The sequence below is a fragment of the Schistocerca cancellata genome, chromosome 1, assembly GCF_023864275.1.
Source record: "Schistocerca cancellata isolate TAMUIC-IGC-003103 chromosome 1, iqSchCanc2.1, whole genome shotgun sequence".
NCBI classification, from domain to species: domain Eukaryota; kingdom Metazoa; phylum Arthropoda; class Insecta; order Orthoptera; family Acrididae; genus Schistocerca; species Schistocerca cancellata.
The window spans coordinates 638,538,738-638,610,826 of record NC_064626.1 but is presented as its reverse complement, the minus strand read 5'-3'; the positions used below and the strand labels follow the sequence as shown (position 1 = coordinate 638,610,826).

Below are 72,089 nucleotides of genomic sequence, written 5' to 3'. Positions count from 1 at the left end.
ATGGTGTGACACGCCCTTGCCATCCAGGAGAGCTGCCACACTTGAATTCCTCTCGTTAGAAAACAGCACCTTTTTATACTTGGCTGTGTGCCCCTGTTTTGCTAACATGCCGCTCCGAGTCATATACTCACAACACCTAGGTTGCGCCAGAGGGCCCCTTCTACCTGTAACTTGTGCCATACAAACCGCTGCGTTTATGCTTTTCAGTGGTTCGACGGCTCTGTGGCCTCAATTTTGCTTTGCAGCCGCTAGTTAGCATAATTTACTGTCAACAGGCCCGCACCTGGCAGCAGCTTGTGTATTCAGAAATGTTGCACCAAATTTAACTTTCCTATCTTTAACTGTGGTGCAGCAACAGCATGTTAAATTCGCACTGTTGTTTTTATATAGCGCTATTTGTATTGGCAGTGCACAAACGAATTGCTTGTTAGATTGGTTTGTCCTGCAGTTGTGCACCGTCGTTGTAAACCATGCATACAAAAATTAGAAATATAGCTCAGTATACAGAAGCATCACCTAAAAATAAAGGATTATTACAAGAAAAAATTATTGGAAATTTGTATACAAAATCCTTTGCGATTGCTGATGTAGAGTTGGCCTCAGATGTACAGATTAAAACAAAAACAGTTAAATTATGATTAATGAATGTAGTGTGAGCAGAACAGCGTCCATGGAAAACAAAAAGATGTTGAAATCCATACATTTGACACATTACTGGTGGTAGTTTTCCTGATACATTGCTGTCCCCATAGCAAATTGGTAAGTCACTCTCTCCCCTACAGACACAAATTTTTAAGTATATCCGTAACACGACCATCAAAAACAAATTAGTACACTACAAGATGCAGTTCTTCCAAGTTAACAATTATCTATTTCTCTATGATACTTTCTGGTGGCAGTTCTTTCAAAGACATTTCATTTACAAGTGCACTAGTTTTCCTGATACATTGCTGTCCCCATAGCAAATTGGTAAGTCACTCTCTCCCCTACAGACACAAATTTTTAAGTATATCCGTAACACGACCATCAAAAAACAAATTAGTACACTACAAGATGCAGTTCTTCCAAGTTAACAATTATCTATTTCTCTATGATACTTTCTGGTGGCAGTTCTTTCAAAGACATTTCATTTACAAGTGTACTCTCACCTTCCAGTATTTGAGGCATTATTATGGAAATGTCTCACGCAAGGGTACGTGCATTATATCTGGGTAACAAATGTATGCACGGAGATAAATATCCACAAATTCCTTTAATTAATAAGTTTGGAGTAAATAATTTTTTAAAAACATTTGCATTCGTCGCCTTTCCCTTACTTCCTGAGGAAAAAAAAAGCTTACGGTTCATTCTACTTAACACTAGTGATCTTGTACTCACACGATGTAACATTACACAGTTCTACATTTCGATGTACGCTAATAGTAATAGTCTTCCGCCATGTTTTGAACTCATTTTTCACGTAACATCAACGAACCTAACCTCCTTGGGCCGTGTAGCACGTGAGACACTCTCAAGTATTTGTCAATAACTTTGTATTATATTTACTGGCAGTCCGATTATTTCCAAATTGTTTTAGATTCTCAGTATAACTGCGCTAACTCTCCATCTGTCACCTATACGTTCAGTACTGTTACGGATCAGGAAGTAGTGTGAAATATTGTTGACCATCTAGGGGGCATCTAGGTCGAATATCAGGATAAGTCCTTGGAAAGTAACGAGTTTCAAATCTGTCTGGAAATCCAGAAATACGGAATCGATCTGAAATCCCTTGTCAATAGCACTCAGCACTTCATGTGAATAAAGAGCTAGTTGGGTTTCACAGGAACGATGTTTTCTAAACCCATGTTGACTGTGTGTCAATAGACCGTTTTCTTCGAGGTAATTCATTGTGTTCGAACACAATATATGTTCTAAAATTCTGCTGCATATCGAAGTTAACGATAATTTAGTGGGTTACTACTACTACCTTTCTTGAATATTGGTGTGACCTGTGCAACTTTCCAGTCTTTGAGTACGGATCTTTCGTCGAGCGAACGGTTGTATATAATTGTTAAGTATGGAGCTAATCCATCAGCATTCTCCGAAATGAACCTAATTGGTATACAGTCTGAACCAGAAAACTTGCTTTTATTAAGTGATTTAAGTGGTTTCACTAGTCCGAGGATATTTACTTCTACGTTAGTCATGTTGGCAGCTGCTCTCGATTCGAATTCTGGTATATTTACTTCGTCTTCTTTTGCGAAGGCATTTCGGAAGGCTGTGTTTAATAACGCTGATTTGGCAGTACTGTCTTAGATAGTATCTCCATTCTTATCGTGCAGAGAAGGCATTGATTATTTCTTGCCGCTAACATACTTCACATACGACCAGAATCTCTTTGGATTTTCTGCCAGGTTTCGAGACAAGGTTTCGTTGTGGAAACTGTTATAAGCATTTCGCATTGAAGTCCGCGCTAAATATCGAGCTTCTGTAAAAGATCGCCAATCTACGGGATTTTGCGTCTGTTTAAATTTGGCATGTTTGTTTCGTTGATTCTGCAACAGTATTCTAACCCGTTTTGTGTACCGAGGTGGATCTGCTCCGTCGTTTGTTAATTTATTTCGTATAAATCTCTCAATTGCTGCCGATACTAATTCTTGGAATTAAAGCCACATCTGGTCTATACTTATATTATTAATTTAAAATGACTGGAGATTGTCTCCCAGGAAGGCGTAAAGTGAATTTTTATCTGCTTTTTTGAACAGGTATGATTTTCGGTTATTTTTCCAGGTTTTGGGGATTCAGTCTTGCTACGACAGCTCTGTCTGTGTTCATAAGCCCTGAATCGTTTTTTATGTTCGTTATTAACTCAGTATTATTTGTTGCTAAGAGGTCAAGTGTGTTTTCATAACCGTTTACTATTCGCGTGGGCTCATGAAATAATTGCTCGAGATAATTTTCAGCGAATGCGTTTAGCACAGTTTCGGATGATATGTTATGCGTACCTCCGGAACTAAACATGTATTTTCTCCAACATATCGAGGGTAAATTAAAGACATCACCAACTATTATCGTATGATTTGGGTACGTGATTCAAATCAAACTCAAGTTTTATTTGAACCTTTCAGCAACTGTATCATCTGAATTGGGAGGTCGGTAAAAGGACCCAATTATTATTTTATTCCGGTTGTCAACAATGACCTCTGCCCATACTAGCTCACAGGACGTATCTACTTCAATTTCGCGACAAGTTAAACTACTTCTGACAGCAACAAACACGCCTCCTCCAACTGTGTTTAGCCTATCCTTTCGGAAGACCGTTATGTTCTTCGCAAAAATTTCGGCTGAATTTATTTCCGGCTTAAGCCAGCTTTCAGTGACTATAAAGATTTGAGCATCAGTGCTTTCTAATAGCGCTTGGAGCTCTGGTACTTTCCCAACACAGCTACCACAATTTACAACTGTTATACCAATGGTTCCTGTATCTACGTTCTTCCTGTGTTCCGCCTGCACCCTTTGTGACTGAAGCCCTTCTTGTGTTTTCCTGAGACCCTCTAACTTAAAAATCCGCCCAGTCCTCGCCACACAGCCCCTGATACCCGTGTAGGCACCTGATCTATTCAGTAGAACCCGAAACCCAATCAACGTTTGGCGCAAGTCGAGGAATCTGCAGCCTACACTGTCACAGAACCGTCTGAGCCTCCGATTCAGACCCTCACTCGGCTCTGTAACAGAGGTCCGCAATCGTTCCTGTCGACTATGCTGCAAATGGTCAGCTCTGCTTTCATGGTGTAAGCAAGACTGGCAGTCTTTACCACTTCTGTTAGCCGCTCGAAACCAGAGAGAATCTCTTCTGTTCCAAAGTCACACACATCATTGGTACCGACGTGAGCCACCACCTGCAGTTGGCTGCACCCTGTGTTCTGGATGGCATCTGGGAGGAACCTTTCCACATCTGGAATGACTTCACCTAGTTTGCGCACTGAGTGCACATTAGATTTCTTACCCTTCTTGTCAGCCAAGTCCATAAGGGGCCCCCATAACGCGCCTAACGTTGGAGCTCCCAACTACCAGCGATTCCTCCCTCTGCGACTGCAGAGATCTTGCAGGCTGAGTGGTTTCCTCTGAAGCAGTATAGGCCACAGCATCTGGCTCAGCGACAGTGTCAGCCACAGACAACACCTGGAACCTGTTTGTCAGACAAACCGGGGAGGCATTATGTGCGGCAACCTTGGAAGTCTTTCGCCATCTGCTTCGCCTTGGGGCGTCCTCCCACTCGACCACACGTGAGGGATCAGCCTCAGTGCGAGCAGTAACTGGGTTTGCCACCGGTGAGGACCGATCGGAGGACTCTGACGTGCTGGACGTCCGTTGGATCCCAACGGCCGGCCCACAACAGTGGTGCCCAACCATTGCAGCCTCAAGCTGTGTAAACGAGCGCTGACAGCGAACTGTTTCCGAGAATAATAGGCATACTTCGCTGCTACTGCTCTTGTAAGAGTTTTAATGAGTTTCGACTGATATATTCTGACGTTCTGGATAATTCCCATGTTAGGGCCAGAAGTTATCCCCATCAGTAAATCGAAATAGGTCTGACGCAGCATTTCAGAAATGTGATGATGGCAACTGAGATTCAACAGGTAATGACTGAATAGTTCTTCCAGATTTGTACAGCAGCCATTTACTCGACCTGTACTGCTTGCTGTGGTATCATAGAAAAGTTCCTGAATTTTGTCAGCTATAGCTATAGATATAGCTATAATGCCTGATGGACGGCCATCGTTTAACACCTCCAGACGATGTTGGGATTTCAGGGACTCGCCTTGAAAGGTTCGTAATACTATCAGCCTATCTCCTTTTTGACATCTTTGTGCACTGGGTCCATCTTCCCATCCCAGTAACTTGGCAACTGTTTGTGTGAACTTGAGATGAATTTGTGGATGTTTTGCGTCTCTAAATTTTTTCTGAGGCGCTGAGAAGAAGTTCGAAATATAACCAGGCTTTCTGTTTCAGCCCGAAAGCTTCTACAGCGTCTATTGGTATGTGAACCGCAGTCGTGACTCCTGTAAAAACACCAGAGAGGCGTGGAATAGGAAACTAACAAGTACCTTGAAATATTGTTACCGCTGCCGTTTCTACTCTTGGTGATATTTGCTGAATGACAACACAGGAATTTTTCCTGTCCTCACGACCAACACTTCTATGCCTTCTTGATACTGAATGATTTTTATTATATAATTTATTATATATTAAGATTGAATATTACTATACAGGGTGAGCGACTAACTATTGCCACTTAAAATAACTCTGAAAGTATGATAGTAGCTGAAAAGTTTGTGGGACAAATGTTGCATGGGACAAATGGGGCCGTAATATCACGTCAATTTTTTTTGTTGCTAGGTGCGATCGTATCAGAGATGTGAAGGTCAACTTAGTTTTTTTTTAAATGGGATGCTTTAGTTCGGTACTTATTTTCTGATAGCGTCTATCGCGATGAACCCAATGATGTGTAACAGTAAGGTCTTTGAGGGTCAATGGAGGTTGCAAAAGTTGCATGAACGTCCATTTCAGAAGGTTTTCGAAGTGATGACATCGATATCAGTGCAGTGCTGCGATCTTCTTATCATGGATTGAGTGGTATTCCTTACCACTTCGGCACTTACCGGAGTACATGCTCCAGCAATGCTACCTCGAATATCGGGCAAATAGTAAGTATTCGCCGAATACGACGTATCCATCAGACAGGTAAATACCATTCGACGGTTTCGCAATACAATACTAATAGGAACGATAAGACTAGTATCGCCGATTCAAGCGAATGTGGGAGCTGACAGATAAAAACAACCATTGTTTTCATATCTTGGTCTTCATTGAAAATTACTATGCCACCAAAGAGTACTAATCAAAGAATCTTTGATGCATTAGAATTTACCCCACCTAATGATTTTTCAGTAGTCTCCAGTAGCAACACATTTCAAAAACCTTTCTTCATACCTTGGGTGAACTGTTTCGTAATCTAATTCATTTCAGGGATTTCTGTAATCGGAACCAATAACTTAAAAAATGAATTCCAAAAACTGTTATTTACATTCAATTTGAACAAATTTCTCTTTCTCAGGTACGATTTTCTTTCTTCCGTCAGCCTGCATTTTATGTCATTTCTACTTCGGCCCTCTGCATATTACATTGTGTATAATTTGATCTACATCATTTACTTTGCTGCTTAAATGACAAAACTCATTTACTACTTTCAGTGCCTCATTTGCTGATGTAATTCCGCCGGAATCGCCTGACTTAAATCGGTAGCAATCTTTCGCACTTGTATTAGTTTTGTAGATAACTACTTTTCAAAATTTTATTCATTTCGTTTAATTGATCTTTCTAGCCTTTTGCAGTCTCTTGCAAATTCACAATGTCTTCAACAACTGTAAATATTTAGTTCCCTCTTACCTAATATTATTTCCCTTTCCTAATTTGATATTAGGTTCCTTAGCATCTATCTCAGTGTATTGAATGAATATCATTGACCGGCTACAACGTTGTCACACTCACTTATCAGTTATTGCTTCCATTTCATAATCTAGAAATCGTATAACTGCAGTCCCGATTCTGAACAAGTTGTAGATAAATTTCAGCTCCCTTCTTATTACCTACTCTCTTTACCATTTCAAAGAGTCCATTCCAGTCAATACTGTCGAAAGCTCTCTCTAAGTCCACAAATATTGCGAGCGTGCGGTTGCCTTTCTTTAACCTGTCATCCAAGATAAGTCATTGTGCCAGCATTGCCTTCGGTGTTTCTACACTTCTCCCGTACTCTTACTCAACTTCCCATATGTAGTTCCCTATCAATTTTTAGATAGTCTTTCATGAACTCTGGTTAGTATTTTCCTACAAAACTAATAATTCGGGTTATATTCAGACCTGACGACACCATTTCTTTTGTGTACCTAGACTGCAGTACGCTAATATGCGAATGAACCAGTGAGTGAACTATTACAGTAATTAAGACACTTGCTTTACATTCGGGGATGCGCAACCCTAATCCAGATATTAACTGATTTCCGCGAATAGTCATCGTCGGGACGTTGAACTCATATATTTCTTAGGTTGAGTATATAAAATAAGTATTGAGAGTCAATTTTTATTTGTCTAGATCGCGAGTTTTGGAATGCTGTTATTATGACTCAGTACTTGATTTTTATGACATGGGAGATGTTACATTGTGTAACGACATTTTACCATCTGAAGATGTTTGCGGCCGTAATCGAAACAAGTGATGTCATTTTATAAAGTCGCGAACTAGACAAATAATTTTTACATTGGAGGTTAAGATTGTTTTCCCACTTTCTTTTGTTTCTCATTGGTTTGATGCAGCCCACCACGCTTTTCGCACCTACGAAGATTTTTTCGTCTCAGAGTAGTAATAGCAACCTATGTCCTCTACTGTTTGCTGGATGTATCCTAATCTGTGTAGTCCTCTACAGTTATACCAGGGCCAGCAAAACACATGCGCGCACGTGTGCGACCACGACATCTGATATTAGACATGTGTCCTAAATTAAAAGTGGTGGCTCCACTTCCCTGTTTATGTGGTACAAGCAATAGCGCAACCTACCCAGTCTCGTTTACCCCTGGTGACCGTAACCCTAACAGAGAAGTACCGAGAAATGGTAGGTACTGTGAAAAAGCAAAGGACGGGAGGTCTATGTTCTCAGTCGTTTAAAAATGACTGGGAACTGCAATTCCTTTTTTGTAGCCGTTGGTGAAAACTCAGTGTTTGCTGCACCGCCGAATAATAGGCGCCCATCGTAAGTTTTCTGTTGAAATACTCTACAATACATATCACAAAGACGAGTGTAGTGTACTCAACAGTGAAGAACGGCAAGCAAAATTAAATGTCCTTAAGAAAATGGATGAGACACATCAACGTCAAAGTAACTGATACTTCTTGAATTCTTGGCTTCTTGTGTTACATTTATGTCTATTTTATTGTACGCTGTACAATGTGCTGTTCTCAATTTTCCAGAATGACAACCACACTAAATCTTCACTGCGGGCAAGTTTTAAAATCGCATTAAGAATTGCACAATCTGGGAAACCCTTTTCCGAAGGGGAGTTTGTGAAAGGGTGTCTGATTTATGCTACATAACTTGTGTGTGTCCCACGAACGTTAGCAGGTTTCAAGAAATCAAGTCTATCCAAACAAACAGTGACAAGACTTATCAGTGCTATGGCCGGCGATGTGCACAGGCAGCTAATAAATAAGGCTAAAGACTTTGTTGCTTTCTCTGTTGCGCTCAATGGAGCAACAGATCTTACAAATACGGCCCAGGTCGTGATAGACATACGAGGTGTCGATAACGCACTTTGTGTTACAGAGAACGTTTTGGACTTAGTGCCTTTGAATGGGACTACTACAGGTGCGGACTTACTCTAAGCTGTGGAGCAAGCGATTGGTGGTGTCGGTGTGGGTTTGGGATCGGTTACTCTCAGTACCAAAGATGGAGCACCATCAATGCAAGGCCATCAGAGAATACTCATAGCATGAATGCGCAGAAAGCTAGGGCGCACAGGACGAGAGGTTGTATGGAATGGACTGCATTCTGCATCGATCGACTTTTTGTGCAAAATCAGTAACGTTAGCAAACGTCATGCATATTGTTGTGCGTACTGTAAACTCTCTGAAGACACATGGGCTTACGCATCACCAGTCTCGGCGGTTCTTGGAGGAATTAGGAGCGGAGTACGCTGCCTCAGTCGAGGTAAAATGCTGAAAATATTTTTTGATTTACGTTTGATCATATTAACCTTCTTACTTGAGAAGGGAAAAAGTGAACCTGAACCTATGTTGGAAGACTCTTGTCGGTTATCGGACCTTGCATTTGTCGTGGACATTACGTCTCACATGAACAGCCTGAACGTAAGTTTGCAAGGTCAAAATAATTTAATTTATGACATGTTGGGAAAAGTAAATGCCTTTGAAAGGAAGCTTGAGCTTTGGGAGAACCAGCTATTGACAGAAAACACTGCACATTTCCCCACTCTTGGATTGGTCCATGAAAGTGCAAGATTTCAAGAATACGTGTCAATAATTGTAAAAATTAAGGAACAATTTCGAGCACAATTTGCAGATGCTATGAGTTTGTCTCCTGTCATTCGCCTCTTTGCTCGATCGTTTTCGTCGTCAGTTGAAGATGCTCCGAATGATCTACAGATGGAACTGATCAACCTACAGTGCAATATAAGACTGAAGGACAAGTTTTTTGCAGCGCGAAGTACAAAAGAATTCTACGAAAATTATTCGCAACAAGAATTTCCACGCCTGCCCCGAGAAGCCGCAAGTGTTATGTGCATGTTCGCGTCGACATATGTTTGTGAAAGATTTTTCTCGGTGATAAAAATTAATAAATCAAGGTTCCGCTCAAGTATAAGTGATGAAAATCTTCGCAACTGCTTGCGTTTGTCAATGAGCCGTGCTTTTGTGCCCAATATTAACTATATGTCCCATGACCAGTGATAAACGTGTTTAGATTTATTCCTTTCATAATTAAAAATTATTGTATACTAACTGTGAATTATTGCCTCATTCTGCTCCATGCTACATTATTATAAGAAAAATTGGTCATTATACAGATTGTTCCAATGTATACTTACATTTTGGGTTTTTTTTAATGTGTAAGGGGCTACGTTCAGCTGAAGTCGATAAAACATAACATTCATCTAATTGTCGGATATTACGCAGATTTCAGACGGAACTGATGAAAGGTATAGCAATAATGGTATTGAAATAACAGGTGATCATCGAGAGGTCTGCGGTTATCATTCTGTTCAGAGGTTAGTGAGACAGAAATTATGTGGGTGTAACTGAGGGCACCGAGAATTAGTTATAGGAAACCTTGCATTAGTTTAATGTTATTTGAAATTATGAATAAGGTTCGTTGGAAGTCGCTAAGTGCTCTCATTGTTAAATACTACATCAAAAACATTACGCGTATTTACGTGCCGTCATTCAAGCTGCCTTAATAAAAACCCACGGTTTTTAACTGTATTACTTGTCTTACTGGGTTAAACTGTTAACATAAAAGTAGACATCTCAGTGAGTAGACTGTGACAGTATTTTAAATGTTTAATACGCGAAATTCCTTCCCGTGGTTGGCTTGCAAGTTGTGGAAAGTGCACTAGAATGCGCCGGTACAGAGTATCCCAGCACGTGGATAAAGCGACATCTGTGCGTAGAAACATGCACTACATCATCGCCGACGGCTGCGACGTGCACGTTGTGACCCTGAAGTTGCACATGTGCAGGAGCACCACGCGTGCAGAATTTCTGGCCGGCCCTGAGTTATACCCTCTTCAGCTCCCTGATCTCTTAAGAGATGTCTTATCATCCTATTCCTTCTTCTCGTCAGCGTTTTCCATACATTCCTTTCTTCACGGATCCTGCGCAGAATCTCGTCATTCCTTACCTTATCAGTCCACCCAATATTCAACAGTCTTCTGTAGTACAAAATCTGAAATGCTTTTATTCTTTTCTGTTTCCGTTTTCCCATTACCCATGTCTCACTGCAGTACAGTTCTGTGCTCCAGACGTGCCATCTCAGAGTTTTTCCCCAAATTAAGGCCTGTGTTTGATACCAGCAAATTCCTCTTGGCCAGGAATGCCATTTCTGCCAGTGCTAGTCTGCATTTTATGCCCCCCCCCCCCCCCCTGGTCCGCCAGTCACGGGTTATTTTAGTGCCTAGTTAGCAGATCTCGTTAACTGTCTACCTCGTGATCTCCAGTTCGGATGCTAAGTTTCTGCTGTTTTCCGTTAGTATCGCCTTCCTTCGATTTACTCCCAGTCGTTATTTTGTACTCATTAGATATTTAATTCCATATGCCAGATACCGTAATTTATTACCACTTTCACAGAGGACAGCAATATCATCAGCGAATCTTGTAATTGATATCCTTTGACTCTGAATTTTAATCTCACTCTTAAAACTCTAAGTTATTTCCGTCATTGCTCCTTCGAAATACAGATTGTACAGTAGGGGCGAAAGACTACATCCGTTCTTACACCCGAGAACATTCTCATAGTGATGAGCCTTATAAAAGAAGTTTGGTACCAGTACCAATGTAGACGCCTGGTGTGCTAACAATCAGTGAGGTGCAAGCAACAGTACTGATCCGCAGCTCGGTGGCGAGAGAGAGAGCGTGAGGTAACGAGGTGGGTGGGGCTCCGTGGCCGTGACCCGCTTTCGCGTAACTCACCGCTGACGGACGCGAACGGGGAGTTCACCTGCGACGTCATGTTGGCAGAGCCGCCAAGCAGCTCAGCTCCGTATAAAAGCCACCCCGCGCTGCTCTCCGGCACCACATTCGCCCAGTCCAGCAGGCGCAACAGGTGCATCGAGCAGTCATGCAGGTGAGTCGTCTGCCTCGACGATTATCGTTTCCCACCACAGGAGTTGTCTTGTTCGAGTCTATGCCTCTCTGTAATGGCCTCCTCGTCGACAGGATTACTCTTAATCTCTTCTTTGCTATGAATGTCATTTGTCGTTGCGACCCTTTGGTCAAATGCGTGAACGGTGTGACAAGAAGGCACCCTAGAACCTACAGAACGGATCTTGTCTGAATTTTCATAGCCAAACGAAGAGTGAGAAATGGACAAATAAGGTATGAAATTGACGAGCCTGAAGCTTGAAAAGAAAATCTGTAAGTAAACAGTGCAATTAAGAAATATTTTATTAGTAATTTGTGGTAAAACTGAAGTATTTCACGAACCGTTGGTTTCGTTGGTTTTAGCTATGAAAATGTCGTGACGAAAAGGTAAACTCTTCGAAGCATAGTTATTTTGCACACAAAAGTTATATCGGACTCATATTTAACTTTCAAAAAGGCATCCTTCGGATTAGATACTAAATTCAGTACATTGTACATTTTAGACAACATGGTTCCTGAACAAAATCTGAAAAGTAGAAAAAAGTAAAACTACCAATTTTTGTTAATCAGGTCTGTACAAAAAGATTTTCTGTGTTTTTGACTATAAGTACCATCTTAGTTGCTGTTCAAAATATGCTAAAATTTTTAGCACCTATCACATTGATCGACATCGTAAGGCACTTAAGAAGTTCTCTGGCACATGACAAAACCGTAGCTACATGCGACATCGAACTTTATCGGATAAAAATTTTCAGCGACTATATGATGACACAAATGACACATAAAAGCGGGATACGAGAAATAAATAGCTAAAAAGCAACTGAGATCGTTCTTTACAATTACACTTTCAAATATCAAAGGTACCGGCAATGGAACATGTGGAACTTTCATCCCCATGGCTGTGGCTAAACCATGTCCTCGCAATATCCTTTCTTTCAGGAGCGCTATTTCTGCAAGGTTAGCGGGAGAGGTTCTGTAAAGTTTGGAAGGTAGGAGACGAGGTACTGACAGAAGTAAAGCTGTAAGGAGGGGGCGTGAGACGTGCTTGGGTAGCTGAGTTGGTAGAGCACTTGCTCGCTGAAGGCAAAGGTCCCGAGTTTGAGTCTCCTTCAGGGACACAGTTTTAATCGTCCAGGAAGTTTCATATCAGCGCACATTCCGCTGCAGAGTGAAATTCTCATTCTGGGAACTTTGGTAATATTACTATAGAAATTTGTCCCGAGAGGAGTAAGGTGAAAATAGGTGTGACAAACATAACTCCTGATCTCTGACTACCTTACAGTTTTCATAGAGGGCTTTAAGATAATGAAAGCTCTGGCTATTAAGTTGCCTTGATAAAAAAACAGTACTTCGTACTGGGGCTTGGGTTGTGTTCTTTGGGGAAGGAGACGAGACAGCGAGGTCATCGGTCTCATCGGATTAGGGAAGGACGGGGAAGGAAGTCAGCTGTGCCCTTTCAAAGGAACCATCCCGGCATTTACCTGGAGCGATTTAGGGAAATCACGGAAAACCTAAATCAGGATGGCCTGACGTGGGATTGAACCGTCGTCCTCCCGAATTCGTAGTGATCGCATGTATATTTACCAAATCCCATCTCTCAATGGGCTGCGAGGGGTAGGTTATGCGAAGCTGTTTTCATCATCGACTATTTACGTAAGCTGTTAAAGTGTACGACCAGTCAATTTCTGGTTGTGAAAGCGACACCACTGAACGAAGTGAGATGACTTACGTTATTTAGAAACTAAGAAGAAACTATCTATTCGGACGTACCAAACTACATTTTGTTGTGATTTTTCCGGAGTCACTTGAGACGATTCTCGGCATAGCCTTTCGGCAGTGTCACGTCTTACTCTCTTAAAAAGAGATAAAAGTGAAATTACTCATCACGGAGTAACTGGCCGAAAGGGAGGGGAAAACAAATGAACAAATGATTACGATTCCCGAAAAAAATTAATGATTTCTTGAAGAGAAAGTGCTCGACTCAAATCCAGCAAGTCAATAACGCGTTGGTCCTCTTCTGGCCCTCTGCAAGCAATTTTTCGTCTTGGCATTGATAGAGTTTTTGGGTGTCCTCCTGAGGAATATCGTGCCAGTTCTGTCGTATTGGAGCGTTAGATCGTCAAAATCCCGATGTAACTGGAAAACTTGATCCATAATGCTTCTCCAGTGGCTAGGTATCTGGCGACTATGGTGGCCATGACAAGGTATGGCAAGCAAGAAGACAATAAATAGAAACTCTCGCTGTGGTCGGACTGGCATTACCTTGCTGAAACGCCAGCCCATGATGGCTTGCGAAGAAGACCCATGAAAAAGGTGCATAGAATATCACAGACGTACCGCTGCGCCATGAAGCTTCGCCGGATGACAACCAAAAGAGTCCTCCTACGGAAAGAAATAACACGTCAGATCATCACGCATGGTTGTCGGGACGTATGGTGGGTGAGAGGCTGGTATCCCACCGCTGCCTGGGAAGCCTCCTGAAACTTCGTCCTGGAATATCACTGACTAGGGTAGAACTGTCTTCAGTGAAGAGTCCCGATTCGAGTTTAGTGTCGATGACCTCACGGTTTCTTGACATTTAGCATTGTTTCATACTTATTCGAAAAAAGCAGTCTTTTGGAACTTATCATTCACATACAAAAACATTTGTTTCATCATTATATACAGATGCATCACTGTATACAGATGAAGTAATTTCCTTGTACGAAACATTCACAAACCGCGCTCAAGAAAACATAAGAACTTTGCAATAGAATCAATACGTCAGTAATAATTAAACAAGACTGATTAAATGTGTAAGTAACGTAAAACATCTTTTCATGAAAACTATGCTACGACTGAAGACGTTCAATCAACAATAATCACAACTATTAACATAGAGTAATTGTGGCCAACAACCTAATCTGTGCTAACCATTCTCTCATAGGAGGGTTATCTGTAATTGTTCCAAAAAACTGAATGATATTTTCATACAGCCATATTCGAATAATTTAAATTGCTTTCAAAATGTTTTTCAATAGAAAAACATTTATAATTCACATCCGATCTGGATAATCGCTTGGAGAAATTGGTCTCCAATCACTAATCAAGATAACGCACTCTTTATGAAAAGTAGTATTAGGCACTGTACGGTTTTAAACTAATCTGTGTCATGGCAACTCAAATGAAACTCAGACAGGAGCGAAAAACAAAGAGGACTCTCTATTGTTTGAAAAATAATCCCCGTAACTGTTAAAAAATTTATCCGTCTGTGAGACCACAGAGTCAGTGCCTTCACGAAAAATTGGTTACAGTAGCATACGGAAACAGGACTGTTCCTGGGCATGCACCACTACGTCCAAATCAAATCGCCGCCACGCTTGTCTTTCTCCATGGCTTCAAAAGTATGTAAGTGGCACAGGGGAAGGAGGGGGCATCTGGACTCCATGGAAATTGTGTTAGGCTTCCCGGCGTAGTCGAAACAACCTTGGCAATATGTGGGCGAGCACACAAAAGTTTTCATTTGACTGCCCCTTAAACAAAAGCCCAAGTTGGTCACTACCAGTTCACCATCGCCTTCTGCAGGTCCTACTGGTATTCGCGTTGGCGTCGCTGGCGGTGATGGCCGCGGGCGAGGCGCCCTCAACCAGCTACGGCGCGCCCTCCCGCCAGCTGCCAGGCCAGCCCCAGCGGCTCCAGGCGCAGCAGAAGCAGCAGCAGCAGCCACAGGCCTCCGCCCAGTCGCAGGCGCAGCCGTCATTCGCGGCCCCGCTGCCAGTCTCTGGATTCTCTGCAGCCAGCTTCCGCCCACAGTTCTTCATTCCTGCACAGGACTTCTCCCGCCTCACTGACTCCTACCAACTGCCTACGTTCACTACCTCCGCCCCCACCACCACTGAGGCTGCCACCACCACTACTGAGGCTCCTTACAACGTAAGTATATTAGGACAAGGGCAATGTAACCAAACTGCATTAAATTTTCAGCAATCCACTTTGTGTTAAATTTACATCAGATCCACATGCGAATATTATGAAAATGTTCTGTGAATTCAATTAGAGATAGCTGGAGGTAAGACGACGTTCTATTTGCGAAATACGATTGAGAACATTCAGAGAGTCAGCATTTGTGGTTGATTGTAGAACGATTCTGCTGCCTCCAACGCAGATTTCGCTCAAGGATCGCGAATAAAAGATAAGAGATAGTGGATTTGTAAACTTAAATGTCGGCGTAGAACTAGGCAGCCCATATAACGTTTCATATGACTCGTTCATGTCGAACAGGGACACCTTGAAATTTAAAATTAAAATACGTGGTTGTTGATATCACTGATTTCATCTGGTGCACATCGTTGCAGTGGCAGACCACCTCACGATAACAGTAGCAACAGTCCTGTTTTCCTATTCGGTCGAAACTGATCATAACAATTCAATAAAACATGGTGTAGACTTTTTTAATTCATACAATAATGAAATAGTCCATTTCAGTTAGTGACCTCTTTGTAACCGTTGACCACAGATGAAATATGAAACAAATGTGAAATTCAGTACATAATCGCCAAATTACCTACAGACAGTAACCTTTTGAATATGGTGCACATATTGGTCCTTCATCCTGTTACTTTACGATAACGTTGCTTCCTTTGCCCACAGTACGGCAAGGCGGAGCTGCGTGAGGCGGAGGAGAGCGGCGTGTACTACGTGCTGCAGCCAGACGGCCGCCTGCAGCGCATCGCCTACGCCCACGGTCCCGCCCCCGTCTCCGCCGCCCCCAAGCAGCAGCAGCGCGCCGCCTCCAGTGAGCTGTCTGCCCTGCAGCAGCCAGCGCTCACCCCCGGCTACCTGGCGCGCTTCCAGTACCAGGACCTGCATCCTGCCGGTGCTCCCATCTACTCTTACAAGCAACCTGAGCTTGTGCGCATCAACTAGGCTTCTTGCATGTATTGTAATTCCACAACAAGACATCGTTTTCAATATGATAACCATGTCAGACAAACCGCTTTATTACAATACTTATTTTCACATTTTCGTTCGTTGTTGACTACTGTTGTAAGATTTGCAATCTATATTAAATTTTTTTTACCAGCTGCAAAGTTTTTGTTTAATAACACACGTTATCAGTGCTTTACCCTCCAAAGAATATGGTCCTACAATGGTAACTGCAGTTGTTACATTCTGCAAATGTAACATACTGCCTGACAAATAAGGCAATGTGCAGTGTCTCCAACTGTGTAGGCCAGCCACTAGTTACCTGACTACGCAGAACAACTGAAACATCCATTTGATGCGAACATGTAAAAATATTATTTTGTAAGTAAGAACCATTTTTTCACCTTAAAGGAATTTAAAAAGTGAATAATAACAGATAATTAGTTATTCTGCTCTTGTAGAGGAAAACTGAAATTTTCAATCAGGACTGAAATTATACAGTAAGGAATAAAAAGGAGATGTAGGACGACATGGTCGGACAGGAAGAAATGGATTGGAAAGCCAACTGGTATAGCACTGTACAGCGCACAATATAACAACTCCAAAATACTTTGTTTAAAAATTTTGTAAGGCACGACACGTGGAGACACGAGAAAATTTCGGTAAGTAACAAAATAAGAGTAGATGAAATCAAACTTTGAAGTGGAAAATAGTTTCAAAAGCAGACACTGAGTCTGGCCACAGCTTAGTCATTATGAACTGTGGCCAAAAGTAGATCATTAAGTAGGTGGAAATAGTAAACTGAAATAACAAATGGTTGTTGCTAATTTTCAAGGCAGCATTCGACAAGTATTGAATAAAGGACAGGATGGGAGTACAGTAAATTGGTAGCTTTGATACATGCAGAGTATCAAGCAGGCAAAAAGCCAGGATTACTTGTAATGTGCGTATAACACATGAGATACTCATTTTGGTTGACGATAGGTGTAAATATAGAAAAGTAGCAAATGAAACAACCAAAACTGACTACATATGTCTAAAAAGTAAGAAAAGTACAAAGGGGCAATGCAGGAATATTTAGAGGAGATGTGAACTTGTATGTATGTGGATGACTATAGAAACATTGATGCAACATATATGAAAATTAAACATCGAAGAGAAGCGGAGCAGTATTGTCGATATTAAGATCTCATATGGCAAACTAGCGCTAAGCAATGCAAGGAGAGAATAAATAGGAGACCTGTATAAAGGATAAAGACACGAAAGTAATATTGTGGAAGTAAAAGAGGAAGTAGATTACAAGATGGAAGCAAAATCCTGAGTGAAAAGTTGGACAAAGTAATGGTAGAACTTAGTCGAAGCAAAAAAAGCTTATCTGCAAGTGATGCTGCGGAACGCATTACGAAATGAGATGCTAAAATGGTTGATTAGCTTTACTATTCCGTTAGCAAAATAATGTAGTGGCGAAAGTAGATAGGATACAGACTCCAGACAAAGCCAAGAAAAGAATATCTGGTAAAAGATCTTTTCAACGTGAAATATAGAACGAAGTGGTGGGGATAGTCTTCTCTGAAAGTATTTAGAATGTAGGCTTGTACAGATATGAAATGTGGGCAGTAAACAGTACAGACAAGTTACACTGAAGAACTGCATTATACCAGTCTTTGGGCTACAACTGCATATTCTTGATGAAATCATCCTTTTCAAACCTTACATTTGTTCGTAAACGAGCTTAAATTGATAATCGGCATTTCCAGCTAGTGAACACATTCACTTATGGAACCGATTCAATTTTGAATATAAGTTTTCACTCGCAAGACGTGGTCAGTAGCTACACACAAGTTGAATCCAATGACTATTCACCTACCGCCGTGTCAAATATTTGAGTATTGTAACACGTCAACGATAGACTGTTTTGTGTAAATGTCCTTTATCTGTAGACTGATAAGTGTGTGGTACCAATTTCAACTTGCAGTTTATGAGATGAGTTCACACCATAAAGAGGAGCAACATTTGGGCACGAAGTAAGCTCCCATTATAGATAAATCCGTCTGTACATTTGCAATGTTTTATAGAGCTTCTTTTAATGGTTTTAGAAATATATGTAGTAGAAGGTACATCTCAAAAATCAGAAAACAAAGTATATATCTAATCGAAAAACATGTTCAGATACCCACAACGGTATACTAGAATATGGATGACGGACAAACTAAAACTAAATCCTTGATATGTTCCTTCTCGTACTACATCTAGTCATGATTGAATTATAGTTAGTAAGATAATAAAAATAAATTTAGGTTAACATGTATGATGGAGTTGTTAAAATAACGATATTTTGATAAATTGTTGAAACACATGATTGCAACGCTAAATGCCCATTATTATTCAGCGGAATACCGCCCTTGATCAGTCGTACAAAAAACCACTGGCCGAGAAGGTAACTGGTGATTTAATATGGCGTCTTGAATATGAATCTAAGGTTAGGAAGGATGAAGATGCACAACAGTACTCGTTGAAAAAGATAATATATTTACATATGTCGGTTAGGAACCGGTTCAACCGAATGTCCAACGAATCAAGAGAAATAGGCGTTGAGAGAATTAAACCACATACAGTAATAGGAAACAATTGAAGACAATTTTAAATCTCTTATTACGTTATTGAAGAGTATAGATATCCATGATTATGACGGTATATTAAACAGGATTGAAAGGATCTGCGTACTATATATCAATTCCGTACTCATTCGCCTACGCGTGTGTCGTTTAAGCGTAATAAATTTCCCGACGGATAGAAATACAATGCTCGATACCCTCTGCCTTGTAGTTCACATCGGGATACAGAGTACGTCTGTATATGTGTAATTTCTATTCAGTATATTGCCTTCCGTTTTTGCTGGAAAGAACCTAGTCGAGAATGGTACTGTGGGTGACGTGGTCAGTCGATTATTGTCAGGAGAGAACACCGTTGAGCGTTTGGATGCTGCATGTAGCGGTATAGAGGCCAACTAATTCGTTAGGCAACGTGGTGCGCTATGCAGGTGGTGCCTCGTATGGAAAGCTACAACTTGGCTGTCAAGAGGAAGCTGTTTGATGTGGCCAGTTTGCATACTGAGGAAGTTGTTTGATGTTTTAGAGTGCATGTCATGTGCGAGTAGGAAGTATGGAAGAGGAACGCTGCGCTGTAATGAACTTCTTGAAAAAATCGCATAGCTTTTGCCTTTAAAACCATCAGCGAATTTCTTACTGTATCGTATGTCCGTTAAAAACAGTACAGAGACAGAATAGGTAATCTGAGAGTATTCTCAGTAGCAGTACGTCACAGGTAGTGGGGGTATGGAAGACTAATCGGATTCTCTAGAATTCCTAGTACGGTTTCTACAGGAACTGGATGAGGACTTCAACTACCTGGAGTGAAGCTGGTTAGCTTTATTGAACTTAGAGATAGAGCAGTCCTATTACCTCTGTCCAGTTCTTTTTGTGCTCTTCTCGGAGGTTCTTACATCTGTCAAAAGAAAACAATGATTATACGTGTTTCGGAAGCATAGTCTCCATGAGAATCAGAGAATGTAGGCATAGATGTCTTATTGGAGGAAGCTACTTTCAGTCATCCGATTTATAATAGTGAATTGACGGACTGCAATTTACTAAACTGATCGCCAAATCAGTACTTAAAAGCATAATGCAGTCCGCGCTGAACTACCTTCTCGCTTTAGTGCATAGAAGAAATATATGTATCTCCGCAGAGATTATCTTTGCCACATTATCACTCGAAATGTGGAAAGCAGGGCGGAAAGTGCACTGAGAAATGTTGCAACAAATGTAAGTTTCCTATCCTGAACTGTAGTACCACTACATTATTCCCCTCTTTGGAAAGACTCGATCCTCGTGTCGACCCTAGCTCTTAAATTTTTTGGTCGGCACCCAAGGCATATTTCCTTACTATTGGAAAACTTAAATATGGTCTAGTGTCCCTTAAAACCATAACCTGAAACTAAACGTAAAAATTCCTTACTGGACGTCCACTGCTCAATTAACCACTTAACTACTCAACTCACGCCCTCGGTATCAAATCCACTGGGACTTGGACTACCCTTGGTTTCCTATTGTAATTAGCTCTCCGCCTGATCAGAAACAAAACAACACATAGCAAAGTTAAGGCTGCGATGACAAATGGTTCTAATGGCTCTGAACACAATGGGAGTTAACTTCCGAGGTCATCAGTCCCCTAGAACTTAGAACAACTTAAACCTAACAAACCTAAGGAAATCACACACATCAGTGACCAGGCTGGATTCAAACCTGCGACGGTAGCGTTCGCACGTTTCCAGATTGTAGGGTGTAGAACTGCTCGGCCACCCCGGCCGGCACTGCGAGGACACTTGGCACAGAGGTGCTTTAAGTGATCGTTGTTTGTCATAGCCTTTCCCTATACTGAGCGACATGATGCACAAGCTGTTCGGCTGATATGCACCCCTCTTGCTCTAAAATGAATTAGTTTACGGATATCAACAGACCTGGCTCTAGGGTTTGATTTAACAAGGTCATATTCTGACTTGGCAAAAACTCTAGAGTGGGTTTTGATCAGTACAGCTGTGGCTGCGTAACATTCAATTGCGTGACTACTAAAATGATCGCTGGCAAGTGGAAGGTTGGTCCAATTATGTTACACTTAGCTCCATTGATTAAAATTCCGCTCCCCTCGAGCTGTATGCGTTTCTCTCCTGCAAATACTCCCGCTCAAAACTACTTGCTACTATTACCAAATTCTCGTAGGTGGATAAAATCCAATGCTTCCCGAAACGTTGCAAGCTCAATTTTGAATGCACGTTGTCCCTTGGGCAGTCTATTCCTTTTCCCCTGGCTAAAAATAACTGCACCCTGCATGAGTCCCATATTTGTAGCTTCACAGGTTTTCCTCCGCCATTTACTATTTTAGTTCTAAACTTAACAGTGGTTGGGTGACTACTTTTATCCTTAAATTTACATTGTACGCACTGGTGCAATAAACACGTCATTCCTGACCCGACACTGTCGATAACTAAAAATTTAAACAAGAAATCGTACGACTCTGACATCGTTCAGCACATATTTATTACGACTTTGCCACAAAATTTACTCTGGCGCATTTATTTCTCCAGAACTGCGTTTGATTTCTCCTCCATCAACACTCCACATACGTCAGAAGCTACACTTCCCGTTTCAGTGACCTGAGGACAGGAATAAGCAACACCCTTACTCCCTCTTCAAAAAGACTGCTGCCCTTGCGGGCTCACAATACTCGAAAACACATATAAAATACAGTGCCAAATTAGTCAATGCAAACCGAGTTATACATGACAAAAAACAACAAAAACTACAAATGCTCTACTACATTCCGGGTCGCAAAGCATACGGTAGTTCATGCTGTACTCTATCTTCCTGGTTTTCTCTGTGCTTAACACCTCTCTTCACTCTGTGACATGCCTGGAATCACATCAGGGCAACCCTCTAATGACCGTAACTACCCAATGTGTACTAAAGTTGTTCTAGTTGGCAGCTGCAGCTTAGCATTAACGGGAGATGCGGTTTCAACAATTTTTTATGGCCCTTAATATCTTCGTTTTCCCTTTTTGTGTATAGGGCTGGACAGTATTACCCATTGTTCCACTCTACACTGCGGTATACTTCCTTTCCGCTTTACTGCGTCTTCCTGCCTTTCCGCAGCCTTTGTATTCACTTTTGTACCCGTTTTCAAACATCCCGAATTGTCCTAGCGAACTGACGTACACATTCACCGGTCCTTCCTTTCCAAACTTTCACTAAATCAAACGATGACGGAATTTTTCGTTCGTATAAAGACAAACCTGTATTTGTATGGACTTTGGCATTGTATGCGCATACAATATGCTGCAAATACTCGTCCCAATGATGGTGATGAGAATCCACATACAAACTCAGCAGCTTCCCAATTGTTCTGTGTACCCGTTCTGTCCTTCAGTTTGCCTGTGGATGCAACGCGCTCGTCCCCAACTTCTTTATGTTCAACAATTTACACATTTCCTTTATTAAATCCGACATGAAGGTGGTCCCTGGGTCAGTATACCAAACTTCAAAATCCAGCTGTTTACTAACGCTTGCGCGACAATTGCAGCCCGTTGATTTGGCATAGCTACCATCTGCACGTACCTCGAAAGATTGTCTATTATTGTGAGAACGAATCTGCTCCCCTTTGCTGTTCACCTAAAAGTCCTAAGACTCCGATCCCCAGCTCAGAGAATGGACATGTTGCTTCCGGTAATCGTTGTAGCTGTATGCGTTTCTGACTCAAACCTGATCTCTACGCACATGGTATACAATTCTTGACATATTGATCCACGTCTACTTTACTACCTCTCCTGAAATACCTCTCCACCACTCTCCTATGGTTCAAATGGCTCTCAGCACCATGGGACTTAACATCAGAGGTCATCAGACCCCTAGAACTTAGAACTACTTAAACCTAACTAACCTAAGGAGATCACACACATCCATGCCCGACGCAGGATTCGAACATGCGACCGTAGCGGTCGCGCGGCTCTAGACTGAAACGCCTAGAACCGCTCGACCACATCGGCAGGCCACTCTCCTATTCGTCGCTCTACACCCTCCATGACCAGATAACAGTGATCATGTGCTTCCTTTAAGACCTCATCCCTCAACTTCGCTGGTTCTACTACCCTTGTCCCTAACTTAGTTTGCCTGCACAGAAGACCGTCGTACATATTAAATTGTGGCTGTGTCCGATACAATTTACAATCGTTGTTCGCGTTCTTTAACTCTTGCCATACTGCTAGGTCATAACCTACGACTTCTACTTTTGCCACCTTCCTATTTATTGCATCTGCATTACCGTGCTACTTCCCAGGCTTGTGCACCACATCATAGTCGAATTCAATAATCCTCACAGCCCATCTAGCGAATCTGTCATTATCAGAAATATACTCCCACATAAATTTTACACTCCTGGAAGTAGAAAAAAGAACACATTGACACCGGTGTGTCAGACCCACCATACTTGCTCCGGACACTGCGAGAGGGCTGTACAAGCAATGATCACACGCACGGCACAGCGGATACACCAGGAACCGCGGTGTTGGCCGTCGAATGGCGCTAGCTGCGCAGCATTTGTGCACCGCCGCCGTCAGTGTCAGCCAGTTTGCCGTGGCATACGGAGCTCCATCGCAGTCTTTAACACTGGTAGCATGCCGCGACAGCGTGGACATGAACCGTATGTGCAGCTGACGGACTTTGAGCGAGGGCGTATAGTGAGCATGCGGGAGGCCGGGTGGACGTACCGCCGAATTGCTCAACACCTGGGGCGTGAGGTCTCCACAGTACATCGATGTTGTCGCCAGTGGTCGGCGGAAGGTGCACGTACCCGTCGACCTGGGACCGGACCGCAGCGACGCACGGATGCACGCCAAGACCGTAGGATCCTACCCAGTGCGCAGGGGTCCGCACCGCCACTTCCCAGCAAATTAGGGACACTGTTGCTCCTGGGGTATCGGCGAGGACCAATCGCAACCGTCTCCATGAAGCTGGGCCGTCTTCCGCTCACGCCCCAACATCGTGCAGCCCGCCTCCAGTGGTGTCGCGACAGGCGTGAATGGAGGGATGAATGGAGACGTGTCGTCTTCAGCGATGAGAGTCGCTTCTGCCTTGGTGCCAACGGCATCATGGTGTGGGGAGCGATCTCCTACACTGGCCGTACACCACTGGTGATCGTCGAGGGGACACTGAATAGTGCACGGTACATCCAAACCGTCATCGAACCCATCGTTCTACCATTCCTAGACCGGCAAGGGAACTTGCTGTTCCAACAGGACAATGCACGTCTGCATGTATCTCGTGCCACCCAACGTGCTCTAGAAGGTGTAAGTCAGCTACCCTGGCCAGCAAGATCTCCGGATCTGTCCCCCATTGAGCATGTTTGGGACTGGATGAAGCGTCGTCTCACGCGGTCTGCACGTCCAGCACGAACGCTGGTCCAACTGAGGCGCCAGGTGGAAATGGCATGGCAAGCCGTTCCAGAGGACTACATCCAGCATCTCTACGATCGTCTCCATGGGCGAATAGCAGCCTGCATTGATGCGAAAGGTGGATATACACTGTACTAGTGCCGACATTGTGCATGCTCTGTTGCCTGTGTCTATGTTCCTGTGGTTCTGTCATTGTGATCATGTGATGTATCTGACCCCAGGAATGTGTCAATGAAGTTTCCCCTTCCTGGGACAATGAATTCACGGTGTTCTTATTTTAATTTCCAGGAGTGTATTTAAAATATGTGATTCCATAGATTACGCCAAGCATCTCCGTTTCAGTTGTTGAGTAATTCGTCTCTGCTGCATTCAACTGCCTAGACGCATGGACTACAGGATGTTCTTTCCCATCAGTTTTGATGAATCGCATGGCTAATATAAACTCTTTTTCAAAACCTGGAAACATAAGAAACGGACTTGATGTTACCAGTTCTTTCAGTTTGTCAAACGCTTTCTGACACTCTTCTGTCCACTCACATTTCACACCATTCCGTAACAATCCTAACGGCTGTACTGAATCTGCAAAACCCCTCACGGACTTCGATAGAAATTGCAAATTCCAAAGAGTGACTGCACTTCCTTAACTATTTTCGGTTCGCGAAAGTCCCTTGCAGCCTTTACCAACCCCGGATCTGTTTTCACTCCGTCCTTACTGATAATATCACCCAATATTTCACTTTTTGTTATGATAAAGCCCGCATCTCGTGGTCGTGCGGTAGCGTTCTCGCTTCCCACGCCCGGGTTCCCGGGTTCGATTCCCGGCGGGGTCAGGGATTTTCTCTGACTCGTGATGGCTGGGTGTTGTGTTCTGTCCTTAGGTTAGTTAGGTTTAAGTAGTTCTAAGTTCTAGGGGACTGATGACCATTGATGTTAAGTCCCATAGTGCTCAGAGCCATTTTTTGTTATGATAAATGACACTTATTCAGACTCAACGGCAAATTAGCGGCTCTTAACTTCATAAAGTCTTCCCTTAACCGTTGTCTATGTTGCTCCATACTACTTGAAAACACTATAATGTCATTCAAATAGACCAGACATTGCCGTGGTTTCAAACTCCTCAAGGCACGGTCTAGCAACCTCAGAAACGTTGCCAGAGCCTTTTCAAATCTATTGGCATTCTAATATACTGGTAATCGCCTCCTGGTGTGGAGAAGGCAGTATTTGGATGATCCTCTGGAGCCACCTCCAACGATGATAACCACTTGTCAAATCCATCGTAGAAAAGTACATGCTCCGTCCTAAGTGACCGAGTGTCTCCGATATGTTTGGAATAGGGTATGCGTCCGTTACTGTCTTATTGTTGAGGTATCGGTAGTCACAACCGAACCTGTATTTCTTAGTTCTATCCATAGACTTTTTGAGGCACAACAACAATGCCCGCTCCCCAGCAACTATTACTATGCTCTATAATACCATCCGAAACTGCTTATAATGAAACCCTCCACAGTCTGCTGCGTTTGCCTCGGTGTTCTGTATGGTTTACGGTAAGCAGGTGCTTCATTCCTTGTTGGTATCCTATGTTGAACTAATGGAGTTTCTGGTAATGGCCTTTGTGAATAAAACAAATCCTTAAATTCCCACAATAAATCTTCCATATGCTATCTTTCTTCTCCTTTCAAATGCTTAATTTCGTCACGCAATGCAGTTCTATTGGCAGTTAGTGGTTGATCGCTTCGCCTACCTCTCGACCATCAGTCTTCGTCATCTGGCACATTCATATTTGCTACTAAAATTTCTTTCCTCAAATTCGCGTCTACAGCGCTAAAATTATCCACGTTCACGGGAACTAGTCTCCTGTCGATTTCTCCTGTTTCACGAAACAATCCAGTGGACCCCAAACTTCATTGTCCGGCAATTGTTCCATAACATATACTGTACCCACAGGTAGAATATTGACTCCACATTTACCCAAAGCGACTTCGCGGTGCCACTAGACACACACTCATGCGAGTTTAGCCTTAATTCTAATGAACGCGGTTCAGCTGGTTTGTTGAAAGGCCCTCGCGACAGCTCTGCATTGACAACAGTTTCCCCTAGCTGAAATAACATTCCATCAAGTTCCATAGTTCGTTGTCCAAGGTCAATTTTGGCATGTTGTTGATGCAAGAAATTCACTCTTAGGATCATGTCGTAGCCCTCTTTTACCCATGGTACTACCTCCATGTATGCATCAAATCGGACTTCCTCTATTCGAAAGTTAAATCTCACTGACCCTATAGGCGTCAACCCCGGATACCCCATTCCACGCAACTTATAACGTGGTGGGTCTAGATTCCTTCGTCCCATTATATTCCCGATAGCCACTGACACTTGCACCCTTGTGTGCAACTAAATCTTAAACTTCTTAGTTCCTATTGATCCTACCACTGAAAATTCCACCTCTATATACGTATTCGTAGCACTGAAATTAAATGGGAGCTCCCTTTGGTGGGTGTTGGACCCCCTCGGCTGTTTAACGCTTGTCCACCTCTCCTATCTCCAATTCTCCATCCTCCACGCTGCTGATTTCCACCCCTTCCTCTATTTCTTGGTGACTGTGTACATTGCCTCTGCACATGTCCCGTATGACCACACTTAAAAACACTTCACACCTTCTGTAAACACTGTTTGCCTCTTGCATACCCCTGTTGCAACGTCTGTGTCCTCTCACTGAAAGGCCTGCTGAATGGGCGAATACAAATCATTCAGATTCCCTTCACTCACTTTTGCCATATATGCTTAACCTATCCCTAAAGTACTAACTGCTATTATATTGTTGTACTGTTGCAAAAACGCCTCCTTCAACTGTTTAAACTGTCCTACCTTCCGTAAGGCCTCAGAACACCTTACATGTGTCTTCGCTTCAGCCATTAATCTAACCTTGGCTACTTGTAACAACTGTTCATCAGACCAACGTCCGCGGCTCGTGGTCTTGCGGTAGTGTTCTCGCTTTCAGCGCGCGGGGTCAGGGATTTTCGCTGCTTCGAGATGACTGGGTGTAGTTTGTCTTTCAACATCATTCCATCGTCATTCACTCGCAAGTCGCTGTAGTGGCGTTAAAGTACTTGTAGAGCGGCGACCGTACCCCTCCTCGTGGGGTCTGCCGGCCTCCAATGCCATACGCTCTTATGTCTTTTATCAGACCAACCATTCAACAAAGCTGCAATGTCCAAGTCCTCCACAAACGAACACACATCCTCAGATACCTTGCCAGATAACGGAATAATCTAACTCGTGGCACCTGAATCAATCTCCTGTACCCTAGGCAACAACGACATATCAGATGCGGTTTCCCATTCACTTTTAGATGTTAATTCACTTCTCAACTGTATACTGTCCGCTGTCTAATTTGCCATCTTTTCCATCAAAATCTGCACCACTTCTGGTTCCGACACACCCTGCCTCCTTGACTCTCCCATTGTGTTGCTTTCACTCCCAGTTAGCCCTGAAACAAAACATTTAAGTACAAAGATAACCCAACTCTACATACCTCAGTATCATCGCACTCAGTAACATCATACCCAAGTGAATACAAAAATAAGCCTTACTGTCCCAAATACACTGATACATATTCTGACAAAAAAAAATTAATAATACGCCTATGCAAAACATCTACGATGTGATCCTGAAAAGGCCATACTCACAACACAAAAAGGAATGAAAACATCCAATTCCCAAAAGAAAACTTTCAAAACTCACCACATCTTGTGACCATAATGTAGGTGAGGGGCTCGAACGCTGTACTGTACAGATGATGTCTGCTTTTCTGACACCAAATGTAGTGGTGACTTCTGCCACCGAATGTATCAGGATGACCGAATGTAGTGCGAAGAGGAAGAAGCCACTGTATTAAGAGATGTTCAAGCTTTCCAAGTGATTTATTTGTTTCCACTACAGTGCCCCATTCACCTCGGTCCACGTTTCAGGGTCCTGCAATGCTGAGGCCACTGCCCCAGCGACCCAGTGCAACGCGCTGCTGTATGTTGGCCTTGTAGGGCCGCATCGTCAAGCCTGCACCGGCAGCCAACTCTGCTGTCTTCTTCCCTTTTTACTCAACGCCGTTTCGCTGGGAGCTGCCAAGTGGTCCACCGTGTCCTTCCTCACTGGCATAGCTAAGATCATAGTAACCACAAGTGCCCGTGATCCGGCGTACGAATCTGGGGCCCTCGCCTCGGGGTGCCTACAGCATGCTTTGGGAGCCAAGACGACTGCCTGTTGTAATGAGCCAAAGAGTGGCTGTGGATGGCTGGATGCCTATGGACCCCGTGTCGATCTTAGAGGGTCGAACCAGCGACCGACTGTGGACTGGAACGCTTTCACCCATCTGCTGCTGCGTATAGTTGGTGGTGTGACACTCCCTGCCATCCAGGAGCGCTGCCACACTTGAATTCCTCTCGTTAGAAAACAGCACTTTTTTATGCTTGGCTGTGTGCCCCTGTTTTGTAACATGGTGCTCCGAGTCAGGTACTCACAACATCTAAGTTGCTCCAGTGGGCCCCTTCTGTCTGTAACTTCTGCCATGCAAACCGCTGCGTTTATGCTTTTCAGTGGTTCGACGGCCCTGTGGCCTCTATTCTATTTTGCACTCGCTGGTCAGACTAATTTACTGTCAACAGGCCCGCGTCTGGATGAAACTTGTGCATTCATAAATGTTGCACCAAATCTAACTTTCCTATCTTTAACTGTGGTGCAGCTACAGCATGTTAAATTCGCACCTATAATTTTATACAGTGCTATTTGTATTGGGAGTGCACAAAAGAATAGCTTGTTAGCTTGACTTGTCCTGCTGATGTGCACCATCGTTGTAATCCACGTATATTAAATTTAGAAATATAGTTCAGCATACAGACCCATCACCTAAGAATTAAGGATTATAACAAGTAAAAATGATTGGAAATTAGTATACAAAATCCTTTGGGATTGCTGATGTAGAGGTGGCGTCAGATGTACTGATTAAAACAAAAACAGTGAAATTGTGATTAAATAATATAGCGTGAGCAGAACAGCGTCAGGGAAACCAATTTGGATGTTGAAGTTCCAACATTTGACACATTACTGGAAGTAGTTTTCCTGAGTATGGGTGTCCCCATAGGCAGTTGGTAACTCACACTCTCCCCCTCCCCCCCACACATACATTTTTAAGTATATCCACAACCCGACTAGCAAAAAAAACAAATTTATAGACTACAAGATGCAGTTCTCCCTAGTCAACAATTATCTATTTCTCTATAATACTCTCTGGTGGCAGTTCTTTATAGACATTTCATTTACAAGTGCACTCCCACCTTTCAGTATTTGAGGCATTGTTATGGAAATGTCTCGCACAAGAGTACATGTATTATATTTGGGTAACAAATGTATGCACAGAGATAAATATCCATGAATTCCTTTAATTCATAACTTTTAAGTAAATAATTTTTTAAAAACATTTTCACTCGTGGCCTTTCCTTTACTGTTTGAGGAACAAAACATACGATTCATTCTACTTAACACTTGTATTCTTGTACTCACACGGCATAACATTACAGAGTTCTACTTTTATATGTACGCTAATAGTAATAGTCTTCCGCCTTATTTTGAACTCATTTTTCACTTAACATCAACGTACCTAACCTCTTTGGTCCGTGTAGCATGTGGGACACTGTCAAGGATCTGTCAATAGCCCGGTATTATATTTGCTGGCAGCCCTATGTATTTCCAAATTGTTTTAGGTTCTCAGTATAACCGAGATAACACTCCATCTGTCACGTACATGTTCACTACTCTTGCGGATCAGGAAATAGTTTACAATATTATTGACCATCTAGGGGGCATTTAGGTCGAATATCAGGATAAGTCCTTGGAAAGTAACGAGTTTCAATTCTGTGTCTAGTGATCTTGTTGCTTTCAGGACGCGAAACCCTGCTATGCCTTCCTTCATTCTTCCCACACTTTCAAGTTATGACTGACATTGTCCTGAATGAATCTGACATGATTTTCTGTATCATTCACAACAACAATATCCAAAATTTTTTAATATCACTTTTGTAATGAGTGTTACCTCCCCACCTTGATACGTATTTGTCAGAGGAAATCATCAATGACAGATATCCTCATGAAGCATGTTTTAGTAACACGCTTTACTAATGATGTAAAGTCAACATTTGTAAAAGAAAAAAGATCATTTTTTGTATGATGTACGTTTTTCACTATTTTTTTCCTTCCTATTTTTCTCCTTTATCTAATTCTAAGATAACTTGAGTTATACTTGTCTTGACATTCGTTAGGCCGCTATCACCAAGGCCATAGCCACAGTTTCTGTGCCTAAGTACTAGAAGAGATTTGAAAATTTTCCTTCTGCATCCTTACTAATTCCTGGACGAGTACCCTGACAAATTTATTATATGGCCTCTTCTTAGAATCAGTTACAGCTCCAGTGATGTGATGCGACATACCATTCTTTGCATGCCGCCAAGAATGATCATCGTTATTTGCAGCAGTACTCGGTAACCGTTTTGCGGTTACTTCTGCGTGCAAAGTTGGTTTTCGAGACTAATTGACATATTTCGCTCCTATTGTTCATGTAACAGTTCTTTAAGAGTTTCGACCGAGATAGTCTAAATTTCTTGATAATTCCTATGTCGGGGCCAGAAGTTACCCCCTTAAGTGAATCGAAATAGGTCTGCAACAACATTTCAGATATGTGATGACGGCAATTGAGATATAACAGGTAATGACTGAATAGTTCTTCCAGATTTGTACAACCGCCATTTTGTCGACCTGTACTTCTTGCAGTGGTATCATAGAAAAGTTCCTGAATTTAGTCAGCTATAGCCCACTTCCCTACTCCCTGATAGACAGCCATCGTTTAACACCTCCAGACGGTGTTGGGATTTCTCTGACTCCCTGTGAAAAGTTCGTAATACTGCCAGCCTATCTACTTTTTTGAGCGCTGGTACCATCCCAGTACCTTGGCAACTGTTAAGAGTCATCTTGATATGAACTTTTGCATTGAGAAGATGTTCGGTATACAACCAGGCTTTCTGTTTCAGCTCGAATGTTTCTACAGTGTTTATTGATATATGAATCCCATTAGTGACGTCTATAAAAAAAACACCTGGTACGGACTGCATGCGTCGCATTGAATACTGCTGACGGGTCCAATATCAGATTCAGAGGGATAGGACATTTATTAACTTTATTTACTGACGAGGCCACATTCACGAACAACGGAAATGTTAATTTGCATAACATGCATTCTTGGGCAACTGAAAATCCATGTTGGCTGCTGCAAGTTGCACACCAAAAAAGTTGTCGGTGAATGGATGGAGTGGGATTCTGGAGGACAGAACTATAGGCTCCATTTCATAGATGGAAATCTTAATGGCCGGCCGATGTGGCCGAGCGGTTCTAGGCGCTTTAGTCCGGAGCCGCTCTGCTGCTGTCATGCCCTTAAGTTACTTAGGTTTAAGTAGTTATAAGTCTACGGGACTGATGACCTCAGATGTTAAGTCCCATAGTGCTTAGAGCCATTTAAACCATTCTTTTCAAAATCTTAATGGTAGAAAGTACACCACATTCCTGCATGAAACATTAGCTCTCTTATTGGAAGAAATGTATTTAGCAACAAGGAACAGAACGTGGTAGCAACACGATGGGTGTCCGTCAAATTTTTTAGCTGACGGCTAGAAATAAACTGCAGAGATAATTCCCAAATCATTGGATTAGACGTGGTGGAGATGTGTCGTGGCCGGCTCGTTCGTCAGACCTGACACCTTTGGATTTTTTTCTTGTGGGGATTCGTAAAGGACGTTTTTCATAAAGACGTTCCAACTACACCTGAAGATATGCGAGAGAGAATTATCAGAGCATATGCTTCGATAAGTGCTGATTGATGAGAAGTACCACTCAATCCATAATAAAAAGTTTGCAGCACTGCATTGATATCAATGGTCTTCACATCGAACACGTTCTGTAAATGGACGTTCATGCCACCTTTGCAACCTTCACTGACCTTCAAAGACTTTACTGTTAAACATCATTGTATTCGTCTCGGTAACGGCTATCAGAAAATAAGTACCAAACAATAGCATCCCATTTAGAAAGATACAAAATTGACCTTCATATCTTTCAAGCGACACCACCTAGCAACAAAAAATCATCATATTAAGGACCCCGTTGTCCCATTCAATTTTTGTCTCACAAACTTTTCAGCTCCTATCATATTTTCGCAGTTATTTTTGGTGGCAATAGTTAGTGACTCACGCTGTATACTTGGATTAAAGTCTTAAACAAGGTTATTAAAAATAAGTATTTCCAACACAAAAATTTTATTAAATAATGATGATGAGAAAACATAATAAAATCCTCACAAATAGAATTCGAAATTTCATGGACGAGGAGGGTCATCTTGTAGTTATCTGATAAATAAAATTTTTCACTTGTCGTTTTTATTGATAGGAACAAAATAGGAGGGTTGGAGTTGAAAGGTAAAAAAAAAGGTTTTTTCATATCTTTGTCTTCATTGAAAAATACTATGCCACCAAAGAGTACTAATCAACGAATCTTTGATGCATTAGGATTTACCCCACCTAATGATTTTTCAGTTGCCTCCAGTAGCAACACATTTCAAAAACCTTTCTACATACCTTGTGTGGTTTCTCAATCTAATTCATATCCAGAAAAAGCAAAAATCGAATCAAATAACTTAAGAAATGAATTCGTAACATTTACTTCTACATCCGATTTGAACAAATTTCTCTTTCTCAAGAACTATTTTCCAGCTTCTGATAGTCTGCATTTTATGTCGTTTCTAATTCGGCCCTCTGAATTTTACTTCCTGCATAATTTCATCACCATAATTTACTTTGCTGCTTAAATGACAAACCTCATTTACTACTTTCAGTGCCCCATTTACTAATCTAATTCCACCGGCATCACCTGACTTAATTCGGCAACAGTCTTTAGCACTTGTATTACATTTATGGATAACTATTTTTCAAAATAGTATTCATTTCGTGTAACTGATCTTTCTAGCCTTTTGCAGTCTCTTGCAGAATTACAACGTCCTCAACAACTGCAAAAACTTAGTTTCCTCTTACCAAATTTTAATTTACTTTCCTAGTTTGATCTTAGGTTCCTTAAATTCTATCTCAGCGTCCTGAATAGATATAATTGACTGGTTACAACCTTGTCACACTCACTTATCAGTTATTGCTTCCACTTCATAATCTAGAAATCGTATAACTGCAGTCCCGATTCTGTACAAGTTGTAGATAAATTTCCGCTCCCTTCTTATTACCTATTCTCTGTACCATTTCAAAGAGTCCATTCCAATCAATACTGTCGAAAGCTCTCTCTAAGTCCCCAAATATTGCGAGCGTGTGGTTGGCTTCATTTAACCTGTCATCCAAGATAAGTCATTGTGCCAGCATTGCCTTCGGTGTTTCTACACTTCTCCCGTACTATTACTCAACTTCCCATGGGTAGTTCCCTATCAATTTTAAGATAGTCTTTCATGAACTCTGGTTAGTATTTTCCGACTAAGATTTACAAAACTAATAATTCCGATTATATTCAGACATGACAACACCATTTCTTTTGTGTACCTAGACTGCAGTACGCTAATATGCGAAGAACCAGTGAATGAACTATTACAGTAATTAAGACACTTGATTCGCTTTCGGGGATGGGCCATCCTTATCCAGATATTAACTGATTTCCGTGAATAGTCATGTTGGGAGGTTGAACTCAAATATTTCTTGTGATGAGTTTATAAAATAAATTTTGTCTAATTTTATTTGTCTAGATCGTGAGTTTATGGAATGCTGTTATTACGACTCAGTGCTTAATTGTACGACATGGGACATGTTGCATTGTGTAACGATATTTTACCATCTGAAGATGTTTTCGGCCATAATCGAAGCAAGTGATGTAATTTTATAAAGTCGTGATCTAGACAAATACTGTTTACATTCGAGCTTAAGATCGTTTTTCCACGTTCTTTTTTTTCTGATTGATTTGAAGCAGCCAGCCACGATTTTCGCTCTTGTGAAAATTCTTTCATCTCAGAGTAGTCCTGTCCTCGCTATTTGCTGGATGTATCCTAAAATGTGTTGTCCTCTACACTTTATACCCTCTTCAGATCCCTGATGTCTTAACAGATGTCTTATCATCCTATCCCTTCTTCTTGTCAGTGTTGTCCATATATTCCTTTCTTCATGGATCCTGTGCAGAACCTCCTCACCCCTTTATTAGCAAGTTCAGCTACGTGATAGGTGCGATAGGCAATAATGTCTCTATCAACAAAACTTTCAAGTCCACCAACACAAGGTACACCACTACCACCACGTACAACAGCTACTGTGACCCAACCATTACCGTGTGAAAATGTATCATTAATGTCAATACTAAAATTAAGTCTGCAACCACAGAAAACACAAGGTCCGTCGACAAGTGCAGTAGCAGCAAAACTCTTGATTGGTATGCGGTTCTTCTTGTCTCCAGCTGTTGTGGCGAATTCGATGTTCTCGATGGTTTTATAAACTGTCTGTTTAGAACGACGACGAATTCTCCTGTAAGGCATCGTGGCGGCGTTCAATGCAGTTGCCTGTGCAGCAGCAGCAGCGCGAATGAGCCTCTGCGCGGCTCTCGCTCGCTTATATAATGTATGCGGTTGCGGGACTTTGAATATTTTCACAGTGTCAGCGGAGCGTCCACCTAATTTTCAGCAGTCTTCTGTAGCACAAAATCTCAAATGGTTTTACTCTGTCAGTGCTAGTCTGCATTTTATGTCCCCCTTGGTCCGCACGTCATGGGTTATTTTGCTGCCTAGTTGGCAGATCTCCTTAAGTGTCTACTTCCTGGTCTCCAAAAAATGGTTCAAATGGCTCTGAGCACTATGGGACACAACTGCTGTGGTCATAAGTCCCCTAGAACTTAGAACTACTTAAACCTAACTAACGTAAGGACAGCACACACATCCATGCCCGAGGCAGGATTCGAACCTGAGACCGTAGTGGTCGTGCGGCTCCAGACTGTAGCGCCTTTAACCGCTCGGCCACTCCGGCCGGCCCTGGTCTCCAGTTCGGATGCTAAGTTTCTGCTGCTTTTCGTTAGTATAGCCTTCCTTCGATTTACTCTCAGTCCGTATTTTGTACTCATTTGTATTTAATTCCATACGGCATATACCGTAATTCATTATCACTTTCACTGAGAATAGCAATATCAACAGCGAATCTTGTAATTCATATCCTTTGACTACGAATTTTAATCTCACTCTTAATACTTTCATTTATTTCCGTTATTGCTTCTTCGATGCACAGATTGTACAGTAGGACGAAAGACTATATCCGTGCTTACACCCTTTTCAGCACGAACGCTTTCTGACAGTGATGAGCCTTATAAAAGAAGTATTGGTACCAGTACCAATGTAGACGCCTGCCGTGCTAACAATTAGTGAGGTGCAATCAACAGTATTGATGTGCAGCACGGCGAAAAGAGAGAGCTTGAGGTAACGAGGTGGGTGGGGCATCGCGGCCGTGACCCGTGGTCGCGCAATCACCGCTGACGGACGCGAATGGGGAGCTCACCTGCAACGTCATGTTGGCAGAGCCGCCAAGCAGCTCAGCTCCGTATAAAAGCCACCCCGATCTGCTATCCGGCACCACATTCGTCCACTCCAGCAGACGCGACAGGTGCATCGAGCAGCCATGCAGGTGAGTGGTCTGCCTCGGAGATTATCGTTTCCCACCACTGGAGTTGTCTTGTTTGGGTCTATGCCTCTCTGTAATGGCCTCCTCGTTGACAGGATTACTCTTAATCTCTTCTTTGCTATGAATGTCATTTGTCGTTGCGACCCTTTGGTCAAATGCGTGAACGGTGTGACAAGAAGGCACCCTAGAACCTACAGAACGGAACTTGTCCGAATTTTCATAGCCAAACGAAGAGTGGGAAATGGACAAATAAGGTATGAAATCGACGAGCTCGAGGCTTGAAAAGAATATCTTTAACAGTGTAATTAAGAAATATTTGGTTAGTAATTTGAGGTAAAACTATAGTATTTCACGAACCGTTGGTTTCGTTGGTTTTAGCTAGGTAAATGTCGTGACGAATAGGTGAACTCTTCGAAGGATAGTTATTTTGCACACAATAGTTCCATCGGACTCATATTTCAGTTTCAAAAAGGAATTCTTCGGATTAGATACTAAATTCAGTAGATTGTGCATTGTAGAAAACATGGTTCGTGAAAAAATTCTTTTTAGAGTAACCTACCAATTGTTTTGCGAAATATTTTGTCTGAAAGTGATAAAATACGCTAGTGAAACATTGGATGTGCCTTTGAACTTAAAATACTCAATCGCCGTATTATTCGATGAACGTGGGTTCGAGAATCATTCAAAGGAGAGTCAAACGTTTCTCTAATTTATTTTATTTCTTTCCTTTAGGTAAATCATTGCACTGATCATTTCATGGTTCTTAATTTTCAGTTTTTAGTAATTACTTCTGTACAAAAACTTTTTTATGAGTTTTAAACCCTATGTAAAGTACCATCTTAGCTGCTGTTCAAAATGTGCTTAAATGTTTATCAACTATCACGTTGATCGACGTCATAAGGCACTTAAGAAGTTCTCTGGCACATGTCAAAACCGTTTCAGTAGCTACATGCGACATCTAACTTCATCGAATAACAATTGTCTGCGGCTGTATGATGTCACAAATGACACATTAGAGCAGGATATGAAAAATAAACAGCTAAAAAGCTACAGAGATCCTCCTTTACGCACTCACTTCAAAATATCAACGGTTCCATCAATGGAACGTGTGGAATGTTCATAATGTTACTTTAGAAATTAGTCTGCAGAGGGGTAAGTTGAAAATCGGTGTGACTTACATGACTCTTCATCTCTGACTAGCTTACAGTTTTGATAGAGACCTACAACATAATGAACGCTGTCTTTGGCTATTCAGTTGTCGTGATAGGAAACAGTGCTTCGTAGTGACCGCATGTATATTTACCAAATTCCATCTCTCAATGGGCTAGGAGGAGTAGGTAAAGCGAAGCTGTTTTCATGGTCGACTATTTTCGTAAGGGTGTTACAATAAACTGTTAAAGTGTAGGACCAGTCAGTTACTGTTTTTGAAAGCAACAACACTGAACGAAGCGAGGTTTGTGATTTTTCCGGAGTCACTTGAGACGATTCTCGGCATAGCCTTTAGGCAAAGTGTCACGTCTTACACTCTTAAAAAAAATAAAAATGAAATTACTCACCACGGAGTAATTGCCCGAATGAGAGGGAAAACAAATGAACAAATGATTACAATTTCCGAAAAAAATTTGTGGATTTCTTGAAGAGAAAGAGCTTGCTTCGAATTCACCAAGTCAACAACGCGTTCGTTCTCTTCTGGCCTCTATGCAAGCAGTTTTTCGGCTTGGCATTGACTGAGTTGTTGGGTGTCCTCCCGAGGAATATCGTGCCCGTTCTGTCGAACTGGAGCGTAAGATCGTCAAAACCCCGAGGTAACTGGAAATCTTTGTCCATAATGCTTCTGAAGTGGGGAGGTATCTGGTGACCATGGTGGTCATGATAAAGTTTAGCATGAACGAAGACAAGCAGTAGAAACTCTCGCTGTGTTCGGGTTTGCATTACCTTGCCGAAATGCATCCCCAGGTTGGCTTGCCAAGAAGTTTTATGAAACGGGGCATTGAAAATCGTCGACGTACCACTGAGGGTTCCGAGGATGACAACCAAAGGAGTCCTCCTACGGAAACAAATGACACGGCAGATCATCACGCATGGTTGTCGGGACGTATGGTGGGTGAGAGGCTGGTATCCTACCGCTGACTGGGAGGCCTTCAGACACGTCTTCGTCCTGAAATGTCACTTACTGGAGCAGAACTGTCTTCAGTAATGAGTCCCGATTCGAGTTTAGAATCGATAACCATCTGGTTTCTTGACATTTAGCATTCTTTCACCTCTATTCGACAAAAGCTGTCTTCTGGAATTGAACATTCTCACACTCACAGTTTTGTTTCATCATTATACACAGATGCATCATTGCATACAGATAAGTAATTTCCTTGTACGAGAACATTCACAAACCGCGCTCAAGAAAACATAAAAACTTTGCAAAAGAATCAATACGTCAGTAATAATTAAACAAGACTAATTAAATGTGTAAGTAACATAAAACATCTTTTCATGACAACTATGATACGACTGAAGACTTTCAATCAACAATAATCACAACTATTAACATAGATTAATTGTGGCCAACAACCTAATCTGTGCTAACCATTCTCTCATGGTGGGGGGGGGGGGGGTTATCTGTAATTGTTCCAAAACACTGAATGATGTTTTCATAGAGGCATATTTGAATAATTTCAATTACTTTCAAAATGTCTGTCAATACGAAAAAATTAGTAATTCACATTCGACCTGGATAATCGCTTGCAGAAATTGGTTTCCAATTACTAATCAAGATAACGCACTCTTTATGAAAACTAGTATTAGGCACTGTACGGTTTTAAACTAATCTGTGTCATGGGCACTCAAATGAAACTGAAACAGGAGCGAAAAACAAAGTGTCCTCTCCATTGTTTGAAAAGTAATCACCGTAACTGTTAAAAATTTTGTCCCTCTGTGAGACAACAGAGTCAGTGTCTACACGAAAAAAAGCATACACTTGCATACGGAAACAGGACTGTTCCTGGGCATGCACCACTACGTCCTAATCAAATCACCAGCCAAGCTTGTCTTTCTCCATGGCTTCGAAAGTAAGTGGCACAGGGGAAGGAGGGGGCATATGGACTCCATGGAAATTGTGTTATGCTTCCTGGCGTAGTCGAAACAACCTTGGCAATATGTGGACGAGCCCACAGAAGTTTTCATTTGACTGCCCCTTATACAAAAGCCCTAGTTGGTCACTACCAGTTCACCATCGCCTTTTGCAGGTCCTACTGGTATTCACGTTGGCGTCGCTGGCGGTGATGGCCGCGGGCGAAGCGCCCTCCACCAGCTACGGCGCGCCCTCCCGCCAGCTGTCAGGCCAGCCTCAGCGGCTCCAGGCGCAGCAGAAGCAGCAGCAACAGCAGCCGCCACAGGCTTCCGCCCAGTCGCAGGCGCAACCATCATTCGCGGCCCCGCAGCCAGTCTCTGGATTTTCGGCAGCCAGCTTCCGCCCACAGTTCTTCATTCCTGCACAGGACTTCTCCCGCCTCACTGACTCCTACCAACTGCCTACGTTCACTACCTCCGCCCCCACCACCACTGAGGCTGCCACCACCACTACTGAGGCTCCTTACAACGTAAGTATATTATGACGGGGGCAATGTAACCAAACTACATTAAATTTTCAGATGTCCACTTTGAGTTAAATTTACATCAGATCCACATGCGAGTGTTATGAAGTGTTCCGTGAATTGAATTAGAGATCGCTGGAGGTAAGACGAAGTTCTATTTGCGAAATACGATTGAGAACATTCAGAGAGTCAGCACTTGTGGTTGATTGTAGGACGATTCTGCTGCCTCCAACGCAGATTTCGCTCAAGGATCGCGAATACTAGATAAGAGAAAGTGGGTTTGTAAACTTAAATGTCGGCGTAGAACTTGGCAGCCTATATAACGTTTCATATGACTCGTTCATGTCGAACAGGGACACCTTGAAATTTAAAATTAAAATACGTGGTTGTTGATATCACTGGTTTCAGCTGGTGCACATCCTTACAGTGGCAGACCACCTCACGATAACAGTAGCAACAGTCCTGTTTCCCTATTCGGTCGAAACTGATCATAACAATTCAATAAAACATGGTGTAGACTTTTTTTATTCATACAATAATGAAATAGTCCATTTCAGTTAGTGACCTCTTTGTAACCGTTGACCACAGATGAAATATGAAACAAATGTGAAATTCAGTACATAATCGCCAAATTACCTACAGACAGTAACCTTTTGAATATGGTGCACATATTGGTCCTTCATCCTGTTACTTTACGATAACGTTGCTTCCTTTGCCCACAGTACGGCAAGGCGGAGCTGCGTGAGGCGGAGGAGAGCGGCGTGTACTATGTGCTGCAGCCAGACGGCCGCCTGCAGCGCATCGCCTACGCCCACGGTCCCGCCCCCGTCTCCGCCGCCCCCAAGCAGCAGCAGCGCGCCGCCTCCAGTGAGCTGTCTGCCCTGCAGCAGCCAGCAGTAGCACCCGGCTACCTGGCGCGCTTCCAGTACCAGGACCTGCATCCTGCCGGTGCTCCCATCTACTCTTACAAGCAACCTGAGCTCGTGCGCATCAACTAGGCTTCTCGCATGTATTGTAGTTCCACAACAAGACATCGTTTTCAATATGATAACCATGTCAGACAAATCGCTTTATTACAGTACTTCTTTTCACATTTTCATTCGTTGTTGACTACTGTTGTAAGATCTGCAATTTATATTAAATGTTTTTTTACCAGCTGCAAAGTTTTTGTTTAATAAGCTATGTTATCACTGCCTTACCTTCCATGGATTGTCGTCCTGTAACGGTAACTACAGTTGTTACATACTGCAATTGAAACACACTACCTGTCAAATAAGGCACCCTGCAGTGTCTCCAACTGTGTAGACAAACCATTAGTTACCTGACAATGTAGAACAACTCATACATATCTTTGATGGTAACATGTAAAAATATATTTTTCTATGTAATAACTATTTTCTGACGATCAAGGAATTTAAAGAATGTGTAATGACAGAGAAGCAGTTCTACGTCTACATCTACATCCAAGTTCCGCAAGCCACCTTACGGTGTGTGGCGGAGGTTACCTTGAGTACCTCTATCGGTTCTCCCTTCTATTCCAGTCTCGTATTGTTCGTGGAAAGAAGGATTGTCGATATGCGTCTGTGTGGGCTATTCTGTTCATGAAGAGGAAAACTGTAATTTTATCTGGGACTGAAATTATGCACTAAGAAAATGAAAAGAAGGATATCATTAACAACATGGTGAGAGAGGAAGAAATGGATTGGAAAGCTTTCTGGTATAGTATTGTACAGTGTACAACATAATAAGTCAAAATACTTTATTTAAAAATCATGTAAGTCTGTACATGTGGAGACACCAGAAAATTTCTGTAAGTAACAAAATGAGAAGAGTAGATTAAATCAGACTTTAAAGTGGTAAAGAGTTTCAAAAGCAGACGCCAAGTCTGACCATAACTTACTCATTATGTACTCCAGGGAAAAGTAGATTATTAAGCAAGTGGGACACGTAAACTGAAATAACTAATGATTGTTGCTAATTTTCAAGGCAGAATTCGACAAGTATTGAATAAAAAAGCGAGTAGAATTACAGTAAATGGGTAAATAACCAAAACTGGCTACATATTTCTAAAAGTATGAAAATTACAAAGTAACAAAGCATGAATAACTAGAGGAGAAATATAAGTCTGTACATATGTGGATGCCTAGAGAAACATTGATGCAACATATATGAAAATTAAACACCGAAGTGAAGATAAGCGGTAGAGTCAATATTAACAACTCCTATGGCAAACTAGTGCTAAGCAATGCAGGGAGCTAATAAATACGAGACCTGCGTAAAAGATAATAACATGAAGGCAATATTATGGAAACAAAACCGGAAGTAGATTAGAAGATGGAAGCACAATGCTGAGAGAAGAATTTGACAAAGTAATGGAAGACCTTAGTAGAAGCAAATTAGGTTCAGTAGATGATAAGCAGTAATGGAATCCACTGAGAAATTTGAAAAGAGAACTTCTAATTGCAGCACAAATAATGTAATGTAGTCAGAGACGGCAAAGAACTTGGAAAATCAGTTGGACAGAATGAATTTGGTCATATAAGTAAATTACATAATGAACATCAATAAAAGTCAAGCAAGATGTGTCGAACTGAACCAAGTGATGCTGGGGACTGCATTAAAATGAGACGTAAAAAGGGTAGTGAACTTCACTATTCCTTTAGCAAAATAATGTTGTGGCGAAAGTAGATAGGATACAGACGCCAGACAAAGGAAAGAAAAGAGTATCTGGTAAAAGATCTTTTCAACGTGAAATATAGAACGAAATGGTGGGGATAGTCTTCTCTGAAAGTATTTGGAATATAGGCTTGTACATAAACGAAACGTGGACAGTAAACAATACAGATATATTACACTGAAGAACTGCATTATACCAGTCTTTGGGTTACAACTGCATATTTTTGACGAAATCATCCTTTTCAAACCTTACATTTGTTCGTAAACGAGCTTAAATTGATAATCGGCATAATCGGCATTTCCAGCTAGTGAACACATTCACTTATGGAACCGATTCAATTTTGAATATAAGTTTTCACTCAGTAGACGTGGTTAGTAGTTACACACGTTGAATTCAATGACTGTTCACCAAGCGACATTTCAATTGTTTGAGTATTGTACCTCGACAACGATATACTCTTTTGTGTACATGTCGTTCATAAGTAGAGTGATAAGTCAGAGTGTGTGTGGTACCAATTTCAACTTGCACTTTATAAGATGAGTTCACACCATAAAGAGGAGCAACTTACAGGCACGGAGTAAGCTCCCATTAAAAATAAATCCGTCTGTGTTTTTGTAATATGTTATAGAGCTTCTTCTAGAAGTAGTAGAAGGCACGTCTCGAAAATCAGGTAACAAACTATACACCTACTAGAAAAACATACTCAGATACCCATAACGCTATACTAGAATAAGGATGAAGAATAAACTAAAACAAAAAAATAAATTTAGGTTAACTTGTATGATGGTTTTGTTTTAAACAACGATATTTTGGTAAATTATTGAAAGACTTGGTTACAAGGCTAAATCTCCATAACGATCACTGGAATACCGCACCCGATCAGTCGTGCAAAGAACCACTGGCCGAGTAGGTAAGTGGTGATATAATATGGCGTCTTGAATATGAATCTAAGGTTAGGAAGGATGAAGATGCACAATAGTATTCGCTGTAAAAGATAAAAGGTTTACATACATCAGTCAGGAACCAGTTCAAATGAATGTTCAACGAAGCAAGAGAAATAAGCGTTCAGTCGTGCAAAGAACCACTGGCCGAGTAGGTAAGTGGTGATATAATATGGCGTCTTGAATATGAATCTAAGGTTAGGAAGGATGAAGATGCACAATAGTATTCGCTGTAAAAGATAAAAGGTTTACATACATCAGTCAGGAACCAGTTCAAATGAATGTTCAACGAAGCAAGAGAAATAAGCGTTGTGAGAATTAAACCCCAAGCAGTAATAGGAAGCAAGTGAGCACGATTTTAAATCAGTTAATACGTCATCGAAGAGTGTAGATGGTTCAAATGGCTCTGAGCTCTATGGGACTTAACATCTCAGGTAATCAGTCCCCTAGAACTGAGAACTATATAAACCTAACTAACCTAACGACACCCCACAGATCCATGCCCGAGACAGGATTCGAACCTGCGACCGTAGCGGTCGCGGGGTTCCAGACTGAAGTGCCTAGAACCGCTCGGCCACCAGGGGCCGGCGAAGAGTGTAGATATCCATGATTATGATGAAATACTAAACAGGATTGAAAACATCAGCGTACAATGTATCAATTCTGTACTCACTTGCCTGTGATGTGTCATTTAAGGGTAAAGAATTTCCCGACAGATAGAAATATAATGCTAAATACACTCTGCCTTGTAGTTCACAGCGGGACGCAGAGTACGGCTGTAGATGGGTAACTGCTACATAGTATATTCCCTTCCGTTTATGCTGCAAATAACCTAGTCGAGAATGGTACTGTCGGTGACGTGGGCAGTCGATTATTTTCAGGAGAGAACGCCGGTGAGCGTTAAATGCTGCATATGGCGGTGTAGTGGCCCACTAATTCGTTAGGCAACGTGGTGCGCTATCCAAGTGCTGCACCCTATGGGAAACAACACCTTGACTGTCACGAATAAGCTGTTTGATCGGGCCAGTGTGCATATTGAGGAAGTTGTTTGATGTGTTAGAGTGCATATCATGTGGGCGTCGCAAGCATGGAAGAGAACGCTGGGCTGTAAGGAACTTCTAAAAAATCGCACAACTTCTGCCTCCTTGAAAAAATCGCACAACTTTTGCCTCCAAAACCCTCAGTGAAATCCTTAATCTAGCGTATGTCGGGAAATACAGTACAAACACGTCATAAGTATGCAGAATAGGTCATCTGAAAGGATTCTCAGTAGCAATATGTCACAGGTAGCGGGGGTATTCCAGACAAACCTGATTCTCTAGAATACCTAGTAAGGCTTCTGCAGGAACTGGCTGTGAATTTCAGCATCCTGGAGTGTCGTTGGTTAGCTTCGGTGAACTTAGAGGTAGAGCAGTTTTATTACCTCTGTCCAGTTCCTTTGCTGGTCTTCTCGGTGTTTCTCACATCTGTCAAAAGAGAAGAATGAATATGCATTTTTGGGAAACGTAGTACCCATCAGAATCAACGAATGTACGCCTAAATGTCTTATTGGAGGAAGCTACTTTTGGACAGCCGATTTATAATAGTGAATTGAAGGACTGCAATTTACTAAATCGATCACCAATTCAGTACTTAAAAGCATAATGCATTCCGTGCTGAACTACCATCTCGCTTTAGTGCACAGAGGCCATGTATCTCCACAGAGATTATCTTTTCCACACTGTCAATTGAAATGGGGAAGGCAGAGGCAGGATGGAACGCAAAGTACAGTTTAGTGTCCTGTCAATGGGAAGGTGGCTGATGAGCTCTGACGCCACGTTCAATCATATCCTAGATGTGTTGAATCAGGCTGCGATCTGGAGAGTTGGGGCGCCAGCACAAAAACTGCAGCTCACCACTGTGTTCCTTGAACCAACCCATCACACTCCTGGCCTTACGACGTGGCGCATTATCTTGCTGAAAAATGCTACACCGTCGGAAACATGATCTTCATGAAGGGTTGTACGTGGTTTGCAACCAGTGTACGATACTCCTTGGCCATCATGGTGTCCCACAATCTCCACTGGACCCACTGTTGGCCATGTGAATGTGACCCAGAGGATAATGCAGCCGCCCGCAGCTTGTCTCCATCCCACAGTATAGATATCAAGGAGCAGTTCCACTGGGAGACTACGGATCCGTGCATTCCCATCGGCATGATTAAGAAGGTATCGTGATATATGAGGCCTTGCAACGCACAGGCACTGCGCCGATGTCCAATGTCTATGGCCACGTGCCCATTTCAGTTGTACTTGCCGATATCACGATGTTAACATTGGCACATGGGTGAGTTGTCAGCCGCAGAGGCCCGTTTTCACGAGAGTTCGGTGTAGTGTGTGTGTGTGTGCAGACACTCTAGCACTCTGACCAGTATTAGTCTCATGTTAGCTCCGCCACTGTTCGCCGCCTATACTATTTTACCAACCTACGCAGCCTACAACGCGCGACATTTGTAAAGGGTAGTGGCCATTCATTCCCACGACGTGTGGACGTGGTTTCGCCTTTGTTTCGCCACGTGCTGAAGAAACTCTCCGCAGCACTCCTTTAACACACGACGAGTCGTGCAGTTTCGAAATGATCGTGCTGAACCTTCTGGCCATCACGATCTTCCCTCGGCCAAATCCAGATAGATCGCGCGCCTTAACCGTTCTAAACAAGTACAGCACTCTGAATGACACCATACGTACCGTGCGTGTGTGTGACTAGCAGTCATTCGTCGCTAGACGCTCCTATCTCTTGAAACGGTTTATGGCGATTGTAGGACGGAGGTCATAATGTTTTGGCTGATCACTGTGTCGGTACCTGTTCCCACCGGTGGTGTTGGTGTGGACAATACACAAACTACTTACCGGTTTCTTGGCCTTTATCTCTCGCTCTCCGTTATAATGATACCGATTTCTAAGATTTTCGCGGTTACTCCGCCATTTGTCTTGTTCCTCACTTTCACTAAATATCAACTATTTGTCTCTTAATTACTGCCAATGTACCGCTTGAAGTCGTCGGGTACAATCTTCCGGCCGGCTGGTCCCGGCGGAGGTTCGAGTCCTCCCTCTGGCATGTGTGTGTGTGTGTGTGTGTGTGTGTGTTTGTCCTTAGGATAATTTAGGTTAAGTAGTGTGTGAGCTTAGGGACTGATGACCTTAGCACTTAAGTCCCATAAGATTTCACACACATACAATCTTTTAAAGCTTTCACACGATACCAGCCGGCCGTTGTGGTCGAGCGGTTCTATGCGCTTCAGTTCGGAACCGCGCTGCTGCTACGGTCGCAGGTTCGAATACTGCCTCGGGTATGGATGTGTCTGCTGTCCTTAGGTTAGTTAGGTCTAAGTAGTTCTAAGTCTAGGGGACTGATGCCTCAGATGTTAAGTCCCATAGTGTTCCGAGGCATTTGAACCATTTGAACCCGATAACCAAATTTTGATCGTCGGTCTCGCAAATGCTCCATTTGCGGACCAAGTTTTCGCAATACATTTTCATTGATGTTCAATTATTATTATTATCATAAGAGCTTGATACTACAGAATCCTGTAATATACTTTCCTTCTCCCGCTCAGACCAGTATTTTTTCAAGAATTCGGTTCTGAAGTCTTAAAAAGCCATTTAGGAAATATCGAGGTTTAAGGCCCGTCGCTTGGACTCTTCTGCAAGCACGTCGATGACGGTATTTATCTTTTGCTTCTGTATCCACATTGTTGGCAATGACAGTTCACAATTTTTACTAAAACCTAACGGATGATCTGCACCCTGATTTTTGAGTGGGTCGACACACGCTTCCTTCACTAATAAGTCGGTACTGCCTACATTACAGGATACGAAACTTTGTTTACCCTGAACTGTTTCAGTTGTTCAACGTTCGTGACTGCACTCGCCATTTCGGCGGTGGCTACTCCGCTTGTTAATTTTCGTATCAAATTCTTTATGTCCATCCTTCAACTTGCTTTATTTTTCTTTGGCGATAGATTCAGACATTTCTTGGATCTTAACTGTTTCTGATTCAAATCGGCCGTTGCGACTGCACTGTCGTCATGCCACGTTTAAGACTCCTTTTCATTCTTTATGGAATATAATTTTTTGTCCATTGTAACAATATTGTAGCTGACATTGGTAATTGGTTAACCTAGTTTCTTTCACTGTGGCTCTATATCACTTACAATCGATGTACTTTGAGCAAATATTTTCTTTTCTTGTGCACCTATTTTCTTTTCAATCGATATTCCCTGAGCACCTATTTTCTTTTCCTGTACCTCCATTTTAGCAAGCAAACTACTGAACATATTATTCATTTTTCGCAGAGTGTTCGGTTGTTCCTCTAATTGCAGTTCGTTGTTAATTTGTTCGTATCCGTCGTCAACTGCTTCGGTCTTAATAGACGTACTACATGCCGTGGCGTTTGCCAGAGCATGAAATTCCTCTGCAGTAAGTGTTCGCATTCCCGTGGAAGCGTCTGTGATGCATACCTCCCGGTCCTAAATAACGGATTCCTCCTCACGCAGCATCCTTAGTTTGATCCCCACGCCATCATTTTAATTACTTTTGTTTATTAAAGTAAATTTTATTATTCTCCACCTGTTATTACTTCTCTACACTTGCGATATCATCATGGGACGACTCTTTGTTCGTCGCGAACATAGTGTTTATTTACAAATGAAATTTGCACAAACTGTCCACTAGACAATCCCTAGATTTAAAGTTTCCTGATACCAGCGTAACAACGAGTAGCGTCCCCCTTTATATCATTGTCATCTGCGACAATTTTTTTTACCGTGTTCACGTTTGCCTAACGGAAAGTCAAATTTGATCAGGCTATCGTTTGCAAAGAAAAGTATAACACTGTTAGTGAGAGCGAGATTCAGAACAGTTTACCTCTTAGATCAACTTATCCCGCCTACTCAGCTTTTAGTTATATTTAGTTCAATTATGAAGAACTGTGCAATCATTCACGCATTGTTTCAACGGATTGGGTTACCTCGGGATTCGGGATGAAAAACAATCACCTACGCTAATTTTGTGAAATAAATGAGAAACCGGTTGCCAACACAACTGGGTACTATCTGTTCACTAGGTAATTGAAATTGCGAACAGCAACTTGTAAGGAACAATTTGAACATCTGCGGCAACAGAAGGCTAGACACACGTTTGCACTAACACAACACGACGTGACTTAATGATGAGATAGGGTATCAGTTACTGCCAGAATAATTGCTGTAGCCCACCTACGGTCACTCTACAGACATCTATTTAAGGATCTAGGGATCCTCACAGTAACCTCACAGTAAATATATTCACTTATGAAATTTGTTGTTAATAATCCAACCCAGTTCAAAAGTAATAGCAGTGTGCATAGCTATAACACCAGGAGAAAGGATGATCGTCACTATGCAGGGTTAAATCTGACTTTGGCACAGAAAGGGGTAAATTATGCTGCCACAAAAGTCTTTGGTCACCTACCAAACAGCATCAAAAGCCTGACATACAGCCAACTAACATTTAAAAATAAATTAAAAGAATTTCTAGATGACAACTACTTCTACTCATTGGCTGAATTTGTAGATATAAATTAAGGGAAAAAGACAACAACAACTTAAACATTAGTGTCATGCAATATTTTGTGTATTGTAATATATTGTACAGACATCTTTTATTAACCTGACACGTTCCACATCATTACGAAGTGTCGTATTCTTGATCTATGGAACAAGTATTAATCTAATGTAATCTATTAAACTCGTAGTTAAACACTTTAAAGTGAATTTGGAATAAATAACTCTCTCACTAAACGAAGGCTGACTAAATAGTTGCGTATCCTCACAGTAGCATTTACTCACTTTTGCCTACTTCGGAAATGGCAATGAAACACGAAAGAAAACTTCAAATTACTTTTGAATTATTTAAATATAAGAACTGCCTCTGAGTATCAACACAATTGCAACGCCGGAATGCGAACTAGGCCAACACACAAAACCGCATCGTAAGTTCGCGTAAAATTAGCAACTATAAATAATTATTTTTAGATAAAATCTTTAATTTAAATTGCCTAGAATTAATTTACTTTCCGACAATCGAATTTACTTTTGACCTGCAACAATATTTATCGCAACTGTGAAGTTATTGTGTTGCATTAACGTACTTTTACTTATCTTTCAAAAATTATTAAAACATATAGAAACGGGCTGGCAGTGAAATTAATTTTGTTATATTTATTTCTTTTTCAAATAAATGACACTCTGATGTTTCAATAACACCACTGGATATGGGATCTACTTGGTAATAATGACTTGTGGTACTTATTAGATTAAAGTTTCTACGTTCCTGCAGTCATTATTAATAGTACTAGGAGTTCACCAGTATCACGGGGTAATGCCGTTAATTTCTTAGAAACGTGAACTAAGTGGAACAGTCGTACAGTGGTTCATTGCTGAAGAGATGAAGCCTCAGCTGTCGTCGATAATGCTGCAGCAGCTTCAGATAAAATTTGCGAGCACATATTTGCTTAGCAATGATCATGGTCGGAGCAGGATCTTGAGGTGAATGGAACTGTATTTTCACCTGGACGGACTTGTGAAATGCTATCGTACCGTTAACAGAAACTCCTCCTCGTATATGACGTAACACGTGGCTCGCACCATCCGTCAGATCAGTGTCCGCAGCCAAGTGGTTGTGCAGCGACAAATGGGGCCAACGAGATACGAGGCGCCTGGAATGAACTTGTGACGTCACACTTGTCGGCTTGCCCGGCACACTTCGCTAATGCTTGGCTACTTGTAGGGACCAAGAGAAATCACATTTAACTGAAAAGGTGACCACTAAAAGTCTTAATTTCGTCGTGTGTTACGGGGAACTTGCATGCATTTAAACACGCAGGCAAGAATTGTTGGAAATGGAAACGAAGTGCCATGCTTCTTGAAGGGAACGATGCGGGGGACCCGCAGTTACTCATTCCCTGCCGGAGACGGCTGCTGGCACTCGTTACAGAGACGCCGCTACATACTGCGTTTTTACTCTATGACACATGTACCTAATATTTTCATAACACTTCGCTAAACAGCGTTGATGCAGTATGAATTACAGTTATTTACATTATTGTTTATACAGATCAAAACATATTTATACATATACAAATATCTTTTAAGCTTCTCAAGGAAATCGAAATACAATTTTTATCAGATATAAAGGAAAACATTGAAATACGTACATCTGTATTTCAAAATCTAAATGTCTTCGATCAGGAAACTCACTGGGGAAGCGATCTGGACTATCTTGTATGGTAACATCAAGAAAGTGACCTTGCCCCCCCCCCTTCCCTTTGCTTTGCACGTAGAAGTTTTGTTGGAAGTCTGTGTCTCATAGCCGCAGCGATATCAGACGCCAACCCATCAGGCAGCCTCCCTCTGGTGTGCGCGTCTGATGTTGTCTTTGCCAACTTCCCGACTGTTCCTGATGATCTTATAAGCAGACAGAAGGTCACTAATGGATCACTGGTTAGACACTAGTGCGCTATATGAGATTCACGCATGTTTTTGTTGAAAGCGCAAGTAAACCACTCAGTGGAGCTGTTCCACTTCGTCTGTAGCTTCATGTGGTAGATTATAAAAGCTGACTTCAAATTACGATTAACACGTTCAGCAATGGGAGGCTGTGGCTCGTAAGGGATGGTGGTTACAAGAGTTATAGCAGTGGCAAACCAAAACTGCTTAAATTCCCAGAACACAAAAGCTGGTGCATAATTGTTAACCAGGACTCTGAAATGAAACTGCTACGCAAAAATAAACATTATTAATTAATTACCTTGCTCTTTGAGTTTTGTCTTTGACAAACATAAGACAGGTACTGCATTAAAACAAGTCTCTTTTGATTTTTTTGTTTTTTTTTTGTTTTTGCCTAGATGCATACATCATAAAATTTTTACCTGTCTAATACACACAATCTGTGAAAAAATTTGACTATAGACGAATATGTTTCCTTTGTGGTTGCTGTAAACAAATAACGGGTTTGGTACAGGATGAGTTGGCGGTCGGAGGTTTCTGATTCTCCTATTCTCAGAGAACGCCAGGTGAAGTCGGAGAAACAGCTACAGCTCGCGATGAAGACGCCGTCTCCCTTAGCAGCTACAATATTCAGAGTCCCCGTGAGATTTTCTTTTCTGGTAACACTCTCAGAATGATAAGGTTGAACAACAATAGCGATATCTTCTGGTTAACAAACTGGTCTCTTAGGAAACGTCTTGAACATACAAGATGACGGCGAAATATTGCGCGTCGTTCTGACCGTGATAGTAGCAAATTCGTCCAATATTGTTAATTCGTGGAGAAATCACTATGCACTGTGTTGCTAAACACAATAATAGTTTTTATGGAGGTCCAAGGACCCAAAATCGTATAAAGGTTCGTAAAGATATTTACGTTCCTTTTTTTCCACAAATTCTATTTTTATTCATGATAATCGCGATTGTGTGTTGACCTCTGCGCTTCAAATTACTTCTACATGCTAACTTATCTGACCTCAAAAAAGACATAATGTTCAATTGCCATATCTTATCTCCAACAGTTACAAGAGAAATATATAGATGCTCCTATTTTTTCTCAGCAAAGAGCGTTGTCGTCAGAGCTAAGAGCGTTGTCGTATCAAGTTAGGGTACTGCATCATCGCTGGTACTTGGAGCCGAAATATTAAAGTCATATTACATTATATAGTGAAATTAGATGTTTCGTGAGCCCATATTAAGTGAGTCTTCGGGTCTCATATCTCATATCCCATTACATAGTGACATGCTCCCCCATCATGACAAGCTTCGTCGGCCGGCAATTAGGAGAAGATTGCTAATATCCTCATAGCGAGTGCAATGGCCGAGCGGCCCTCTGTTTGGCGAGTACCTCTGCACATTTTCACCTTGTCTGAGCAGCTGCCTTAAGTTTTGTAGCTGAGGCTCACAAGGGGAGGCCGCCAATTATGAAATTCAGATTCGATTCATACTGCCCGTAATACAAGCTCATGGCCAGAGGTGTAATGTGGCAAAGGACCAAGATGCACTTCTCAGTCGTTGTCGAGAAAATCGACAGTTAAAAGAAACCGTTGCGATGAAATACTCTCTAAGATTAATAATTTTCTACAGCGTTGTGGCGCAGCGGTAAGCACTCGGGTTCGTAATTCGAAGGTCGCCGGATCGAATCTCACGCCATGCAACCTTTGTTTTAGTATTTGTTTTTTGTAATTCAAATGTATACACACACACACACACACACACACACACACACACACACACATATATATATATATATATATATATATATATATATATATATATGTGTGTGTGTGTGTGTGTGTGTGTGTGTGTGTGTGTGTGTATGTATATATGTATATATATATATATATAAAATTCCCGGCAATCAGTTGCAACAATTAGGCATATAGTAAGTTGTTGTTGAAAGTATTTTATCGTGGAAAAATAATACTTGAAATAAAACACAATATCACAAATAATGTTCAAGTGGATACAATTTATTGAAAAGTTCGGTATACACTCGCACGTAATTAACAATTAGTGACCAGAAGTAGCTGGAGTATCCCACGAACCAGAGTGACAGTTATCACTGAAACAAGGAAAGCAGAAAACAGCACGACATTGAGCACATGTGATAAACGATGTGTTTTTACAAGAACATTGTTTTTTAAATTATCTGTTGGGAAACACACCTGATTGACATGCTGAAAAATTGTTCTATCGTTCTTCAGGTTTGATGCATACCACGCGTATCGTATCATATCGGCAAAAATCGGAGAAGACAATTGGTGGTGGACGATGGATTGGTTTTTTATACAATCGTCTCTGGAGTTGACGTCTCGGTTTCGCTCGATTAAAAAAGCACAATTGTGAAGGCACTTGATCAAATTTTTTACCTCCCGTTAAAAATACACGTTACACGGTTGGGCGAGAGGAGTGCACTTTGGAGGAATGACTTTTATAGTGCACGTTGGTAACTTCTTATCGTCCTGGAACATCTCATCGTATAGCGCCGGGTTCGTTTGCCCACCTCAAGAGTCGACCAAAAGGATAAATTCTTTCTTTTGTACGTATGGTTGCAAAGCATTTCGCAAGAAATCCATGACAAACCAGTTGTTAGATTACCTGATTTGGAGGATGTAATAACAACGCTGGTATACTTCTTGGCGTACTCGTCGACTATCTTCTGTACTCTGGGTACAAACGTACCTGTGGACTCTTGGAGGCATTCGAAAACAAGAGGCAAGAGTCGTCCAGACATTGTGATTGAATATTGTGTTGTTGTTGTTGTGGACTTCAGTCCTGAGACTGGTTTGATGCAGCTCTCCATGCTACCCTATCCTGTGCAAGCTTCTTCATCTCCCAGTACGTACTGCAACCTACATCCTTCTGAATCTGCTTAGTGTATTCATCTCTTGGTCTCCCTCTACGATTTTTACCCTCCACGCTGCCCTCCAATACTAAACTGGTGTTCCCTTGATGCCTCAGAACATGTCCTACCAACCGATCCCTTCTTCTAGTCAAGTTGTGCCACAAACTTCTCTTCTCCCCAATCCTATTTAATACTTCCTTATTAGTTATGTGATCTACACATCTAATCTTCAGCATTCTTCTGTAGCACCACATTTCAAAAGCTTCTATTCTCTTCTTGTCCAAACTATTTATCGTCCATGTTTCACTTCCATACAAGGCTACACTCCATAGAAATACTTTCAGAAATGACTTCCTGACACTTAAATCTATACTCGATGTTAACAAATTTCTCTTCTTCAGAAACGCTTTCCTTGCCATTGCCAGTCTACACTTTATATCTTCTCTACTTCGACCATCATCAGTTATTTTGCTCCCCAAATAGCAAAACTCCTTTACTACTGTAAGTGTCTTATTTCCTAATCTAATTCCCTCAACATCACCCGACTTAATTCGACTACATTCCATTATCCTTGTTTTGTTTTAGTTGATGTTCATCTTATATCCTCCTTTCAAGACACTATCCATTCCGTTCAACTGCTCTTCCAACTGCTTTGCTGTCTCTGACAGAATGATAATGTTATCGGCGAACCTTGAAGTTTTTATTTCTTCTCCATGGATTTTAATACCTACTCCGAATTTCTCTTTTGTTTCCTTTTATGCTTGCTCAATATACAGATTGAACAACATCTGGAAGAGGCTATGGCCCTGTCTCACTCCCTTCCCAACCACTGCTTCCCTTTGATGTCCTTCGACTCTTATAACTGCCATCTGGTTTCTATACAAATTGTAAATTTTTTGCTCCCTGTATTTTACCCCTACCACCTTCAGAATTTGAAAGAGAGTATTCCAGTCAACGTTGTCAAAAGCTTTCTCTAAGTTTACAAATGCTAGGAACGTACGTTTGCCTTTCCTTAATCTAGCTTCTACGATAAGTCGTAGGGTCAGTATTGCCTCACGTGTTCTAATATTTCTACGGAATCCAAACTGATCTTCCCCGAGTCGGCTTCTACTAGTTTTTCCATTCGTCTGTAAAGAATTCGTGTTATTATTTTGCAGCCGTGACTGCATACATCTTGCTCACCAGTTTTGTAGAGTTTTGTCGGGACTGGCTCTCCCAAGGCTGTCAGTAGTTCTAATGGAATGTTGTCTACTCCAGGAGCTTTGTTGCAACTCAGGTCTTTCAGTGCTCTGTCAAACTCTTCACGCAGTATCATATCGCCCATTTCATCTTCATCTACATCCTCTTCCACTTCAATAATATTGTCTTCAAGAACATCGCCCTTGTATAGATCCTCTATATACTCCTTCCACATTTCTGCTTTCCCTTCTTTGCTTAGAACTGGGTTTCCATCGAAGCTGTTGATATTCATACAAGTGGCTCTCTTTTCTCCAAAGGTCTTTTTAATTTTCCTGTAGGTAGTATCTATCTTACCCCTAGCGAGATAAGCCTCTACATCCTTACATTTGTCCTCTAGCCATCCCTGCTTAGCCATTTTGCACATCCTGTCGCTCTCATTTTTGAGACGTTTGCATTCCTTTTTGCCTGCTTCATTTACTGCATTTTTATATTTTCTCCTTTAATCAATTAAATTTAATATTTCTTCTGTTATCCAAGGATTTCTACTAGCCCTCGTCTTTTTACCTACTTGATCATCTGCTGCCTTCGCCACTTCATCCCTCAAAGCTACCCATTCTTCTTCTACTGTATTTCTCTCCCCCATTCTTGTCAATTGTTCCCTTATGCTCTCCCTGAAACTCTGTGTAACCTCTGGTTTAGTCAGTTTATCCAGGTCCCATCTCCTTAAATTCCCACCTTTTTCAGTTTCTTCAGTTTTAATCTACAGTTCATAACCAATAGATTGTGGTCAGAGTCCACATCTGCTCCTGGAAATGTCTTACAATTTAAAACCTGGTTCCTAAATCTCTGTCTTACCATCTATCTGAAACCTGATGATTAGGTTGTGCTCTGTGCAAAATTCTACCAGGCGAATTCCTATTTCGTTTCTTACCCCCAATCCATATTCACCTACTACGTTTCCTTCTCTCGCTTTTCCTACTGACGAATTCCAGTCGCCCATGACTATTAAATTTTCATCTCCCTTCACTACCTGAATAATTTCTTTTATTTCAGCATACATTTCTTCAATTTCTTCGTCATCTGCAGAGCTAGCTGGCATATAAACTTGTACTACTGTGGTAGGCGTGGGCTTCGTATCTATCTTGGTCACAATAATGCGTTCACCATGCTGTTTGTAGTAGCTTACCCGCATTCATATTTTCCTATTCATTATTAAACCTACACCTGCATTACCCCTATTTGATTTTGTGTTTATAAACCTGTAGTCACCTGACCAGAAGTCTTGTTTCTCCTGCCACCGAACTTCACTAATTCCCACTACAACTAATTTTAACCTATTTTCCCTTTATAAATTTTCTAACCTGCCTGCCCGATTAAGGGATCTGACATTCCACGCTCCGATCCGTAGAACGCCAGTTTTCTTTCTCCTGATAACGACATCCACTCGAGTAGTCCCCGCCCGGAGATCCCAATGGGGGACTATTTTACCTCCGGAATGTTTTACCCAAGAGGACGCCATCATCATTTAACTATACAGTAAAGCTGCATGCCCTCGGGAAAAATTACGGCCGTAGTTTCCCCTTGCTTTCAGCCGTTCGCAGTACCAGCACAGCAAAGCCGTTTTGGTTAGTGTTACAAGGCCAGATCAGTCAATCATCCAGACTGTTGCCCCTGCAACTACTGAAAAGGCTGCTGCCCCTCTTCAGGAACCACCCGTTTGTCTGGCCTCTCAACAGATACACCTGCGTTGTGGTTGCACCTACGGTACGGCCATCTGTATCGCTGAGGCACGCAAGCCTCCCCACCAACGGCAAGGTCCATGGTTCATGAGGGTAGGTGAATATTGTGCCGTATACGAATGCGTCACCTTGTTCATGTCGTGTCGGGTTACCAGGATAGCCTTTGACCCTTTTTCGGCGAGAGTTCTGTTGGACGTGGACTGGTACTGGCACCCAGACAAACAAAATATAAAAATATCGTTTATATAAGAAATATACGAAATCTGTGTCGTTTATCATATTCTGTCATCATGTCATATGACGTTTGTGAACAGCTCTTTACGTACCTGTTTGATCAGTATTAATTATGAAATCTTTGACGAAGTTTGTTATCAACGTTCGCGTCTGGATCCGAAATGTGTCCGCTGCGGCCAAAATTTCGTCTTGGGTAGACGTCTCTTTCCGGGAAACAAATTTTGTGATTTTCCGTTGCCGAATCCCATGCTTCTTTTTAAATTCGCTGACCTGAAGCTTTGAAGTTGAAATCTGGGAACTGACTTGCAGCGTCCAAGGCCCACTGCTGCAGGTTTCTGGTAGTAACTTGCTGGAAGTTTTGTAGAGCTTCTACGAAGAGATTATGCACCCACGAATCGATGGTACAATATTTATCAAATTTGTTACCGCCACTTTTGATTTGCTCTTCCCACCTGGATAAATAGCCCATATTTGTCAAACGAGAGCACCCCTTTTTTTGTAGAGTTTTGAGATGTTCTTTGGCCAGATTGACAGCTCTAATTTTGTAATCCAGGGAAATATAGTCGTAACCCTTTTTTTTCCTTCTCGTCCGGCTCGTATTCGTCTGATAATTCGTTGGCAATGGAACTCGTTTCAACGTCTTCGTAGGCATTATTATCGTTGATTTCATTAATGTCTATCAGTTCCTCATCATTTACGAAGGTTTTTTTCGGTGAGCATTTGCAGCGTATTCTGGAACATTTCTTCCCCAATTACCTTGGCTTCTTTGTTGTTTGATGACGACGGTTCTGCTGCGATGCGATTACTGTTACGAAGGAGGCTTTCAAAATACACCAACGCATCTTTCAATTGTTGTTTCGCCACTTCACTGTGTATAGAATCTTCTTCGTTCACATCACTTGCGTGCGAAGGGCCCGGATCGCTCTCCAATTGCACCGCCTCCATTTTTCCGTTTGTTTAACAGGGTGTACCAAAGCTCTCACGTACGCACTGATTTTCGACGATTTTATAAGTCGCGCTAGGGACCGCATCTACCTTCTTTCGAAGTTAGCAGGCAACTACGCTGTTATACGGCGGCTCGTTTCGGCCCATTCAACATCTGTCCTTCAAGTGTAACGAGCTAGTAACGGAGTTTATATTTCATACCTGCCACAGCAAATTTGTGTTCGTGGGGTCTCTATTCTAATTCGAACGTTCGACTTACACGATACGTAATCGTTTCGGAATATCGTTTCTATGTCTTCCGTTACTTATACGTGGTAAACATTTGTGAAATATAACTTTGTTTGCGGAAAACATAATATGTTCGAGGTCGCTAGTTTTTCCACGACCAACGACTTTCAACAACTTATTATATGCATAATTGTTGCAACTGATTGCCGGGAATTATATATATATCGATCCGGCGACGTTCGGATTACGAACCCGAGCGCTTATCGCTGCGCCACGACGCTGTAGAAAATTGTTAATCGCAGAGAGTATTTCACCGAAACGGTTTCTTTTAACTGTCGATTTTCTGGACAACGGCTGAGAAGTGCATCTTGGTGCTTTGCCACATTATACCTCTGGCCATGAGCTTTTATTATGCGCATTATGAATCGAATCTGAATTTCACAATTGGCGGCCTCCCCTTCTCAGCAACCAGTCGACCCATTAAACATCCGAATAGCCTTTGATTCTCTCAGATGACTGCTCCAACAGTCAGGTTCCTCGGTGGTTTGTGGAAAGACATCTAACTCGTCCTCGTGCTGAAATATTCGACTAAGGGCACGTCGAAACGAAAGGCGGAGATCCTAATCTGGCTATTCTTCCCATCTATAGTCTAGCAAATATCCATGTCAATGCCTGATTGTCTGTCTCTAAAAGTTAAAAGTTGAAGCTTTCGAAACCAAATAGTACTGCCAACTCCTCTAATTTTTACTCAGAGTACTTGTTCTACATGGCTCATAATGGCCTAGAGGCATATACGATAAATTTCCTCTTTTCTACTTTTTCTTGGAGAAGCACGGCTGCGGCACCCGAGTTAGATGTGGTCATCTCGAAGAAAAACTACCGGTCGAAGTATGGCATGGCCAGTACACATGCACTAACCAAGTCTGCATTCGAGGCAGCGAAGAACGTCTGCTGTTTCTCCGTCATAAATATTTTTCCTAGCCCCTCAGATGCTTTCCGAGGGTGTCCAGCTGAGCGAAAACGGTAATGAATTTCCAAAAAATTTTACCATGCGAAATTGGGAATGAGTTTTCAAAAAAGTTTGCCATGACCATGAATCTAGATACATTCCTCCCGTTCGAGCATTGTCTGCTCTCACACCTTTGCCGGATAGTATATGACCCAGAAATATCCTTTGAACTAGTTGACTTTGGACGATTTTTACCATTAACCACACTTCACGTGGATGACAAAGCACTTATCCTACATGGTCCAGAAAGTCATTAAAGGTTTTGCTATAAACCAGGATATCGCTCGAGGTAGTTATAGAAACCTTTAAATTTTAGGTCACCCAGTACGAAAGGTAAAATTCGCGACAGTACAGCTGTCCCTAAAGCCAATCCGAAATGGCTACGGCTATACTCGAGCAGTTTCCGATCTATGCAAAATGTTATCAGTGCCTAGGACTCATCTGCGAGAGAGACCTGGTGGCAGATCTGGCTCAGATGGTAAAGTACTGGACGCCAGAAAATCATGTAAAGCATTTATGGAGATCGGGCAGTGGTACTGATTCCAGAATAACCTTTTGATTGAGGTCGCTATCCTTACCCTCTGCACTTGGGTACCTTGCATATCGGCGATCCGTAGGTGAATATTGAAGGCCAGATTTCTCTTTCAACTGGAAGTTAACAAATACTTTTCCTCATTTCTCTAATGGTGGCAAACAATATTGAGACTGTCGTACTTCAACGTAATCGGTCATCAAAACCTTGTACGGTATCCTATTGGCCTCAGTCCGTCGCCCATTACTTCGCATATCGTCCCATGATCTCCAACAGAGCCCGACCCTGTTCTGCGCATAAATGATATTGAAGGGCGACAGCTTGGCCTCCACAGAGCACTCCAGATGATACCACTTATGTTCACACCACAGTAACTTCTCACCTGACCTAAGGTAAAACATGATGACCCTTTATACATAATTTATTACCCATCCAGTTCGCTCAAAAAATCGCTCGCATCTCAGGAGCACATCCATGCTCAACTGTTCGATTACAGTAAGCTCCAGGACAACCTCCGAATGTTACGATTCAGCCAACCTTCGCCACACGTATAGATATTTTGAATCCGCAAGTGACGCCCCGGTCTCTGAGTCCAATAATCAATACCCTGGTTCATGGTTCAAAGTAGGTGACACGGACTGCAGTGTGTTAATTAGCCGTGCAGTCTCCTACACCAGCCCGCACCTGTATGATGCATAGTCTGCCCGCCTTTGGTACCGAGCAATCATATACCAAGTGCCCTGCCTGGTGCACCGAAAGCACGAACGCGCACAGTCTAACTTTGGATTCGGTTGGCTATACTGCGAGTGGTCAATTTTTCCACCCTTACGTTAGATGACGCCTGATTACGTTTTTCGTCATTGAAATGGAAATTTCCAGTGCTCAACACTAACCTATCTCATGTTTGCAGCTTCCTTGAAAACAGAATTTCTGACTTGTCCTCCTGGCGCAACCTTTCTAATACCTCATACACTGCCTCCGACTCCGAAATATTACGGAACAACACCGTCATGGCGATTCGGATATATTCAAATACCGCACCAGTATTTCTTGATTTCAGTGAAACTAGCAAAATGTTGACTCGCAAGATCAAGTGATACCAGCTAGACAGGATTTCTTCTAACAGTCTCCTTCGGGACATACTAAATGGTTCACTTTTATTCTACTTAATTTACCACGAGTCAGAGGGTAAATAATTTGGACTAGCACCAAATAAGTGATTCACAGTGTGACTTATGCAAGCACACGGTTAGCAACAACAAATCTACCACTTATTCAAATGGTTAAAATGGCTCTGAGCACAATGGGACTTAACATCTGAGGTCATCAGTCCCCGAGAACTTAGAACTACTTAAACCTAACTAACATAAGGACATCACACACATCCATGCCCGAGGCAGACTTCGAACCAGCGGCTGTAGCGGTCGCGCGGTTCCGGACTGAAGCGCCTAGAACCGCTCGGCCACGCCAGCCGGTTACCACTTCTTCATTAGTATCAACGGATATGCTTGTGATCCTCTGTACCAGAGAGCACAGTGGGTGGGGAAACTTGTCAAATCACCCTGAATGTTCTACGTGGGTTTTTGAAGCTGATTCACATGCCAAGGAACAGAACCTTCTTCCTGTCCCACATTTTTCTGTTGATTCAAGATGATAATTTCAAGTTGTAAACGAATAACCTTTTCCCATATCTCGTTAGTTCCAGACTTCTGTTTAGGATCTGAGTTCTCTAAATTGGTAAGTGAGTGGTCCAATCCCAAATGTTGAAACCTGTCAAGAAATTTTTCACACAGGAAGAGCACACAAACAGAAATGCACTGTCAAAATTTTAGATGCTAAGGGAAATTGCAAGTAATTTTTTTTAATGTCACTCATTTTTCCTGCATCAGGAACCGCTCACAACAGCGGTTCGTTCGGCTCTGCCAGCCGAGCACGTGAGTTGCTGAATAAGCAGGCACAGTCATAATACGAGGACGTAGTGCTGCTTAGTGCGAAGTCCAAACTACACACGCGTGAATTTTAGGCACTTAAACTTTACCAAAAAAGTCTCAAATTATAAATTAATTTTAGTAATTTGCAGTTCGGATCGGCTGCTAAATAACTGCAGATGTAATTATTACACAAGAGACTAGCAGAGGAAAGAACATAAGAGCAATGTATTATGTTCCATTACAGGGAACTTCCCTCAATAGAGACTTTAATATCCTGACATTAAAAATTTTATAACAATATCTGTAGCATGGGTCTTATGACAATTTTTGAGTAATGTGTATTTTGCTATCAATGAAACAGTTCCTTCTTAATTCCCTGCAGTCATAACAAAAATGCGAAGTGTCTGGTTGGACGGCAAATATATTTGTTACATCAAGCACACCTGAAAAAAGAAAAATGAATGCATTCAGGAAATTCACAATAATTACTGGTTTTATTTTCACAGAACTCGAATGGAGTAAGAAATGGTCGTGGCCGTTGTTCTGAATATTTTGATACGTGCCAGGCATACTTGATCAGTATCGTAAAAAAGCGATCATGCAAACTGACAATGCAGAAATGACTGAAGTTTAACGATATGGATCCGCTGTTAATCCTGGAATGAGAAAGAGCAGTCGAAAATAGTACTGTCGATAATTTCCTGGAAAATGTTTTACATTATTGAAAAGTAGTTTTATTGAGAGGCTGTATCACAATAGTAGTTCCGGCTGTTATCTGATTTATACTAAGTCTTCTCGTGGTCGACCTATAGACAGGGATATCGTTATGCCCTGGGATAAACTCCAGCAATCTCCGACCATAATAAGCCATTCTTTTAAATTTCTGGTCCTAATTTGCCTCGCTGTTGATGACGACAGAGGCAGAGCTACAGAAACAGAAATACACTGATAATTATCACTGGCATTGTTGTATATGAATGAGGCGAAGCATTCATTGACTGCAGAAGCGACCCTGTCCTTTCCCGCTCGAAATGATAGGAGTGGTTTTCAAAAAAATTGACTGATTATATGCAGCTTTTAGGGGAAACGGAGAAGCTTCGCCTTTACGTCAGCAATAAATTTCTCTGTACCGCTTTATACCCTCAATCTGCCAACGGCCTTGCCGAAGAGGGCAGAGGAGCTAACGGAGTTTCAGGTCACTCTCCTGCGCTTGGGGTGGGAAACTGCTCCAAAAAGGAAAAGAATCAGCAATGATCAGCGCCCTGAGGATGCCGAAGGCAATGGAAACACCTGCATTAAAAAGCGTAAGGTGTGCATAGATGGCATGTGGTAGTAATTGAAAAAGTGTCATCATGCTCTCTTCCGGATTAACCCTCCATTCTGATCTCCGGGAAGGGACTGCGAAGGGCGAGGAGACCAAGAGGAAAAGATTGAAGATTGAATGACAAAGGAAAGATTAACGATCTATGAGTCGGGCCATGGAATATCAGAAGCTTGAATGTGTTAGGGAAGCTAGAGAATCTGAAAAGGAAAATGCAAAGGCTCAATGTAGACATAGTACATAGGGGTCAGTGAATTTAAATAGACAGAAGACAAGGATTTCAGGTCAGGTGAGTATAGGATCACACCAGAAGCAGCTGAAAATGCTGTAAAGGGAGTACGATTCATTATGAATAGAAAGGAAGGGCAGACAGTGTGTTACTGTGAGAAGTTTATTAATAGGGACGCTATTATCAGAATCAACAGCAAACCAACAAAGACAAAGATAGCTCAAGTATACGTGCCGACGTCGTAAGCTAAAGATAAAGAAACAGAGAAAGCATATGAGGATATTGAAAGGGTTATACTGTCCGTTAAGGCATATCAAAATCTAATAGACGTGGTATGCAGTTGTAGGGGAAGGAGCAGATGAAAAGTTTACAGGAGAATAGGGTTTGGGACAAAGAATGAGAGAGGAGAATCAAATAAATTTCAGCTAATAACAGCGAATACTTTATTCAAGAATCACAAGAGGATGAAGTATACTTTAAAAAGGGCGGGTGACACGCGAAGACTTCAGTTAGATTACATCGTGATCAGGCAGAGACTCCGTAATCAGATAGTGGATTGTAAGGTGCAGATATAGACTCAGATCACATTGTAGTAGCGATGAAGAATAGAGATTAGTCAGGAAGAACATCGCGCAAAGAAGTGGGATGCAAGATAAGCTTGAACTCCTCTAAGGCTATAGATACAGCAATAACGAATAGTTCAGTGGGCAGTACAGTTGTAGAGGAACGTACACCTCTAAAAACAACAATCATAGAAGTTACAAAAGAAAACATAGGCACAAGGAAAGTAACTGCGAAGAGACTTTGAGTAACCGATGGAGTACTTCACTTGATCGATGAAAATTAGAACTACAAAAATGTGTAGGAAATATCAGGAATGTAGGAGAACAAGTACAAGTCACTGTGGAATTAAATAAATAGTAAGTGCAGAGAAGCTTAGGCGAAATGGCTACAAGAAAGATGTGAAGAAATCGAAAAAGAAATGATTGTCGGAATGAACGCCTCCGCTAGAACAATAGTCAAAACAATCTTCGATGAAATTAGAAGTAAAGGTGGTAATATTAAGAGAGGACTTGAACTTCTACTATTAAATGCAGAGGATAGAGCAGATAGGTGAAAAAGTACACTGAGGGCCTCTATTTGGTTGCGGGATTACCTGACAACGAGATAAACGAGAAGCAGGAGTCGGTAGGGAAGAGGTAGGTTATGCATTATTAGAATCAGGTTTTAGAAAAGCTTTGGAAAGTTTGAAATGAAGTAAAACATAAGGAATGGATAATACTGAAGAGAATAAAGTTAAGTAATTCTGCTACCTAGGCAGTAAAATACCCTTGACTGTCGGAGCAAGGAGGACGTAAAAAGTAGATTAGCACTTGCGCAGAGGGCATTCTTGAACAAGAGAAGTCTACTAGTATCAAATAGTGATGTTAATTTCATGAAGAAATTTCTGACAATTTACGTTTGGAGCGCGGCTTTGTATGGTAGTGAAACACGTCGTAAGAAGACGGGAACAGAAGAGAATCGAAGAATTTGTGATGCTACAGAAAATTGTTTAAATTAGATGGACAGGTAAGACAAGTAACGAGGAAGTTTTCTGCAGAATCGGCGTGGACCGGAATATATGGAAAACACTGACATGAAGAAGGGACTGGATGACACGACAACTGTGAAGACATTGAAGAATAACTTCCATGGTACTAGAGGGAGCTATAAAGGTAAAAAGTTTATAGGTAAACAGAAATTGGGATACTTGCAGCAGATAATTGAGGACGTGGGCAGCAATTCCTACTCTGAAATGGAAAGGACTTTATAGGAGAGGAACTCGTGGCTGGCAACATGAAACCATTCATCTTCTCTACACGTTTACCTGTGGTAAACTTCGTAATTTTGCGACTTCTTTTTTCGTATAATGTTCTAAGTCTCTTTAACCAAGTCGAAGAAGCGATGAAATCAGTAATGATCATCCCCAGGATCGTAGATCTTCCTCGTTACGATGTACTGACTCTCACAAGCATTTCTAAACCTTTGGAATGGTTATTCTTTCAGACATTTGCCAACTTCATTTTGGTGCTTATTATGTACTTTATGTACGCTTCTTCCATTCCCTTGTGAGGTCGTGGACTCGATTCTGCAAGTGATTACGCTTGGATTGGATTCTAAATATCTGAGGACCTCAGCCATATAGTAACTCAATGTTAGCTTCCACTCCCTTTGGAGACTGCCGCAAGTACAGCAAGAGTCACTTCATACACAGCGTCGGATGTAACGGTAAGCAGGCGGCGCATCACCTTTCATAAGCCTTGTATCGGCTGAACCACGGTGCCTTCGATCTCCGGTCCCTGTATTTCTAACTCGAATTGCAACTGGACTTTTTGTTAAACTAATTATTACCAAGACTCCTCCCTGATTCACGACCATCAATATTTTACAAGTCTCTGAAATCAAAACGAAAGTATATAATACAAATCAAAATTATCCCTCTCAGAACGCTGTCACTCAAATGTTGCCATGTTGCGGTACCACTGAAGTAGTAACCAGCTTGTTGGAGAGTGGAAAGGTGCCTCACGAATAAAAACCTTATTTCCAAGAATAACAATTTATTATCTCTTCAACGAAACAATCTCTTAAACGCAAAGCATTACAGTTCAAGGTAGGAGATTCAATTACTTTTAAACGAAAAGAAATTAACTCAGAAACAATTACGTAAAAATTTCAAGTTTTGGAAAGCACAGAACAATTGTACGATAAGGCAGTGTCTAAAATAAAACACAAAGCAAGTCAAAACAACGTTAGTAATTTGCAACCAAGGGGTTGAGGTCAATCAATAACTTTAATAACAATAGTCTTGAAGTGCTAAATCAATAGACTACACCCTGTCAGGTTGCTACTGAATATTTCACTAGAATAAAAGAAACCCCGCAAAAATATGTCTATAATATTGATCCAAATGCACCGTTGCTGGCGGACAGGCTATACTTTTTTTAACACTGTTAAATTCCTGGAACTTAGCCAATCAAATGTTTGTAATAAGTGAGAATTCTCAAAATGTTAAACAGACACACAGAGTGCTAAACACACGTACATGTGATGCCCATTGTGAATGCGAAAAAGTTTTTCGGTTGTAAAAAAAAAAGCAACATACCAACAGCCACCTCTTCATGGTGCTATCGAAGATTTTCACAAATAGCGTTAGGAGAAGTATTTGACATCAATGGACATGAATAACTAAGTTTTCATGAGTCATTCAGATTAGTAAGAAAATAATATAATTAAATGTGAGAACTACTAGATATTACAACAAAAAGTCAGCTACCAGCACGGAAGAGAAATTACGTTAAAACTGTCCTGAGGCCATTAAATAAAGTTAAATGCTCAATTAGAGGAATTAAAAATTAAAACAGTGAATGGAAATCTACTGCACCGCAGACAACAAATGCATCACCTTAAGCCCACTCAGTCAGCTGAGGGCGACGAATAAACGCATACATCGAAGAAGCAGAGACCAGTGGCGAGCACACTCAAATGCAGTAGAACAGAAAACATATTATATTAAAGTGCATACACGAAATTACCTGGCCATATTTTTCGCAAAAACAAGAGATACCTCTGTTCAGCTGTGCATACAGGATTAAACAGAACACCGATGTGCCTATTGTTCCCGTTTCCTTTTTTATTAGCCGTGAACTTAGTTACACTCTGAGGCACACACGCCAATGCTGCACGGCCCTCTTCCAGATTTCTTCTTGAATTCAGTAGAGTAACAATTGTGAAATGGCCATACGCTCCCCTGCAACATATAAACTGCATTAGTCCTAGCACTAGAAAAATAAGAAAGCATATTCAGCAACGACTGGAGCATAGTTGGCGAGCGCTAGAAATACAGACGCCAAGAAAATTTTGGAACAATTACTCGAGCATGCGGTATAAAACACGTAACTTGTCCGAAACTAACAAGCCACTCCACTCAACAGAATGACAATAGAGTGCCAAAACTGCCAACAGTAATTTTAATGATTAGCGCATGTTAACCAGAAGTCCAATATCCTGAAAACGACTGGAGATAGACCAGTATCGAAACAACAGAACACATACACTCCTCACACTATATCTGGCTGTCCACAATAAAATTACTCGCAAATTATAAAGATAACCAGGATGAACATGGCCACAACACTTGTTTATAAAATTGCTGTCTTTAGATAGGCGCACACCATAAAATCCATAGTCATAAGGGAGACAGATCCTCAAGTCAAATTTGCTTCCTCCAAATAATTGAATGGTTGACAGTTTGAGTTCCAACCAGGGTCACACGCCATGCCAGGCTGCCGACTTCACTTGATATTCAACCCACAGGGATGGCAACGCATTCGCTACAACAGTGGACCCCAAAATGGTCCAAACCAATTCCACAGACAAGACAAGACTCCACGAGTATGCTGAACATTTTCTCTAGCCACCTCCTCCCTACACCCTATCAGGAAGGCATCCAATGGTCACCCAGAAAATTATGTTAAATATGGGTCGTTAATAGCTACTATCGACATGAGTGAGTGGCGCTCACAATGAAAGCACGCGACACAACCACTGTGCCTGTTTTGTGACGACCATACGTTGGTGCTCGTCACGGTACTGTAGCGCATGTTGAAGCGTCTGCCCTTTCGATATTCGTCCGTCTCAAGTATCTAACAGAAATTTCAAGGAAGCGATTAGGTCACCATCACCCTCAACCTCAACCCTGTCCTTGTCAGTTTTGCAGCTGAGCTTCTAGCTCTTCCTTTCGCAAATCATATCATACAGAGATAGCCTCGTACTATTATCAACTTTGGAAATATATGCAGCCACAAAAAATGTTAAATATATATATCCTAGTCATTGTGAAATGAGCTAACGTGGTGACTGTTGAGTCACCATGTAAACTCGCATCAAGTAGTAATAAGACGCAGTGCTCCGTCCTGCCACTGATTCCCCCTCTCCATCACCATTACATTTTTTCCCGTTGCTTATTATTACCGCATTAATGGTGTCCACTCACGACACACTAATTATAATGAGGTTGCCAACGATGTACTGTGCGTCCAAATCTAGAACAGCAGTCTCCAAGACTCGTTTTGTGAGCACGAGAATGAACTGTTCCGTCTCCCCGAGTCAACTCAGTAACCACATCTCAATATTATTGAGCCTCTGTGATCTGCTTTCGAGAGAGGCGTGGGTTATCGCTAGCTCGTACCTTCCTCCATCGCCCACAGCTGAAGTTGCCACTATTTTGCAGAAAGAATGCTATAAGAGTCCCTTGAGATTATACAGAATCTGTATTTATCCATTCCAAGACAAGTGGAAGCTTTTTGAATACCAGCTTGTTTCCTACACCGTATTAGGCATGGCAATGTGTTGCGTCTTTAGTGCTTCCATATTTTTGTCGGGCCCTATCCATCATTACTAAATCGTCAGTATGTAGATGCAGATGTAGAACAATATACGTAAGTATTGTGGAGATGCTTCGGGAACTCAAAGAGGAATCACTGGAGGGTAGGTGACGTTCTTTTAAAGCAACACTATTGAGGAGCTACCGGTAACAAATTTAACGGCCCGCCTACGCATCTACTCGATGTCTTCTTTTAACCCGACCTTGTGCTGATCCTAAGCACTCGAACAGTTCTCAACATTGGGTGGCACTAATGGGCTAATACGGTCTCCTTTATAGACGAAACACACTTCTCTAACATTCTCCCAATAAACCGAAGTCGACCATCCACCATGCCTAGCACAATCCTCACATCACGTTTCATTTCATATGACTTTACAGTGTTAGTTCCGAATATTTAAACGACGTGACAGTGTCAAGCAGCACATTGCTAATTCTGTATTTGGACATTACGGGTTGGCGTTTTCTACTCACCCGCACTTACTAACATTTTACAACAGATGGTGCTATCCGCCACCTATCACAGCAACTAGAAGTTTTGTCTCAGTCATCTTGTATCTTTCTTCAGTCACTCAACGCCGACAGCTTACCCTACACCACAGCATCATCAGCAAAACATCGGCAGGTTACGGCTGACCCTGTAAACCAGATCTCCGAAGTATATAGAAAGTAACAGCTGTCGTATCATGTTCCACCAGGGCATTCCCTATGATACCATGTCTATAATAAACACTCGCCTTAGAGGACAACATACTGGGTTCTGATAGGTAAGAAGGCCTCGAAGGCTTGGAGTCACTCACATTTCTGTGAATCTATTCCGTTTGCTTGTATCTTCGTTAACAGTCGGCAGTGTGGCATCATCTGAAATGCTTAATGGAAATCTAGGAATATGGAATCCGCCTCTTCCCTTTAATCCATGCTTCGCAGGATATAACGTGAGAAAAGGAAAGCTGAGTTTCGCATGAGCGACAGTTTCTAAAACCGTACTGATTTGTGGACAGGAGCTTTACCCTCTCCAGGGAATTTATTGTATATGAGAATATGTTCAAGGATTTTGCAGCAAAGCGATATTGACGATATTGGTCTGTAAATTTGCCGGTCCGTTGTCTTATACAGGAGTCACCTCCTCTTTTAGCCAGTCCCTTGGGAGCTGCGTTGGGCGAGAGATAAATGTAAGGTAAGTAAGGGCCTCATGTTGTAGAGTACTCTTTGTAAACACTCCGGTCGCAGTTTCGAATTCTGCCTGGGCATGGATGTGTGTGGTGTCCTTAGGTTAGTTAGGTTTTAGTAGTTCAAATTTCTAGGGGACTGATGACCTTAGAAGTTAAGTCCCATAGTGCTCAGAGCTATTTGAACCTTTTTGAACTCTCCGTAAAACCGAACTGGGATCCGTCAAGTCCTGGCGACTTATTTGCTTTCAACTTTTTCGGCTGTTTCTATAGGCCAGGGATACTTAATACTATGCCCTCCATATGAGAGTGTGTGCGAGGGTCAACCACGGCATGTTTTCACGATTGTCCTGAGTCAACTATTTCTTAAATACGAAATTTGAAACTACCGATTTACTTCTGATGTACTTGCACGCCAGCGTGGCCAATGAGTGACTGGATAGAAGCCTTACACACACTTAGGGAACTTAAGTAGGATGAGAATTTTCTCGGTAATATCTTTTGCTAAGATGTGACGGTGGTAGCTGTCGGCTTCGCGCATTGATCTTTGTACAGAGGCACACATTTCTATTAACTTTTGTCTGTCATCTTTTGTGCGTTCCGTTTTGAAGCGAGAGTGCAACAGCCTTTGCTTCAACATTTTTCGAATTTCGTTGTTAAACTACGACTGGTCTTATCAGTCCTTACTCGGCACATACTTCTCCTGAGCATGATTTAGCCGGCCGAAGTGGCTGTGCGGTTCTAGGCGCTGCAGTCTGGAACCGCAATACCGCTACGGTCGCAGGTTCGAATCCTGCCTCGGGCATGGATGTGTGTGATGTCCTTAGGTTAGTTAGGTTTAACTAGTTCTAAGTTCTAGGGGACTAATGACCTCAGAAGTTGAGTCCCATAGTGCTCAGAGCCATTTGAACCGTTTGAGCATGATTTTTCCGCTTAAACTTTTCTCACAATTCCTCTACGTCCATTGTAATGGAACTAAATGATATGAAGACATCAGACTGTCCGTCTGCCCTTTTCAGCAGAAGTACTCATCTAGCTCCTTGACTGATTTATTAATTGTAATAATTAAAGTCGCTGTGATATTCTGGTTACTAATCCTCATCTATACACGACGGCCTCGATTAGGTCAGGCCTCTTTTGAGCTACAAGGCCAAAATATTTCCAGTGCTTGTGGGCTGTCGAACTAGCTCCTCAAAAGACTGCCTGTCTGTATTCCTACAATAAATCCACAGACGTCGCAATCTGTACTCGGTAGGTTAAAGTCGCCTCTAACCGATGTGGTACCATCTGGGTATTTCCGCACTAGTGATCGTAGACTTTCGTTGAAAGACCAAACGGTCACAGCAGATTCGGATGGCCCGTAAGAATACCCAACAATTAAGTAGATTTCCCATAGACTTGTTACACGTGTATGGATAACTTCACTATCACACTCAAGTTCTATCTTAATAGAGACAATACTTGCGTCAACTGTAATGAACACAGTCCCAGCTATGACGTAATCTGTTCTTCCGATAAACGGTAAATGAATCACTAAATATCTTGGCGCTTTCCAGTGCGGGTTTCAGTCAGCTCCCGGTTTCTAGAGTAATTTGAGAACGAGAGGTTTCCTAGAGGGAAATAAATGCGGGAGATTTGTTACGAATACTTTGATAATTTACAGATAAGCTACTAACAGTCTTGGTGTCTTTGTTGTACATGCTGTCTGATTTCGGTATCTGTGAGTCGTCTGATAATTGTTCATCAGAGAACCTCAAACTACCGCCTAGCCTAAGAAAAATAAAGAGAAAAAGGGAAGTGCACTCCACAAATACTCTGATGCTCGAGTAGAACGTCCAGAAATCTGCAGCATATCTTCGCAAAAGACACCGTAGCCTTTAGTCATGTTCGTAAATTTCTCTTTTTCGGAGATACTTTTCTTACTAGTTCCAGGCTGCGTTTTATACCCCGTCTGCTTAACTCATCAGCAGTTATTCTGGTGCTCAAATAACAAATTTCATCTACTGATTTTAGTGTCACATTTTGAAATCTACCACATCCAACATCACTTGATTTAACTGAACAACATTCCTTTAACTTGGTTTTATTTCCGTTTCTAACGGTCTCTCCAGACATCAGCCATTCCACTTAATGGATCTCTTGTTGTCCTGACAGATTTACAATGTCATCAGCTGACCTGAACGTTTTGTTTCTTCTCCCTGGAGTTCCAACCCCTTTTCTAATTTCTTGGTTTCCTTCTAAAATTGCTCGGTTCACAGACCGAGTAGCATCAGGTATATAATTTGAACTTTGGCCCCTTCTCAACTAGTGCTTCCGTTTTAAGTTCTTTATCTTTAGTAGCCTTTCACTTGTATTTGATCCCTTCTACTTTCAGTGTTTCATGCTGTGTGTTTGTCAACTTTGTCAAACAGTTTATGTGGAACGAAAGATGTTATAAATGTAGAACTGCCTTTCTTTATCCTGTCATTTTAGTGCCTCACGTATTGCTCCACTTC

At 41.8% G+C, this 72,089-nt stretch overlaps 1 protein-coding gene across 1 annotated transcript; it reads left to right on the top strand.

Moving 5' to 3' along the window:
* Positions 1-14,969: 14,969 nt before the first annotated feature.
* On the top strand, positions 14,970-40,776 carry LOC126183314 (uncharacterized). The gene is made up of 2 exons (XM_049925168.1): positions 14,970-15,316; positions 40,350-40,776. Exons 1-2 carry the CDS (start codon positions 15,005-15,007, stop codon positions 40,623-40,625), a joined length of 588 nt encoding a protein of 195 aa, XP_049781125.1. The 5' UTR covers positions 14,970-15,004; the 3' UTR covers positions 40,626-40,776.
* The last annotated feature ends 31,313 nt before the right edge of the window (positions 40,777-72,089 follow it).

What these genes read in the sequence shown, in the direction of transcription:
- LOC126183314 (XM_049925168.1), top strand. Translation starts at nt 15,005, where the DNA reads ATGGCCGCGGGCGAGGCGCCCTCAACCAGCTACGGCGCGCCCTCCCGC. An exon ending in CTACTGAGGCTCCTTACAAC is followed by an intron (nt 15,317 to 40,349) that starts GTAAGTATATTA and finishes CTTTGCCCACAG; the next exon opens with TACGGCAAGGCGGAGCTGCG.